Source organism: Adiantum capillus-veneris, chromosome 6 (assembly GCF_014529385.1).
Source record: "Adiantum capillus-veneris isolate H3 chromosome 6, ASM1452938v2, whole genome shotgun sequence".
In the NCBI taxonomy this organism is placed as follows: domain Eukaryota; kingdom Viridiplantae; phylum Streptophyta; class Polypodiopsida; order Polypodiales; family Pteridaceae; genus Adiantum; species Adiantum capillus-veneris.
The window spans coordinates 171,991,406-172,063,494 of NC_140936.1; the positions used below are offsets into that span (position 1 = coordinate 171,991,406).

Below are 72,089 nucleotides of genomic sequence, written 5' to 3' on the forward strand. Positions count from 1 at the left end.
TGTATATATGGGTACCAAAGATTCAACCAGTACCAACAACACCATCCACTAGAGTGCCAACCACTACCAGAACCACGACTGTGAGATGTGCACATGCCACTGTCAAGGAACAACTGCAACTACTTCAAGATCTACTCTTTAAGAGAGTTACTCAACATGATACTTTGCCATTGACAACCCTTGAGTATACTACTCAAGACCCACCTCTTGCACAACATAGTGTTTCAAATTGCATTGCCTTCAATAGCATGGTAGAGCCAACCGCAACTGTGTATAGACATGACCATCACCCATGCACTGCACAAACCAGGCTACACTATGCAACCCGTGGGACTCGGGCAAGGAGAGGGGGAGGCATTCTTAATGTAAACCTAGATATCTGAGGCAGATTAGGAAAAGGGAAATGTTTTGAAGTGCTTGAATGTTAACATGTAGATTTTTGTAACTTAAAAATAAAATGCCCTCATGAGTAAGCAAAAAGGGGAATATGTAATATGATAATCCCTAGAGGTGTGTGTGTGTGTGTGTGTGTGTGTGTTGTAAATATCGCCAAAAAAGCCAAAACAACGTAGTTTTTATCTTTCTATGTGTTTTTTGGCCAAAAAAGTGATCCAAATGGAGCAATCCACAAAAAAATGGCTAAGCGCTAAAATTAGGTTTGTTTTTGTATTTTTGGGTTTGGAATTCTACTTTTAGAGTGAGTTTGTAGTTTTCTTTAATTTTTTTAATTTAAAAAATGCCAAACACATCTAGATGGAAACATGGAAAAAGCCATGATGATCAAGAAACAAAGATGGATGAGCATGTCAAATCTTGCATGTTTCCAATAACAGTGATGGAAAGCCTAAATTTAGGCCACAATACCTGATTTTGCAAAACCTTCAAAAATGGAGCAATCGGAGTTCAAATGAAGAAATTTTTGATAGGAAAGTATACTTCATGATGTAGTATGACTAACAGGGGGTTTGAGGGAAAATTAGTTGAGAAGCCCACGTATGTATAGTCCACTAGGCCATTTCTACCCTCATTTGAATTGTAGCCCTTTGTGAGAGAACTTTAATTAGTAGATTTTGGCGATCTTTTGCAAGCTTCTATGCACATCCTACCAGGCCTTACTCAATCCAGCCATGAGAGGTAAGTTCTTAACTATAACATGAAGCATTTTGAATACCACTTTGTCCACCACCAAGGTCTAGGGGGCACAACAACACAAAGCAATCTGGGAGTTTTTGGAAACTTAGAACAACACTTGTACTACCCACCAGGCTTCCAAATCACACAAGACTTGAACCAAGGACTCGTCCAAAGTAGATGAACACATGGGTGGGGTCAAAAGTGAAATTGCACACATATTTCTTGACCTAGTCTTTGGTGCACCGAAGATAGAAGGCTCCAATTGGGACCATGTTTTATCCACTTAAAGCTAGCATAATGTAAAGGGTTTGTAGATAATTAGGGGTCTAGTAGAGGTCTCCTCATCAGGATATTTACCCACTTAAAGCTAGCATAATGTAAAGGGTTTGTAGAGAATCGGGGGTCTATTAGAGGTCTCCTCATCAGGATATGCAAAAACTACCATATCCTTGCTGCAAAGTGACATTTTGCACTTTCGTGAAAAATACTAATCCAATTGTCTTCAAACTTTAACGGGACACTCTAACAGCTATCTCTAACCTAAAAAACTAACCTCCTGGGGGTCAACAATCACAAGCTGGTAGCCTAAATTCCAAATCTACTCAGGCAGGGGCCATCAACTTCAAGGGAATTAACACGAACTGTAAAACACAAGACTAGGGACACATTTGATCTTCACTACACTAGTAGAAGCTATATATAGAAAACTAGGGCAAAAGATGCTAAATCAAGCAAAAGTTATCTCAGCATGCCTAAAATATCATTTCTCAATAAAGCGCTTTTTGCACATTTGATTGCATAAGTATGATCTCCAAAGCCTCCACCTCCACATACCTTGTATAAACTTGGAACTCGCACATGAGTCACACATCATGCATTCACTTCACTATGTTGCACTTTTTTGTCAAAAATTACACAAAATGGTGCACAAAGAGGACTTTTGGACCACATCTTAAGCTCAAACTTTCCACAGAGCCTAGTTAGCACCAATTTGAGTTACATGAGACATCAAGCCAAAAAAGTTCAAATTCATTACAAGATTATCTTTGACATGTTGAAGATAGACACATGTCATATTAAACTTTTTCTCGTCAATTTTCTTCATTAACGTGTTATATGGTCTTTATGAAGATCCATATTGAGTTTCATCAAGTTTGACACAGCTTAACTCCTAGAAACAAGCACAAGCTCTAATTGCAAAAAAAGCGGACACAAATTTTCCTGTAACTCTCACCACAGAGCCCAAAAAGCATCCAACTGCATACGTATGACCTAAAGCATCAACACAACTTGTACATTCACTTTGGCACAAATGTGCAATCATATGCGCACATTTGCATCGTTGGCATGCAAAAGGTAGACTTTGCTAGATTTTGTGTTTTTTGCATTTCAATTGTTGTTATAGCATTTCTACGTGTTAGTAAAGGTTGGAACGAGTCCGACAGACACTTTTTTATGCTCTCATGATAGGACATCTCTCATCATCCTCGAGGACTCAAAAGAAGAAAATTATGAAGGCCAAGTTGGCAAAATTGCCACCATATTGATGAGAGGAGCAAACTCTTTAAGAGGCTAATGTTACCTGGATGGCTAAAGACCAACATCATTTCACTACTTACCATGGTACCTTCAAAAGTGCTCAAGGGTCAAAAGTGGAGGTACAAATGCTACCAAAGGAAGCCATAGATTTAGCCAAAGAAGATACAGACAGACCCTTGTGGGAGAAGCTAGACCTTGGAGACTATATCTAGCTGGAACCATGTGGGATTGACTATCAAATAGCATATGAGCTGATACACATTATCAATGAAGACGGTCGAGCCACAATATCATATCTTAACAACACCCCAATGGAAGTAAACATCACAAAGGAGCAGATAGCTGATGCACTAAAGTTGCCCAAGGTGGAAAGCCTATGAGAGACCGCCAACTAGCAACCATAGCTATCTTCACACACAAATCGACATCTTTTGTCGTTCTTCAACAAAGGGAAATAGAGAGGTCATTGAAGAGATGAAGCTCCAACCACCACCACCTCTATAGTGCATGAAGATCAGTCCCCCACAAGAGGTACCAACATCTCACCTTGCAAAAGTTCTTGAGGATCAAATCACTACTTTGGAAGTGCCGAACGATCCCATATAGATAGAATAGAGACCAGTTGAGCAACCGCAACTGCAGCTACCGAGGGAAGAGAGAGCGGGACCATCTCACCAAGACAAAGTGGAAGCTTCTCAATAGGATGAGAACCTTGAAGTGATAGATGAATATTCCAAATATGTGCATGAGGCCATGGATCATATGAAATACAAATTTTATGCTTGCCATCCAAAGATCCATAACCTCTAGTAACAGTTAAAGATCACAATGATGAGGCCAAAGCTAAAGAAGAAATATAAGTCCTAAAGTTAGCAACACAACAACAAGAGAAGCATTTAAAAGAGGTAATCATAGCCTTGAAAAATACAAGCTCTTTCGCTCAGAAAGTACAAGTCCAACTTGATGTAGCCAATGCTGTGTTAGCACAGGCAGAGTCTAGATGCCAAGGGCAGACTTAGCTACTCAATCAGTTGAGGACAAACCGCACTGTGGCTACATTACAAAACACTAATGAAGCTTACAAGGCTCTTGAGAAAAAGCATAAAGACCTTGAAACAAAAACCAAGATAGAGCAGATGCAACGTCAAGAGCTCTCCAAAGTGTTTATATAGAGAGAAGAAAAATACCAGAAGGAGATAGAAAACCTCAAGGATGATCTTAGAAAAGCTCAAGAGGCAATAAAAGCTCAAGCATCTACTTGCAAGGAGGACCAACCAGAACTTACAATGGGAGATGCCAACACTTTACAATTCATGAGTTTTGAAAAAACACCAACCACGAAAGCAAATCTCCCAGAGATTGTGGTTACACAAGATGAAGTCAACCCCTCTGCACCTCCAACAATTTTGATTGCAGTAGAAGAGACCTTGCTTAAAAAGAAATTAGAATATGAAACTGAGCAAGTGTGGAAGCATTCCATGCAATGGGAGAAGAGATTTCTTCACTCAATCAATGTCAATATTCTTACAAAGGATAATATTAATGAAGAGTGGCATAAGCAAGCTCTCCCCTACCCTTTGATCATGTTTGAAGTGTTGCAAATCAAAGAGAGTCTACTTAAGGAGCTTGCCACCAATCCATCAGTGGTACACCCTCCATGGTGTAACATTTGGCTGACAAGACATCCAGATATCTTATCTTGTACACCAATGCCCCAATGGGCATTAGGCAATATACGGTGTAGTGCCAAGTCCCAAGGGTCCACAGCTGGTAAAATCACATCATTATCAAGAAAATGCAACCAGCTTAGCTGAATTACCCACGCTTCCCACCACCACCAAATGGCAAGCCTATTGAAGAATATATGGTGGAGAATCTCTCCTTGACAATAAATCTCTTATGTTGTATCCCGGATTTGGCTTGCATCATGTTGGTAAAAACATCCAAGATGCTTTTCAGATTCTTATAGACATCTCAACAAAAAGATGCAACATAGATGTCATTTCTTGAAGGCAATCAAAGCTTATGCTATGACCTCTCAGAGCAATCATCTAAAGAGGTGTTCTGTGATTTTTATGCCAAGGTAATGCTCTTTCCGTTCTACTACATGCAGACATTCAAGGAGGCATTCTACACAGGCTTTTTCACATACATAAGCAAGATCTTTGGCCCAAGCATCGCTAACCTCATAGCCAGATTTGTTGGCTACTCAACCATTGAACACAAGAATAGAATTACAATGCAGTTCATGTATACTAGTGATAAAGAACTAAGGACCAAATACCAATAAGGATTGGAGCAGCAACAACTAAAGCAAACCAAAGCTCCCAAGCCCGACCACTACTCTAAGTAGTTGTGTCGTGGACGATGGGGAATGTTAGCTTCTCAATTGCGATCGTCATATTGCACTAGAATAGTCCCAATTCCATGATGAGAGGACCTTTGAAAGACCAAAATTATGCTCTTGGGTAGCAAGTGCTCAAGCATGACATTATGTTTATAACTTGCTTGTGACTTTGGAACTATTCCTTGAAGGTCATCCATTGTTTTGTAACGTTGAGTACAAACACTTGGCTTTTACAAGCATAAAAAAGTTCATCTCTGAAAAAGATGATTTTTTTTTTTTTGCAAAACAGCTTGGAATTTTATGATTTACAACTTACTACAATTCTCTTCATAGGGCTTATATTTTGACATGGAGAAAATTCCAATGTTTTTTTTCTCTCATAAACCACATATGATAGAAGCCATGTGTAAAAAACTTCTTTCTAGCTTGATAAATAAATTGCCAAAGCTTGGTAGGAAAATAGGACACTTTAGTGTTCAATTACATGACTAAGTAGTGTTAAGGCTTGAGATGCCTCTTGCTTCAATGGTTGTGTTTGTGGAGAAAAAAAAGGTGATAGGGGGCACAAAATGTAGTGTTGAATGAACTCTAAGCATTTCATTGATCTCCCAGTAAATTTTTATTTGTGTTTTTGGATCCACACTTGACTAGCAATAATAGGATGGGCACATCATTTGATTGGAATACATGGAATACATATTCTTCTTCTATCCTTGGCATTGTATTTAATACAGCAAATATAATATGTTGTTGATCACAAAAGACTTGAATCCTATAGCCTTGATCTTATGCTTATCTCTATTTAGAGCACCTCCAAGAACTAAGCCCTTTATGAATTAGGGATTTTCTAGATTGTGCTCAGTGTCCATCCACTCCCATTGGATGGCTAATCTCAAACAAGGCGCACTAGTACGAAGTTTATACGCAACACAACACATGTGGAATTGAAATTGTGTCACTCGGCCTATTGATGTTCCATTCAAATTCTAGAGGCTCATGGAGCACTCAAAACATGCTCACATGATGTTCCTTGCTCAACCATTTTTTTAAACTATCTGTTGAGCCACAATAGTTTGAGGATGTCATATGATGTTCCTTGCTCAACTATTTTTCTAAAGGATTGTTCAACAACAATAGTTCTATCTTGTATATCTTGTAGCGAGAAGGTACATTTATCCCCTCTTTAAATTTTTGAATCTCACTCAAACACTTTCAAAATTCGCTATAAAAACCTCTCAAAAGTTATTTTCAAGCTCTAGATTTTTGTTAGAGTATTGTCATCGTTAATCTCTTTCCAATAAGTAACCAGATACGGTTATAGACACCTCAATTATTAGTATACTCCCCTAAGCTAAAATCCTATCAATTTATGATATGATCAAGTTGCCTACTATGAAGGGGCAAAAATAGTTGATCTCTCTATCCCACATTTAGGCATGACCTTTGGTAACTTTATATAACGTCGAAGAGGTTAACTTGTAAACTAGTGTACAAATCTCAACGACTATCATGATTCAGTACCTTAGTGGTGACATAAACATAGAATATGAACCCCAAAGTTTCCACCTGTATACTTTAACTTTGTAATGTAACAGCGAAGAGGTTAACCTGTAAACTACTGTACAAATCTCAATGACTATCATGATTTAGTACCTTAGTGGTGACATAAACATAGAATATGAACCCAGAAGTTTCCACCTGTATACTTTAACTTTGTAATGTGTGAAATCTTTACGTATGAAAAGTTGTATTGATGTTTTTTGTTGGGTTGATGGGAAAAGAGGAAAAACCACTCATACCAAAAGAACATCAATAATTTCTCTTTCCATCTCAATAATTTATATATGAGATGAGCTAGAGCATGGGCACAAGAGCGTACATCATTAGCTGCTAGATGATACTAATCTAAGGAATTTTGACATTTTTCTAGGAGCGGCTCTTGATCATTGGTATACTCAAGAACCAATGACTATCCAAACAAATAGCAACCACTATTTGCCCCTACAATAGGGTAAGCCTTGATAATGTTACTTGCAACTATGTACACATAGCACATGAGTTCAACCAAAGGGTTTCCCTTAATCCCATATATATCATCTTGAAAGGGGAAGTGCATGTATTGAAAAGCAAAAGCGTTGTTATATTCATGCAATATCTTTCGCGGACTAGCTTAGCACTAATCCTACAAAAAAATAGCCACTTTTGTGGCTTTAGGAGGCTTTTGTAAAATTAATTCAACAATTACTTGGACGTCTAAACAAAAAAACCCTCTCGGGAAAATATGCCCAACACATAGTATGAGTTGGTAAAAAATGCCGAGGAAATAAATCAAGGGTTGAAGTTGTCTTTGCATGGCCATCTCTATAGACTAATTTGGAAAATGCGTATAATTTTACTGAATAGACTCAATGGTGGAACTTTTTACTTTTAAGAGACTCAAATTTCTTTGAAGAATCCCTCAATAAGTATGTAATGAGCCTATCACACTTCTATGTTGCTAACATAAATATTGACCACATTTACTACTCGCCCAAAGTTAAGTAGTAAATTGAAATTTTATGCAAAAAAAAGGCTCTTTTTAAAAAGTAAAAACTTTATGTGACTCTCATAGTCTTACACATCCTAACAAGATCTCGAGAAGTTTCATGAAGTTTTTATGTCATATGCAAAAATTATGCTTAAAATACTAGAATCTAGTCATGAGCCATGTGGCACTTTACAAGACTAGTGCTAAATTAGGGTGTGATAGCCATAAATCTATAATTAAGAAATCATAATAGGGAGCACTTAAAGGATACGATTTTTTTCCATGGTAGGACTTCTAAGACAAAGGGTTTGCCTTTTTATAAATTTATTTTTATAAATCCTCATTGTGTTCCTCATATGCACATGGTTTTTCTTTTCAGCTTCTTCTTCGTGTTTTGCTACATCACTTTGCCCTTGCCTTAGTTGTGGTTGCTCTTGTTATCATTGCAACATCATGTAGAGGGTCTGTGCTTTTTGCGTCCACAATGAGGACATGAATTCTTCGTGCAACAATCTAGAAATGGATCCTACTTTTTGGCAGAGCCTTCTCTCTCTCTCTCTCTCTCTCTCTCTCTCTCTCTCTCTCTCTCTCTCTCTCTCTCTCGCGTGTATCCTCCCCAGTTCTGCATTGTCGACTTTGGCATGGTATCAAAGATTTTGGCTTGTTGGTCTTAAGGAGAATGTGCATGGCTAAGAAGAAGAGAAGCATTGGCATTTTTTATGGTGGCATTTTTGCTAGCATTTTGATCGGCATGCTTTTTTGGCTCCATCGGCATTTGTGCTTGACAATGGTGTACTTAGAAGCAAATTAGGAAGGCTTCCATCAACATCGGCTATGTTTTGAAAGGTTCAGGCAATACTCTCAAAGAAAAAGCTGAAAACCCGACTCATGTTGGCCTTACCAGACTTGCAAAAGTCATTCAAAATTTATTGTGATGCTTGGGGTTGTAGTCTTGGGAGCAGTCTTGATGCAAGAAGGCCATGTAATTGCTTATGAGAGCGGGATGTTTTTACAATTTATGAAAAAGAGCAATTGGAAGTGATCCATGTTCTTACTCAGTGGTGACACTTTTTACTTGTAGCTGATTTTACAGTCTTTACGGATCATCACAGTTTACGCTACTTCCTATCACAGAAGCATCTTTCAAAAAAGTAGATGTGATGGGCTAACATCTTGTCACAGTTTCATTTCCAGATTGTCCATGTTCAAGGACACAAAAATTTGGTGGCGGATGCTGGAGTCGGTTGGGTTATTCTCCCTCGTGGATTCGAAAATTCTATCCAAAGAAGGGAGGTGCCTTTCGTTGTGTCGAGCATAATGAAACACCTATGCCAAAACCTATTTGTGCCTACCACCAACAAGAGGTATAGCCAATGAGTGTTTGATGGAGCTACATTTTGAAATGCACCTTGTTGTGGATGGTCAGTTGAACCAATGCTAGGTCCGTCTTAGATGCCAACTGCACTGGGGCGACAAAATCCATGCCACTTTGAGACACCTCGGAGAGAGTAGGTCACAAGGGAGGCTTCAAAGGCATAGCTTTGTGCAAAGGAAGAGCGCGACAATGGCTTCGCAGTTGTTAAACCCTAAGATGAACCAAGCACAACTATTGGCTAAGGATAGTGCATTTCTAGGTTCTCAATTGATTGCTTTGGAGTTGCCTAAGGAGTACGCAATGTTGGCCAAGCCATTATGCTTTCAAATCATGATGTAAAAGCCAGATTCCAAGGATCTTAGCTCTTTTCTTGTGGAGGCGGAAGCTGCCCTGGTCTTCAAGGGCAAGATTCGAGGTTCAAGAAAGGCAAAGGCAAAGGCAAGCTTGAAAAGGACAGTAGGGCCATCACCCAATTAGTATCCTATGCTTGGATAAAGTTCACAAGGAAGCCATCAATTTGTTTGGCTCAGGAATGTGAAGCCACGAGGGCCGAGAGCTGTTGTTATAAATGGGAGAAGACACTTTGTTTGGCTGGAGAATGTGAAGCCAAAGGCAAAATTAGGAACTCATAAGAGGACAAAGACAAAGGCAAGCTTGATAGAGATGTGGTGATCGGCATGGCACATGTGGTGGCGACCAAAGTGGATATGATGCCATATTTCTAGTCAGGTGGCAATTGCCGTAGCTAGCTTCAGTCAAGGGCTTGTGAGTGGCAAAGAGGGGCAAATAGCTCTTGCTACAAATGATTTGGACCTATACGTTGAAGTTCAAATTATCGGTGTTTGAACTCATGGGTCGGAGTTCAAGGCACGTGCATCTAGCAAGGAACCAATGCAACATATAAAGACACTATGTATGTGCACGCCAATCCATTATTTTTTGACAGATTATGGATAGGATGTGTTTCAAAGTCCATTGTTTAGGAATGTTTGGACATGATGTGTTCATATTTCACAAATGGGGATTCTTGGATGTAGTGTGGTCTACATTTCAATTGAGGCAACCGATACTCAAGATGACGTTCTTCTAAGGTGGCAAAGTAGGGACCACTATTGGAGTGCCCACGGTAGCGTCTTCATCGAGTTGGTCTTCCTACATATGTTCATTATGAGCCGTAGAGAGGGTGTTAAAGTTATAGAATCTCAAGTGAATACCCCAATGTGATCCCATTATTTATTTTGGGTTTAGGTATACATTTTACTTATTGTCAAATCTTGGGTAGGGCAATTTACTAAGGGTGGTACTTAAGGGCCCCTAGGCTAGTATATAAGCACCACCTTTCCCCCATTGTAAATCATTAATTCATTACCCAGTTGATTAGTTCAACAAAGTCTCTCTCTCTCTCTCTCTCTCTCTCTCTCTCTCTCTCTCTCTCTCTCTCTCTCTCTCTCTCTCTCTCTCTCTCTCTCTCTCTCTCTCGTGCATCCTCCCCATTGCTCTACTCTTTTGCATCGTCGACTTTGACACTTCTATGCTCAAAACATTGGCACTCTTGGCCTTCCATTTGAATTTTCTTGAAACAAAAATTGGGTTTAACATTTGCACATTAGATAGGTGGAAAATGCACAGAGGCACAAGTAATGTGATAGGTGGGATACCCCTTGGGGGTGCACCATCGATCAACCATGATCTTCTCTGAAAGGTTTGGGTGGGAACGTACCTACTAAGATCCGAAAGATGAACTATGCCTGAGTAGGGGAAAGGTAGGGGAACAAAGATGAATCGCATGACCCAATGCTTGGGGACACATATGAAAAGTGCAATCCTTCCTAGCCTTTCTTTGAGATGACTCTGCACACGCATGGCAAAAAATTTGTAGCTCTTCCCAATGATGAGCAAGCTGCACAACAAGCCCTTTGTTAACTCCAAGCCAACTTTTCATCATTAGCGTGACACTACTGCTAGAATTTGGACGAATAATTTACGTAAGGAAGTCACAAAAAAAATATACAAATTACTTCAACGAAACGTGTTGAGCCTAGAATTGGTAGAAGTATATGGGAAAATTTGTTGTTGTACTGTTTTTAAAGAAGAAACTTGATAGTGGGCGAGAACCTAGCATCTTTTGAAGATTCGCCTTCAATAGGATTTTTTTGAATCGTGCGCACACATCTTACTTTGCAGATTCTTCATTTCTTTGGTTTTGGTAGATTCCTTAGCTAAGAAGGACTTTACCTTACCTTAAAAGGATTCAATCTCGATCCTTTGCACGCTCACGTAACCATAACGCTACCCCGCCGATGCAGCATCGTTTTTTATTCTGCTCTGTGTTTCATTTTTTTAAATCGTTAGCACTTATGAATTTGTTCCTTGGTGGCAAACAATTTCAAAGTTCTGCACTTTTAATCTGTACTCAAGTTAGATACTGCTTCTTCAGAGATATCTGGAAGGCCAAGGCCCAAGAACTGTCAAATCTTTGATAGCGACCTCTCTATGGCTAGCTTCTTAGAGATTGTTCAAGAAAGCAAGGAGATAATTTATGTGGTAAGTAAAAGGCATAACTCGATTGATTGGCTTAGGGAAACCCTCGACATCCAGTCGAGCCCTACTTTGTGAAAGTTTGGGATGTTCGCAATTGTATGCCTCGAGGTACTTGTAACTAAGTTCGGTTGTTACTCTCTATCCCTCAAGGCTCTACCTGACCCTCAAGGCTCTACCTGAGCTTGAGGCTGATTTGTATAGCTACTAGTGACATTTTAATACAATCACTCACAATTGTGACTTTTGCAAAACAAAAATAAAAAATTGTTAGCACTTGTGGTATTCCTCTCAAATATTAGGCAAAACAATGTCTTTTTCCCATCGTTGCACTAATTAACATCTATCTATACTATTATATAAGGGGGAAGGATTCCGCCCCCGCCGCCCCAACACGTGGCCGAATGAGCTTCATCTGGTAGTGTAGCCTGTAGTTGTGAGCTCAAAAAAAGAGAGAGAAAGGGACTGCCTACGCAAAAAGAGAGAGAGAGAGAGAGAGAGAGAGAGAGAGAGAGAGGCAGCCTCCAGCCGAGGCCGTTGGCCGTACTAGTTGCGTATAAATAATGATGCAAATGAAGGAACCGAAGCTATCCACACTACTATCACCAAATTTGGTGCTTTTAAGGTATACTATATTTTTGAAAGGAGGATAATTAGCCCTTTCAACTCCCAAGATAAGACCATCTATGTTTCTAGCAATCAAAGAGATGGAGTGATATGTATCACAAGTCTCAGTATCATCTCTTACAATTTTTGCAACCATTCAAAACATGAAGGATAGAGAACAATGAAATTTTAGGGCTCGATAAAGTCTTCTCCAAAGCAAGGGTGTGGGCCTCGTACAACTTGCAAAGGTACTCCGAAGCCTCGTGTTGACCGAAAAGAAAAAGTGATATGACAGACTCGGCAAAATTAATACAAAGGTAGGATTACACCTTGTGATTTGTCTTGTTCCATGAATCAACCACAGCTTGTGTAGCAATTGATTATGAGCTATCTAATTTAACAGGTGATCGCCACTAGAAGTAGGAGTTGCATGTAGAAGTAGCAGTACTCAAGGAAGCAAGAGTACAAGGCCCAAAATGGTAGAACAATTGGCATTGAAATTGTCCATAAGCCAATTCCACAAGTTGCTCATCATAAGAATAATCATGATCTTTATCTTCTAAACAATAAAGTCTAATAGAAGGAAGATCAACATTCCATTGCCAAAAAATCGAACATGTATGCAACCACGTTACCAAAAGTCCTCGTGTTGGCTCAAAAAGGTAGGGGCATACTTGGTTGTGCTAGGAATGTCATGTTTATAAGGTGATTATTACAATGCCCTACATAAGGCATAAGGTGATGGGAGCTTGCGTTTGGCCCCCAAGTTAATGCACAAAACACTATGTGCGATGGAAGTATGTGGCCCCCCCCTCATTTATGACATTTCTAATAGCAAAGGTTACAATTTGCGAGGATTAATGAGCAGGCATACTCAATCAAGGCACTATTTATAACTGAACAAGTTGGAAACATGAAGATGCAACTATCAAGGGTAAGTTATTAAGAGGCTATGGCATCACCTATTCTACAGGTCATTGTAGAGCTTCAAGAGGCAAGAGAGGAACATGTGGGTCGACCGACCTAGAGAGAGTGGGAAAGACTAAGCTCTACTAGTAGGGTTGACTTCAACCTACGTAAGAGAAATTATTTGGAAAGCCAAACAAGACAATTGTGGCCTTAGGAAAATTATTTGGAAAGTGAAGAAAGGACAATTGTGGCCTTTTTTAAATGGGTCTATATAATTCACTTTGCATGAGAGTACATTAAGCTCCATTCTTTTAAAGAATTTCTTTTCTTACGATCCCAATCCAAACAAGTAGTCAGTTCCTGTATAATACTTGCTCAAGGTAAACACCGTTGCTTGAGCATATCATCTCCCGCATGTTTGTAAATGGTTCATTTATCTTCTATTCTTTGTTGTTAAGAGGCACAGGCTACATCATCAAATTTAGAAGTGAATTATATGCATGTTGATTTTTTAATATCATGGATGATTCGATATATGTAAGTATTAAGTTTTTAAAAGACAAGTATGAGTGGCTTCTAAATCATCTGAAGATATTTGCCATGGCAATTTACCAGCATTCACTTCATGAACCATCGAGGGTTGCAGAACAAAGCCCACTCGAGCACTTGCTGCCCTCCTTGCACATTTGAAGAAAACTCGCTGGAGAAGAACCAGGTACTAGTTGGAGTCCTCATGGGAACAACTAGGAGGCATGCTTTCATGACAGCTGTGCATTGCATTAAACCATCAGTTAGAGCCTTTTTTTCTTCACATTGAGATCCCTCATTTTAGTCATTTTTCTCTTCTTGTGGCACCCCAACAGGATTTTGGGATGACAGCAATAGAGGTATGGGTCTTAAGTGGTTACAGCCAATTACTTTTGAGCATGAATAGAGCCCTTCAAATCTCCATCCAAGTGCCACTTGATGTCCTGATACCTTATGCCAAACACCTCAAGTTGTTGGCAGCTGCTTTAATGAGATACATCACAAGTATTTACTCAAGCAAAGCAGAGGGTCAGAAATATGTCCTTGCAAAATGAGGAACTTAATGATATCATTTGCAAGAACAAGGAGGCGTGCGTCTACCTGTTGCCACATGGTATCAAGCCTAGCAAAGGAGAAGCGACTTTCAGCCTCTTTATTCAAACCAATCAGCCCAAGCATCACATTCATTTCAAGAAATAGATCAGGTTGATACTAGTTCTAGCAAATCACAGAGCATTCATTCATGCCCCTCTAAAATGACAATAAATGTATGAGCTAATTGAGCATACATAAATTTCCAAGATGAGCTTATGACACAAAAGCAAAACTTCTAAAAGTTGGCAGGTTTGAATTCTCACCCTGCTAGCCCTGACAACGCAATATACCGACTTTTTTCACAAACATTACTTAAATCGCGGCATCTACACCGCTGTGCTAGATTGCTCAAAAGAATCAAGCATCCCTTATTCATTTTGCACAGGCAGGCTCGCTGACAATGCGCCCACAGCCCAGGCACCAGTTTAGAACATATTACACTCTGGAACCACCATTTTCTTTACTAAGGCTAATTGTGGTAGTTCAATATCTACTCATCGCACGATATCCGATACTACTGCATATACTCCCTCAATATGAGAAGTTTGCAACACGCTCTGTAAACAAATTTACTGCACCTCAAGATCAAATGACTCGTAAAATCTACAAACATCATAAGTTCACTAAATCAGTGCCAAGGCCAAGGGGATTGCTTGTCCATGATAACATACGAGTACAGTGGCCGAACCTAGCGTTTTTCCTCGTTGAAACTGAGACCAAATCCATGTGGCCACCTACATGATGTACAGATCTCTATCTCTGAAAGCAGCAATAGCTGATTTTGAAAGGAATAAACCAGGTTTGAGAAATGCAGATTCTGTAAATCATGATCTAGAAAGGTGGCAAAATTTTATGTCATGCATAGCGTCTAAAAATGTGGCAAAAATTCAAAACATGGTGTGCCCTCAAATGAATTCTCCACTATTAATTAGCTACTAGGACTACACCAGCAGCCGCAGCCACACTGACTCTCAATAGCAAGAAAGTCACTGTGTGCTTTCTGACCACTATGTACACTACATTATTGGAAAATGTTCCGATAAAGTGAACTCAAATAAGACCGTAATAGCACTTGTCCACATTTCTTTCCATTCTCCAGTAGTGCTGACTACCAATTTGCGGTATTACTGGACTCACTTGCAGATGCTAAACGAAATCAGCCTTTTAACTCATAAATTTTACCTTTATTGCAAACTGCCACCTAACACTTCTCCAGTTACTCTTTGAGCAAAACCTTCTTTAGTTGACCACATCAACAATTACTCTCCTTGATTTAATTGATGCCCACTTCCACCTCTTGTAGTATCCTGCTTGGAGGAGGGCTAAGCTAAGTACAAACATCACTTTGAAGCCCATCTAAAATACAGAAAGGAAATAAGAATGAGTGTCACTTAGCTATCAAACTGCTGAAAATGAGAAGAAAGTAGGATAGTCAAGATGTACTTACTAGTTTTCGCTCCTCCATCTCAGGCTCGGCAGCCCAAGACAAGAAAGTTACGACATCCTTTGCCATCTGCAAGAGTCGTATTAATCAATTAGCTGACAAAAGCATTCATTATTGTTTACCGTGACGAGTTCGAGGAAAAAAAAGCATCTGTTCTTGTTTACCTTGACAAGTCCAAGGAACAAACCAAATACACCTCTAATAGAAGTGCAAGTTAGAGGGCTCCCTCATAGAACCTCCAAACCCTAGGTTGGAGGGGCATCTAGCGGAGGCTTTTGTGCCACATAGCCGCCCGCGTAGAGAGAGCTCAAGTCTGACCGGCTCAGATGGGGGCAATTTTTTCACTGGGGGGTGCTTCAACCGCCCCTTGCATTACGCAGGAGTGTGAACAGGCTGTAACCAGCTTCTTCAGCCAGTACCCTCAGTGCACAGCAGAAAGGGCTCTCCATCATTGCAGCCCTTTCAAGGGTCTATGGGAGGAGGGCTCTTATAAACTCATAGTAGCCACCATGAGGTCTTCCCCTCGGCCTTGCAAGAAGAGGGCTTACTTGTACTTCATGAAGAGATGTCACCTCGAGGGCCTCCCTTCATGATCATACGATCTCTCATCTCCCACGGCCAGGGGCCAAAGTTTTTGCCACAGTAGTAGCCATTACCAAGAATTCATAATGCCCAATAAGTGTACGAACAGCTCTGTTTATACTCAGTATCAAGGGCATTGTGTATCTGATAGCCATTCATTTGGAAAAGGTTCTCAATCGTAGTCTTGTTCAAGCATCGGTAATGTATCCTGTTCTCCCCTTCTAAACAAGTAGTATTTGCAGACCAGTCATGTAGAACCCTTGTATAGCAGGTCATTAAATTGTGGAAAGTTTCCTTATCCTTGTATTCATCTGTCCTGAATAGTAGTAGACTCTAGAGTTGGTAATCAACCCTTAGAGCACAAAACCTGAGCTAATCAGTGTACTCAATTGGTATGGTAGAATGTTCAGACATTCTGCTCCGTCCAAAGAGACGAATCTATCTGTAAACCTAGATTTTCAAAAAAGGAGAAACTGTTGATTGTTCAGGCAGCCTCATCCCTAGAGAAGTTACCTTTTGCTTTTCTCTTCGTTAGTGTTCCTTTGAATACATGGGATTCATCTAGAAGTTGGACGATGAGAAGTGTGTTTCTTTAATTGGTCGTCTTGCAATGTCCCGCAGGTATTCTCTTTATGGCCCTCTGCTCATGGACTTTCCCAGGTTTGATAGGTGCCCATTTTAATAAGATCAAGGAATCTAATAAAATACCTGACTTTCAGTAGCGGGTACTTCATCTTCATACTCAACAGCACCATCCACTAGCATCTTTGGCATCGCTATAGCCCCACCAGGGAAATATGGGTTATAATGTAACCCTTCCCTCACCTGCCCAAGTAGGAATCTCTCATATCACACCTCAATAAGCTTCATACTCATTAAACAACAGGATACTCTCCGTGCTTCCACAGGATAAGAATCATTACCGAGACTCCGGCTGGTGGATCACGATATCCAGTAAGAAGAGCAAACACGTAGTTTTGACCATTATGACGAGCCTGGCAATTACCAAAAAATTTGTAAATGCCAGCAAAAATTACATATCATGTCTCCGCACCCAGAGACTACTAACCTTTGTAATCAGACTTAAATCAGGAGGATATGCCCCTCCATTTGCAAATCTTGCTGCCTGCTCATTTGAATAAGGGCTGGGGAAGTGATCACTTGGCTTTCCCGGCCTCATGTACATCTCACCCTCATCATTGGGACCATCCTCAACTTCAATTTCTGCTGCAATAGCTTTCACCTCATCCTCTGTGTATGCTACCCCAATCAGATCGCGGAATGCCACGAATGACATGCTATGACAGGCAGCACACACCTGCTGATATACTTGATGCCCTCGCCGAATTCTGTTCTTGAACATGCCATAGTTCCACTTAACGTCAATAGCATGATTATCAGCTTACAAACTGAAGGAAAAGAAAAGTAGATGTATACGTAAAAGGACATACGATGCATGATCATAGGAACTTAAAACACCATTGTGAGGCCAAGGGTAATGTGGGGCTGGTAACCCATGCTCAGCTTCATCTGCATATGCCACACCTATAAGTCCTATCAAACCAGCGACACCTGCTCCTAAACAGCCCAAAGCTTTGGCAGATGGTCTTCTGCTGCTGTCTTCAGTATCATGTTGCTTGTTAGTGGCAGCAGCCACCTGCAGCACATTAGAAAGAAAAATGTTGGAAAATATAAAATTGCATTCTTCAGAATAAGGAGATACAATGCTGCCCACATAATGTAAGGAATGAATGGTCCGCAAGATAGATTCTAAAACTGACACATTTGAACGCTATTATCTATTGATGGAAAGATTTGTCTTCATTCTTGTCTTGGAAATTGACTAAGTAAAACTACAATCTGGTCTTGAATCTTGATTAAGTCAAAAACAGAATGAACCAAAAAAGCCCTACAAAGCATCTATAGAACAAGTTCAATGCATCAAGACAAACCTTCTGCATGTTTACAAGAAAGAACTCTGTTTTCTCTGAAACTATCACGTCAGTTACAGCAAAAGTCTTTTAGTGAGAAAGGGAATTTGGTGCATCATGACAGGCTCAAACGATTGACCAAAACATTGGCAATCTTAGATTTGAGTCAAGCACTCGTGGCCAAATCTCAAAAATATACTGATATTTACTATGCACAATTGAAAAAACTGAAGCTTCAGAATTGCCAAAAATCTGAGCGATGTGCAATACACCATCATTAAAATATGTACAAAACGCTAAAATATTGAGGAAGACAAGGGGGATGAAAATGAAGTCAAAGCTCCTGCATAAGGACCGAATGCCACATTGATGGGACTCCAGATCATCTTCATTTATCTCAAAAGATTGGCAGTGAAAGTTGGCACGCACAGCATGACAAATGCTCCCTAAAACCAGGTCTTTGTGACCAACCATCAATTACTTTATCTGCAAGCCAGAACTTTGGAAGACAATCAAAAGAACAAAAAACTACACTTTTTCACTTACACCCACATATAGCAAGACCAGAACTCGGATAAGAAAATGAAATGGAATGTACTATTATCGTCTGCAAAAGGCCAAAATGACCTATGAGACCAAAAGTTACAACCATCATATGTGTGATACCACTGTCTGGAACAAAGCTAAAGAAAAGATGAACTAAAAACTCAGAAAATGATATATATGCAGCAGGTGTGGCTAGGGCATCAAACAGTGACGAGGTTACAATACAAGGGATCATTTTTTAAATTGTAAAGGAGGGAGAGATACAAGGAGCAGGGAGGAATCATCCATGAACTTTCGCACAGGTCTTTGCAATATGGTACCTATCCCCTCCCAAATATAGAAGCGAGTAGGCCTTGCCCAAAATCTTGTGATGATAGCCTACGGATCTGTACGTGTAACAAACTTGGACACTCCAAATCAAGATTCTACCACAACACAGTAGAGATTCACTTCAAAACAGTCCACAGTTCACAATTGATTCAACACGACCCGACGGAGTTCCGTGCCTAGAGATATTGGCGCCAAAGACTGGCGCCCCTTTCAATATTTCTTTTTGTATTAATCTAAAAGGTCAAAGTACAAGGCAATGGGAGGGTTCTCACTCTCAGACTCTGCGTCCAAATGCTCTGCAGAGTGGGAGCCCTGCCCACGCTTATAAAGGTTTACAAGGGTTGCCAAAACTTCAAATCACCACGGCGTCGATCTGCTGCCTTTTTGTATCTTTCTTGAGATTTCTCAAAGCCTCCCGGACCTGTCATGTGACACATCCAACCCTATGTGTCCATGGACAAGCTACACCATAACAGGGTTTCCGTCAAGTCCATTCAGTCTAGATTAGTAGTGATCTGGCACTTTTGTGAGTCTGTTCGTAGACCGTGCATGCCCAGTCACTTAGCATAGATGCATATCCTCTGGTTGCACACCGCATGATCATAAGCATTCCCATCAAAATCCATTAGAATCAGTTAGGGGATTTTTCCAGTGCATTTAGCCTATTTTCCAACTTTTTGACGTTTTTCACTTATTAATTTAAGTGACTTTCCAACAAAAGTAGGTAGGGCAATTTGGGTAAGAAAATGTATAAGCAAACCAAAGCTAGCACTCGTTGGCAGATGAGCAAGGAGCACAACAGGCCCTAGGCAGCAAGTACTCCCCTCTCTCAGCAGACACCTCCAAGTCCCTTGGTGATTTCCATCATCCCCTACAACCTAGCGTTTTGATCATCGCCAACATCCCCTACAAGCTGGCATTTTTCAGCAAACCTCTCATCGCCACCTTTCCCCAACAGCTGGCATTTTTCCTACCATCGCCACAGGCTGCCCAATCCAGCGTTTTTCAGCTTTGAACATAGCAGACAAGGCAGCGTTTTCGGCATCAAGGACAGCAGCAAATTCAGCCCTAGACACTTGCAGAAGAACACCATTTTCAGCCTCCCAAAAACGCAGCCAGATCAGCGTTTTCAGCAGCCCCGAATCAGCCCCAGATTTTCAGCAATAGCGTTTTTGTGGACAGCAGTTAGAAGGTTGCAGATTTCAGCCCTTAAGTCATTGTCGTCGCCCCTGTCGTCGTCACCAACATAGTCCCAAGTTGCATCAGTTTCCATGCATCATCATTGTACCACTTTGTGCAATCAATCGTAGACCACTCTCGCCAACGAGAGTGGGTGGGGCCTTTGGAGGAGGGTTTTACAACGTCTCTGGTGTCGTATCTCTCTTCTCTCTTTCTCTCAGTCTCATACACATGCACACACAATATCCACTCACTTTGTTCGTGATCACAGCACTCTCCATAAAGAACGGAAGGCTCTCCCTTCCATCAGAACTAAAAGGAACCTTGAGCAATATGGATAACTCATCTTGAGAAAATACAGCATTCATTCCGTTGCACCTTACATTGGTATCAGAGCTTTGGCAATGTTCTGTATCACTCAAGGAAAGCACCACAAGATTTTTTATTTTTATTTTTTGCTTGTGGTCGCACGAACCCAAGTTCGCTTGGGCGTGACCATTCCTAATCGTATTTTTTGAAGAGTGACAGGAATCCCAAGAAAGAAGGGCTTGTCCAGCCTCCCCTTGTGTCTCTTTTTACTCATTGAGAGTGGACCGTGCACTTAGCGGCCGGCCAATCGACGTGAGGTGGGAAAAAGCAACCTTGGTGTGAGCGCAAGGCCGCCAAGGGGTGCGCTGGCGGAAAAGAGCAGAACTCGGGTGAAGAGAAGATCCTTCTCAAACGCGATTTGCAAGCAAAAGAACACCTTAAGAACCTCAAGAACCTCAAGACCCTCAAGAACCTCAAGACCCTCAAGAACCCAAGCTCCTCGTGAACTTAAGAACCAAAGATCATAGTGCATGGTCGTCACCCGAAGCGGAATGGATACTTCGCATATAGGTGATGACCATGAGAGAGGCGACGAAGAATATTCCCCACCAGGAGATTTTTTCGACCCCCCCCTTCGCCATCTACGCCACAAGTTGTACCAACTCCCATGGAGATGATGGTCAAGTCGATGTTGGACATGATGGCGGCACAACAAGAAGCGAATCGCGAAGCGACTCGCCTAGCGCTGGCACAACAAGAAGCGAATCGCATTGCGCTGGCCCAACAAGAAGCGACTTGATTGCTTTGAACCGCGAGTGCGAAGAACGAAATGAAAGAAATGCAATACAACAACAAGAAGCGAATCGAGTTGCGTTGGCACAACAAGAAGCAAATCGCCTTGCTTTCGAACACAAGCGCGATGAACGAAACGAACGAAAAGCAGAAAGGGAGGCCGAGCGAGGGGCTCAAAGAGAGCTACGCACTCAAGAATTGCTTCGACAAGTGCTAGCCTTGAAGTCGGAACCAGCCAAAGATCGTGGGAGTTCCTTAAGTGACGCAAGCCACGATGCAGATTCCAACAACCCAGTCACCGAGAAGTTGACTTTCAGTAAGTATAATGGTAAGATGGATGCTACGGTTATTCATTCTTGGTTGCATCAATTTAATGTTTATTTTGCGACAACTAAGAAAACAGGAAATAGCAAAGTTTTGACGGCAGCTATATACCTTGTTGGTGATGCCATCAATTGGTACCATGCATGGCAAGAGGCACAGCTAGCCGCGCACCTAGAGAAAGCCGACGAATTTACGTCCCTCTCCTTTAGTTGGGCTGATTTCCAAGACAAGCTCAAGGCGCGGTTTATGCCACCTCAGTACCTAGCACGATTGAAAGAGGATTGGCGCAATCTCAAGCAACATGGTATGCCAATCATGTCGTTTTCTAACCGTGTTTTGCAGCTCGACACTCAATTATGTAAATCGGATGATGAGCACAAAGAGGCTTTTCTCTTTGGGTTAGACGAATACATCAAGTTTGATGTCGAAGTCTTTGACCCCGCGGATCTCAACAAGGCGGTAGCGATCGCTCTCTCCCAAGAGATGAAGCACAACAAGGGAAAGCCTAAGGAGAACAAGTCTTCTCAAGGGACCTCTCAAAATTCTTAGAACACACAGAATGGTAAGAACGGTAAGAATGAAAAGAATGGTGATTCTTCCAGCCTATCTTCCTCTAATTCCTCAGAAAAGAACTCTAACAATGAATCTAAGGGTAAAGCTAAAGCACCTGCAAAACCTAAGCTAACCCCTGATGAAAAAGCTTCACAAGGAATTGTAGGAGGATACATCACGACTGAAGAACAAGTGATTTATGCTAAAGAAGGTAGATGTTGTCAATGTCACGTCAAGGGTCACATTAAGAAGGCCCGTCCTAAGACAGTCCCACCTAAAGAACAAAAGGCACCCACAGCAACCACAAGCACTATCACAAACAAGCCTGCATCTTCTCCTGACTCTGACACACACATTGATGAGTCTCTCATGAAGTGTTATGGTCATGTAAAAGGTCAGTGTTTTATCATATTGTTTGATCCAGGCAGTATGCATGATGTGATTAGTCCCCCTCTTGTTGAGAGAGCCCGCCTTGAGGTTAGTCAGAAATCTCCTCTCGAGGTTTCTGGCTTCGCTCCTAGTATGGACTCTCTCATCATGAAGGAGTGCCTTGATGTGATGTTTACCGTTCAACAAGCTTCTTTTAGTAGGAAATTCCTTGTGTTTCCTCTCTCAGGATGTGATATCCTTTTGGACATAAGATGGTTTCGTGAACTCAACCCTCTCATTGATTGGGAGGCTAACACTCTCACTTTACATGCCAAAACTGATTCCCTCCTCATCATTCGTACTGAGGAGGGCTTGCATTCTTTGCCTCTCATCTCTCATGTGCAGGTAAAGCGTGAATTACGACGAGGAGCACAAGCGGCATTCATCTATGCTGCTCCAATTTCCCAAAGCATTCAGGCTCCAGCTAAGTATTCAGAGTTGTTTACGAAGTTTAAACATCTCTTTTTGCAGGATGATCTTCCACCTCGTCTCCCACCCGAGCGGCCGGAGGACCGTTGCATCGAGCTTATGGAGAGAGCACAGGTTGTCAGTAAGGCTCCCTATCGATTGAACAAGACACAGGAGGAAGAGTTAGAGCGACAACTCACGGAGTTGGTGGCTAGAGTATTCATACGCCCTAGTGTAAGTCCTTTTGCTGCTCCTATTTTGTTTGTTCGCAAAAAGGATGGTTCGTCTCGTTTGTGTGTTGATTACAAGGCATTAAACAAGATGACCGTCAAGAACAAGTTTCCGATGCCTCGCATTGAGTATATCCTCGATAGGCTCAATGGGGCAAAGGTTTTTAGCAAGGTCGATCTCAAAAGTGGATATCATCAAGTACAGGTATTCAAAGGCGACATTTTCAAGACCGCCTTTCGCACCGAGCGAGGGCAATGGGAGTATATTGTTATGCCTTTTGGATTGACAGGTGTCGTGGGTACATTCAATCGTCTTATATTAGGTCGTTTCGACGATATGGTCGGTGTATGTGTGTTCATCTTTTTAGACGATATTCTCATTTTTTCTGCATCGTAGGAACAACATGAAAGAGATGTTGAAAGGGTACTAACTCGTTTGGATGAGTGTCAGTTGTACATTGCAGCTAAGAAGTCTGAATTTTTTCTTACTGAAGTCACTTATTTGGGTTATATCATTTATGCAGAAGGCGTCAAATTAGATCCCGCGAAGGTGGAATAGGTTCGTAATTGGGATTTGCCCAAAACTGCATATGATGTGCGTTCTTTTCTTGGTTTATGTCAAGCATATAATTCACACATAGAGAATTTTGCACGCATTGTTGCACCTATGACTGATGTTTTGAAAGGGGTAAAGACTCGCCGTCAGCCCATAGACTTGCCCGAGGCAGCCATTGAGGCTTTCGCAGCTCTCAAGGTTGCGGTGACAGAAGCACCGTGTCTTATCCTTGCCTCTTGGGATGATCCCTTTGAGGTATGGACGGATACGAGCAATGTCGCCATAGGCGCTGTGCTTCAGCAGCACGGTCGTCCTGTAGCTTTGCTTAGCCGGAAGCTCAATAGTGCGAAAAAGAATTATTCAGTTTATGATAAAGAACTTTTGTTTGTCATTCACTCTCTTAAGCATTAGAAGCATTTTCTGTATGGTAGAGAGTTTACAGTGCGCACAGATTATCAAGCCCTCAAGTGGCTCCAGTCTATGCCTAGTGCACATTGGAGTGATCACCAAGCGCGGTGGTCACAATTTTTTGAGCAATTTGGAGGTTTGATTATGTGCCTGGAAAAGTCAACCCTGTTGCAGATGCGTTGAGTCGCAAAGGACAGATTTTGGCTCTTGAGCCAAGGACCACATTTTCTATTCAGGGTGAGTCTTTTGAGAGCATGAAGAATCAGTATGCAGATTTCGAGTTTGGTAAGCATTGGTTGCAGGCTCTTGCTTCCCAAGGGCCAAGCAACTATCTCATTCGTGATGGATTGTTGTTTTTTCGTCAACGTTTATGTGTGTTGCCCTCTCTCAAGCCAACCATATTGCATGATGCACATGATTCTCTCACGGATGGGCACAGGGGAATGAACACCACATTGGAAAAAATTGAACGATTTTTTTATTGGCCTAAAATGCAAAAAGATGTGTTTCGTTATGTCACACAGTGCACTATATGTCAAAAAGTAAAAGCTCCTCGAGGTAAGCAGCAAGGCCTCTTGCTTCCGCTGCCTATTCCCCATGGACCTTTTCAGGATATTTCTATGGATTTTGTGACTACCCTACCACTAAGTTTGCATTCAAGGAACACTCAATGTTTAACAATTGTTGATCGTTTCAACAAATTTTGCATGTTAATTCCTTGTAAAGCCACAGTTATTGCACAAGATGTAGCAAGGTTGTTCGTTAAACATTGGTACCCTCTCTGTGGTTTGCCAAAGTCAATTGTTTCAAATAGGGATGTTAAGTTCACGTCCAATTTTTGGCGCGCACTCTTTGAAAATTTTGGCACTAAGTTAAATTTTTCATCGACTTTTCATCCACAGTCAGATGGTCAAACAAAAATTTACAATCAGTTGGCTTTTGATGTTTTAAAGTCATATGTACATGATCAGCAGTCTCAGTGGGAGCTCTATCTTCCATTGGTACAGGCTATTTTGACTAACTCTTTTTCTTTTGCTATTGATCGAACTCCGTATGAGGCAGCTTTTGGCCGTCCGTTCCAGTCACTTTTGACTCGCTCGGTTAGTCAAATGCCTGATGCCAATGCTGAAAGTCAGTCATTGGATGAGATTTCTGAGAGTGTGAAGCTTCGGCTAAGCAAGGCTCGGGAATCTTATTCACGGCAGGCTAATAAGCATCGTCAGGATGTTTCGATCAAGGAAGGAGATTGGGTGTATTTAAGAATCATGAAGCAACGTCTTAAGCAAGTTGGAAAGAAGTGTCCAAAGTTGTCTTTTCGTATGTATGGTCCATTTCCAGTCATTAAAAAGATAAATGAGGTTTCAATGAAATTGCACTTGCCTAACTCATGGTCAATGCACAACGTATTCCATGTTTCTTGGTTGAAAGTGTTTCAGGGAACACCTCCAAAGGACATTTTGGAAGAAGAAGAAACGGAGATCATCGATGAAGCTGAAGTCATAGAGCTCGAGCAAGTATTGTTGCATCGTTTCGCCATGGTTTGAAGAAGCAAGTGCGACAATATTTTTTGAAGTTCAAGGATCGAGGAACCCATGAAGCGGTGTGGATAGACGAAGAGTTCTTCAAGGATTATCCAGAGTTGTTGGCAGACTACAAGGAAGCCATGCAGCTCGGTACCAATACCTCACTTTAAAAAGGAGGGGATGTCACGTGACACATCCAACCCTATGTATCCGTGGACAAGCTACCCATAACAGGTTTTCCGTCAAGTCCAATCAGTCTAGATTAGTAGTGATATGGCACTTTTGTGAGTCTATTCGTAGACCGTGCATGCCCAGTCACTTAGCATAGATGCATATCCTCTGGTTGCACACCGCATGATCATGAGCATTCCCATCAGAATCCATTAGAATCAATTAGGAGATTTTTCCAGTGCATTTAGCCTATTTTCCCTATTTTTGGCATTTTTCACTTATTAATTTAAGTAAGTAGGTAGGGCAATTTGGGTAAGAAAATATATAAGCAAACCAAAGCTAGCACTCTTTTGCAGATGAGCAAGGAGCACAACAGGCCCCAGGCAACAGGTACTCCCCTCTCTCAGCAGACACCTCCAAGTCCCTTGGCGATTTCCATCATCCCCTACAGCCTAGCATTTTGATCATCGCCAACATCCCCTACAAGCTGGTGTTTTTCAGCAAACCTCTCATCGCCACCTTTTCCAAACACCTGGCGTTTTTCCTACCATCGCCACAGGCTGCCCAATCCAGCGTTTTTCAGCTTTGAACATAGCAGACAAGGCAACGTTTTCAGCATCAAGGACAACAGCAAATTCAGCCCTAGACACTTGCAAAAGAACATCATTTTCAGCCTCCCAAAAACGCAGCCAGATCAGCGTTTTCAGCAGCCCCGAATCAGCCCCAGATTTTCAACAATAGCGTTTTTGTGGACAGCAGTTAGAAGGTCGCAGATTTCAGCCCTTCAGTCATCGTGGTCGCCCCCGTCGTCGTCACCAACATAGTCCCAAGTTGCATCAGTTTCCATGCATCATCATTGTACAACTTTGTGCAATCAATCGTAGACCACTCTCGCCAACGAGAGTGGGGCCTTCGGAGGAGGGTTTTACAACGTCTCTGGTGTCGTATCTCTCTTCTCTCTTTCTCTCAGTCTCATACACTTGCACGCACAATATCCACTCACTTTGTTCGTGATCACAACACTCTCCATAAAGAACGGAAGGCTCTCCCTTCCATAAGAACTAAAAGGAACCTTGAGCAATATGGATCACTCACCTTGAGAAAATACAACATTCATTCCGCTACACCTTACAGGACCTTGGCAAAAGCCATGTCCAAATCCTGCGTGTATTCGTCGGCTTCAAAAATCTTATCTTTCATGCTTAGGAAGGGTGGCACCTACGTAGCACCTTCAATAATCTCAAATTGCGTCTCCCGTCGAAGAGTGTCTTGTATTATTGTAGGCAAATTCCACCAAAGGTAAATACTTTTCCCATTGAGTCTTCTGATCCAAAATGTAAGACTTCAATAAATCCAGTACCACTGACTTAGCAATTCCTGATTGCCCGTCAGTCTGCAGGTGGAAAGATGACGAGAGCTGCAACCGCGTGCCAATGTTCTCCTAAATAGCCTTCCAAAACAAACTCATGAATCTGGGGTCTCTGTCGGAGACAATCGTCTTAGGCATGCCATGTAATCTGCAGATTTGGGCCACAAATGGTCTCGCTAAGTAATCCGGCGTAACTGTCTTCTTCACTAGCTTGCTTGCTAAATCTATCAATAACAGTCCTCATACCATCGTGCCCACTCTGTGTTCTCGAGAGATCAAAAATGAAATCCATTGCAATACTTTCCCACGACCTTACAGGGATTGCTCCGAGTAGGTAATGTCGCCACTCAGTAAGAGCATGGATAACCGCCAAAAGCTCTCATAAATCTGTGTTGTCAATTCCGGCCTTGAGAACAATCGGCTCTCGTAGGCAATGACATCACCTTCTTGCATTAAGACCCCACCCAGACTATGACCACAAGCACCACAATATACTTCAAATGACTTCTGCAAATCCGGCAAAGTCAAAACTGGTCCTGTAGTCAATTTCTCTTTCAATGTCTAAAAGGCAGTCACCTTTGTGGGTCTCCACGAGAAAGGGACTCCTTTCTCGTGGAGACCCACGAGAAAGAGACTCCTTTCTGTCTCAAGATATGCAAAGGGAAAGCAACCTCTGCAAAACTTTCTAATGAACCGCCTGTAGTACGAACATAAGCCCAAGAAGCTTCTAGCTTCATGGACATTCTTCAAATCGACAATCACGGATAGTCTCTATCTTGGCCGTGTTGTAACAGACTTGGACACTCCAAGTCAAGAATCAATCGCGACAGCACCAAATAACCACTTCAAACAATTCACAAATCACAATAGATTTGCGTTGGTCGGGCGGAGTTCCGTGCCTAGAGATATTGGCCCCATAGACTGGCGCCCCTTTCGGTATTTCTTTTTGTATTAATCAGTTCAAAGTACAAGAGAATGGCTCGGGGTTCACTCTCAGACTCTGCGTCCAGATGCTCTGAGAAGTGAAGGCCCAAACCACTTATTTAAATGTTTACAAGGGAAGCCAAAAGCAGAGCCCCAAAAGCTTCAAATCAAAAGCAACTGCTCTCTCTCTCTCACAAAGAGTCAAAACTTGAAAGCAAAAGCATTCTCTCTCTCTTTCTCATTGCGTAGAGAAAAAGGAAGATTTAAGTCACTCAAAACCCACCAAAAAAAAAAAAACCCACCTCTGGGATTTCCAAAAATTAGGGTTTTTGGCAGAAATTAGGGTTTTTGCTGTCCGTAGCCACATCATCACTTTGTGACATACCTCCCTCTTGAAAGCATTGTGATCGACCGCGATTACGCCTGCAAAACCGACAAAAACCATAAACTGTCTTAGCAGACACTGACTGTTAGTACCTACATACTAGGAACACACATCTAGCACATGTACAAAATCGACAGTCACATCACACGACATCACAGGACATCACCAAACATCACATGACATTCAACATTCATTCGGATCTTAGACCATGATTTATCGGCAATGTAGCTAGCAATCACATCTAGGTCCAATCGGGACCTCATCGATGTTCGATTGAGTAACCCCTATTGCACCAAAATGCTGCAGTCATTTCGTCTATCAGTTCTTGCACTCAAAAGAAGTCAAGAACAAATCAGTATCATTATCAAGAATTCCATTTCATAAAGTCATCCAGCAGAATACTGTCAGCTCTCAGTATCCCTGAAGCTCAAAGAGACATCAGTGACTTTAGTATCAAAATCAAGGCATTTGTTGACAAAGGAGTGGAGTAACTCCCCTCTTGTCCATCCCAATGCACCAGATCTTCGGCCAAGCTGAATTTTTGGGTTCGTTCCGTTTGGAGTAGACTATGCTAAACCAAAACATCGAGGTAAAGTTTCACGATCCGAGGAGTATCTGCTAGGTCCTCCTCCTCCATCCACTTCGCATCAAATGCAGGAAAGTTCTTGAACTTAACCAAGAACAGCCTTCGGACTTTATCTTTAGTCTTCGTATCCACTTCGGGTTGCTCATCATGCTCCCCATCATCAGGCACATCAACTTTAAAAGGTTTCAAGAAACTCACATGGAATGCATTGTGAATCCTCCAAGTATCTGCAGTTTCAATCGAAAGAAGACATCATTTATCTTTTCAGTGATCTGGAAAGGTCCGTAGTATCGCATACTAAGCTTTGGAAAAAGCCTCTCCTTTCCCTTTTTCTTTCTTAGGGGTGCCTTCTCAAAAGTAAGAGCACCCAATCATCCTCCTTCAGTTTCAACTTGCGACGATGGCGATCCGCTGCCTTTGTCTGTCATTCTTCAGACTTCTGCAAAGTCTCGCGAACCTTGGCAAAAGCCGTATCCAAATCTCGCGAATATTCATCCGCTTCAAATATCTAATCTTTCGTGCTCAGGAAGGATGGAACCTTCGCAACACTTTCAACAATCTCAAATGGCGTCTTCCCCATCGAAGAGTGTATCTTGTTATTGTAGGCAAATTCCACCAAAGGTAAGTTCTTTTCCCATTGAGTCTTCTGATCCGAGATACAAGACTTCAATAAATCTAAAACCACTGAATTGGCAATCTCAGATTGCCCGTCAATCTGCAAGTGGAACAATGACGAGAACTGCAACCGCGTGTCAATCTTCTCCCAAATTACCTTCCAAAACAAACTCATAAATCTGGGGTCTCTGTCGGAGACAATTGTCTCAGACGTGCCATGTAATTGGAAAATCATCGTGATCATTTTGTGTTCTCGGGAGATCAAAAATGAAATCCATTTCAATATTTTCCCAGGGAGGGTGGGTATGGGTAAAGGTTGTAACAATTCCTGTGCCTTATGCCTGTCAAACTTGACCTTCTGGCATACTGCGCACAAACTCTTCCACTGTCTTTTTGAGTCTCGGCCAAAAGAAGTATCTCTCTACCCCTTCATGGTGGTAGCAATGCCGCGGTGACCCGTAAAAGGTGGACAATGGCATTCAGTCATAACCTTTTCCCGCAACGGCTGTGTAACGCACAACAGTCTTTCTCATCAAGTAGCCTTCCCGAAGGGAGTATCCAACTACTGTCTCCCAATCCCGTATCCGTGTGAAAATATCTGCAAAATCTGTATCTGTGACATACTGATCGACCATATCCTTGAAGCTCCTATGATGTATCGCGGAAATAGCAAGAACCAACGGCTTCCGAGACAAAGCATCTGCCACCACATTCTTCTGTCCCTGCACATGGACAATCTGGAAGTGAAATTGTGACAAGATGTTCGCCCATCGCATCTGCTTTTCCGAAAGTTGCTTCTGTGGCAAGAAGTAGCGCAAACTCTGATGGTCTGTAAAGACAGTAAAATCCGCTCCGAGTAGGTAATGCCGCCACTGAGTAAGAGCATGGATAACCACCAAAAGCTCTTTCTCATAAATCTGTGTTGTCATCTCCGGCCTAGAGAACAATCGGCTCTCGTAAGAACATGGCCTTCTTGCATCAAGACCGCACCTAGACTACGACCATAAGCATCACAAAATACTTCAAATGACTTCTGCAAGTCCGGCAAAGTCAAATCTAGTCATGTAGTCAATTTCTCTTTCGATGTCTGAAAGGCAATCACCTCTGTGGATCCCCACGAGAAAGGGACTCCTTTCTGTATCAAGATATGCAAAGGGGAAGCAACCTCTGCAAACTTTCGAATGAACCGTCTGTAGTACGAACACAGTCCCAAGAAGTTTTCAACTTCATGGACATTCTTCAAATCGGGCCAATCACGGATAGTGTCTATCTTGGCCGGATCCATTTGCACTCCTGTTGCTGAGACAAAGTGTCCCAAAAAAAATGTATCTCTGAAGCATATGATCTCTGTGTTCTGCTTCATTCTTGGAGAAAACAATGATCTCATCAAAGAAAGTGCCAACAAATAGCCTGTACTCTTGAAAAATCATGTCCATCATCCGGTTAAACGTCGCAGGAGAATTGGTTAAGCCAAAAGGCATCACCAAAAACTCAAATAACCCAAAAGTCGTCCGAAAGGCTGTCTTGTAGACGTCTCCCGACGCGATTCGGATTTGATGATATCCACTCTTCAAGTCAATCCTACTAAAGCACGAGGATCCCTGTAACCTGTCGAGTATATCATCGATCCTAGGAATCGAAAATCTGTTGTTGATGGTGATTTTGTTGAGAGCGCTATAATCGATGCACATTCTCCAAGATCCCTCTTTCTTCAAATCCAACAATAGCGGAGAGCAATACGATGAAGTACTATGCTGAACAAGACTCTTTTCCAAGAGGTCTTTCACTGGGTTCATAATCTTTTTATCCTGTACTCGGCTCACACGGTAAGGTGGCCGGTTCGGTGGCATGCTTCCAGGTACCAGATCAATGGTTTGATCTTCAGGCCCTCTGAAAAGCAATTGGCATGAGTGTGGAGAAAAATCTTGGCGTTCTTTTGATCAGGTCAAAACATATTCAACCTTTATCCATCGTTCAGTTCTCTCCCAAAACAATGAGTAAGAAACTGAAGTTCATCAAGTACAATCTCTAAGCCCTTCATTTATCAAAGTCGCTTTCTCGGTCGGGTAGTCAACCACGGCTAGTTCTTGTGGTACCAAGGGATCCCGAGTACAACGTCACTCGCGTTCCCTAAACACCCGTCATTGCAAACGAAGTTTGCCAATGCTCGGTGTAATGGCAACATACCATCCGGGTGCCAGTCCAACTACCTCCGCCTGTGGCGTCAGTCTGTCGAGCGTAATTCCAAATCGAGCCGCCAATTCCAAGTGAAAAGAAGTTGGCCTTGGCTCCTTCAAAAGAGCACTTTGCCCCAAAAGCGGCAAAGTTTGTACTTTCATTCATTAGATTCGGTGCAGGTCCCACGCCATGTGGTACCAGTTCTACTTTTCTATCTGCCTTTTCTGCCACGTTCCTCAACTGCTCTCGAACTCTCAGGCCTGTCGTCATCTTTATCATTCTGTTCTTTCTGTGCCTTTTTAGGGCACTTCGCAGAGATATGTCCATGTTCCCCGCATCCAAAGCACTTCCCCTCTCTGATGAAGCGAGCTGTCTCCTCAGGAGTAAGCTTGGGCCGTGCATCCTTTTTCTCTGGGTTGCTCTTTTTCTTTCTACTTTCATTCCCAGAAGTCTGTTCGGCTCGTTGTGTCATGGCCTCGTCTCTGGGGTAGCTCAAACTGCCAGAGTGAATGGCAAAGCCCCACTTCGCATGACTCATCAACTCCTGAATAGAAGCTGACGTCTATTCCAAGCAGTGATCTCGGATCTCTGTAGGTAGACCCAAGGTGAACCGCTCAATCTGTTCTCTGAACGAGATCTTCTTGAATGAAGAGGCGGGTAGAAAAGAGCTCCAAAATCTTTCACAATAAGCATTGATTGTATCTTTCTTGGTCATCCGAAGATGGTTCCAAGCAGCTCGTATATCTCGTTCATATTCTTGCGTCAATGAAGAAGAAATAAAAAGCTTTTTAAATTTCAGTCATTTAATTGGCGCAATCTTGGTTAAAAGAAGCATGGACCACCAAGTATGAGCATTCCCCTTAAAGTAAGAGGCAGCTCTCCGAATCTTGGAGTGCTTTGAATAGCGTCCTCCCGCGAAAGCGATGTCAAACTGCTGTATAAAAGACAAAGCCTTCGAAGCATCTGAGTATCCTAAAAAAGTATCAAACTTGATCGAGTGGCCACCTTCCTTAAACTCTCGAACTTTCTTGCTTTTATCTTCGAGAAAGTCATACTGGTTGGCTTTGTAAAAATTCTTCTTGTTCGCATAAAAGTTTCCGTCATCCGAATCTGAGCTGTCTGTAGACGAGTCCTCAGTAGAATTGTCAGTCTCTGGGCGAGATTTAGCCTTCTTTGCCTTTTTCTTGCCCTGTCCAAAGCTTTGTTTCTTGCTTCGCTTTTTACCTTTTCTGTCTTCTTCGATCGAATCTGAAGAGCTAGAAGAACTGTCAGATGAAGAAGAAGAAGAGGAAGAACTGGGTACTCCTTCAAATCGAACACGCTTCCTCTGTTTCTTTGCCTTGTCGAATGTCGACTAATGACCTAAATATCCCGAGAAGTCAGTACTTTTCTTTTGCTTTTTGCCGTGCTTTTTGGCTTTCTTTTGCGCGTCAAAAAGCTGAGCAATCCGTGCATCAACCACCTCTTGTAATTCCTTCTCTGAATACTGTTTGTGGTCAGAAAGTTTCTTGAGAGCGGGTTTTAGTGGTGATGTAGTGGTTTTATGCCACTATTCATGCACTTCCTGAAAAGAAGTCTCGCTCATATATTTTACCAATTTCGGATCCTTCGTAAAACTGAGCATCATCTTTGTTGCATCGCCAATCAATTGACGACGCTTCATCTCTCTTTGCTCCGCCTAAGTAGGCCGAGGCGGGCCATACTCTGTCAGAATCTTCGTTGTGATCTCTGCCCGCATCTCCAGATGCAGAGGGAGTCGATTGATCCTTGAGTGAAGCCATAGGTGCCGCGGAAAAAAAACTGGGGATCGGATTTCCCGTAGAAGAGAAATCGGCCGTGCTCTGATACCACTGTAACAGACTTGGACACTCCGAGTCAAGAATCAATCGCGACAGCACCAAATAACCACTTCAAACAATTCACAGATCACAATAGATTTGCACTGGCCCGGCAGAGTTCCGTGCCTAGAGATATTGGCCCCAAAGACTGGCGCCCCTTTCGGTATTTCTTTTTGTATTAAGCAGTTCAAAGTACAAGAGAGTGGCTCGGGGTTCACTCTCAGACTCTGCGTCCAGATGCTCTGAGGAGTGAAGGCCCAAACTACTTATTTAAATGTTTACAAGGGATGCCAAAAGCAGAGCCCCAAAAGCTTCAAATCAAAAGCAATTGCTCTCTCTCTCTCTCACACACAGTCAAAACTTGAAAGCAAAAGCATTCTCTCTCTTTCTCATTGCGTAGAGAAAGAGAGAGAATACCCTCTGATTCCTGTCCAAAAACAGTAAATTCAGCACGCTGTATTTACTGGTTTTTGCCCTGTTTTCAGCCCCAAACAGTCCCCTAACTGTCCTTTGCCAGTGGGGCACGATTCCCAATGATCCTGGCGTCCGTATGGCTGAAAAACAGTAAATATACAGCTCCTACACAGCGCTGATTTTGCACCTGTATGGTGAGGTTATGACCCTCACCAGTGCCTGCTTTGGAGCAGCAGCTAGCTACCCTTGTTCCTGCTCAAGGAGGCTCTTGCCTCAACACAAAAGCATGAACCCACACAATTGTACATCAGTCAAATGAGGAGCCCTCTTGTGGGGTATCACATAACTGCACGTAGGGGGGAGAGAGAGCAGTGTGTAGTGTGCAGGGCATCACTCCTAGCACCACACTGTACATGAGAGGGAAAGGAAGCACTCCATAGCTCTTAACCTGTGACAGGTTGCAAATGAAGCCTCTCCCTTCTCTAAATTCAGCGCCAATTCTTCTGCAAGAGGAAAGTGCATGAAAAGTTGACACTTGGCGCATTTACAAGCATTTGCCCGTTTCAGGCTCGCCGCTTAAAAATATCCTGACCGGTTGCCCAGTTGACTTCGAGGCACAGTTGTAAAATGTTCCCCTAGTCATACCGGAGGTAATGACGCGAACACATTTCACGGCCCAAAATAGCAGTTCCCTAAATTTTAGGAGATGCTTCCGTTGGGCTCCCACTGGTCTTCTGACCATCTATCCTCATTGGGACCGCATCCAAAAATGCAATGTGGCCCAACTGTCGGATACTTTTTGTTGGTAGTCCCACCTTGACTTTACGCCTTAATTGAGTTCACTTCCTAGTATCCACCAACTTGCTAAGTGCGACGGGGGGACCTATATGATCTTGCTCTGAGCCTAGACATCCTCTTACCATACGAATTCCAGTGCCGACCACTTCCCGTCTGCAGGTGAATCTACCGTTCACATTGGCCATACAATGTCCGATCGTTTGCTACTTCAAAAAGAGGGTCTTAAACAAATAAAATAAACCCCATTGGAAAGAAACCAACAACCAAGGTTAGCAGTTGCCACATCTCTGTGACATGGTTAATAACTGCCACGTCCTCGTGACACCAGCTCTCAGTATCCCTGAAGCTCAAAGAGACATCAGTGACTTTAGTATCAAAATCAAGGCATCTGTTGACAAAGGAGCGGAGTAACTCCCCTCTTGTGCATCCCACTGCACCAGATCTTCGGCCAAGTTGAATTTCTGGGTTCCGTTTGGAGTAGACTATGCTTAACCAAAACATCGAGGTAAAGTTTCACAATTCGAGGAGTATTTGCTAGGTCCTCCTCCTCCGTCCACTTCGCATCAAATGCAGGAAAATTCTTGAACTTAACCAAGAACTGCCTTCGGACTTTACCTTTCTTTGTATCGTTATGTGCCAAAATCTATTCAGGAACAAGGATCTCCTCGTTCTCTTCCATTGCGGGTTGCTCATCAGGCTCCCCATCATCAGGCACATCGCCCTTAACAAGTTTCAAGAGACTCACGTGCAATGCATTGTGAATCCTCCAAGTATCTTACAGTTTCAATCGGAAGGAGACATCATTTATCTTTTCAGTTATTTGGAAAGGTCCGCAGTATCGCATACTAAGCTTTGGAAAAAGCCTCTCCTTTCCCTTTTTCTTTCTTAGGCGTGCCTTCTCAAAAGTAAGAGCACCCAATCATCCTCCTTCAGTTTCAAGTCGCGACGATGGCGATCCGCTACCTTTTCTGTCGTTCTTGAGACTCCTGCAAAGTCTCGCGAACCTTGGCAAAAGCCGTATCCAAATCTCGCGAATATTCATCCGCTTCAAATATCTACTCTTTCGTGCTCAGGAAGGATGGAACCTTCGCAGCACTTTCAACAATCTCACATGGCGTCTTCCCCGTCGAAGAGTGTATCGTGTTATTGTAGGCAAATTCCACCAAAGGTAAGTTCTTTTCCCATTGAGCCTTCTGATCCGAGATACAAGACTTCTAAAATCACTGAATTGACAATCTCAAATTGCCCGTCAGACTGCAAGAGGAACGATGACGAGAACTGCAACTGCGTGCCAATGTTCTCCCAAATTGCCTTCCAAAACAAACTCATAAATCTGGGGTCTCTATCGGAGACAATCGTCTCCAACGTGCCATGTAATTGGAAAATCATCGTGATCATTCAGTGTTCTCGGGAGATCAAAAATGAAATCCATCGCTATACTTTCCCAGGGGCGGGTGGGTATGGGTAAAGGCTGTAACAATCCTTGTGCCTTATGCTTATCAAACTTGACCTTCTGGCATACCAAGCAACTGCGCACAAACTCTTCCACATCCTTTTTGAGTCTCGGCCAAAAGAAGTATCTCTCTACCCCTTTCATGGTGGTAGCAATGCCGCGGTGACCCGTAAAAGGTGGACATTGGCATTCAATCATAACCTTTTTCCTCAACAGCTGTGTAACGCACAACATAGTCTTTTTCATCAATTAGCCTTCCCGAAGGGAGTATCTAGCTACTGTCTCCCCATCCCGTATCCGTGTGAAAATATCTGCAAAATCTATATCTGTGGCATACTGATCGACCATATCCTCAAAGCTCCTATGATGTATCGCAGAAATAGCCAGAACCAACGGCTTCCGAGACAAAGCTTTTGCCACCACATTCTTATGTCCCTGCACATGGACAATGTGGAAGTGAAACTGTGACAAGATGTTCGCCCACCGCATCTGCTTTTCCAAAAGCTGCTTCTGTGGCAAGAAGTAGCGCAAACTCTGATGGTCTGTAAAGACAGTAAAATCCGCTCCGAGTAGGTAATGCCGCCACTGAATAAGAGCATGGATAACCACCAAAAGCTCTTTCTCATAAATCTGTGCTGTCATCTCCGGCCTAGAGAACAAACGGCTCTCGTAAGCTATGACATGGCCTTCTTGCATCAAGACCGCACCCAGACTACGACCACAAGCATCACAATATACTTCAAATGACTTCTGCAAGTCCAGCAAAGTCAAAATAGGTCCCGTAGTCAATTTCTCTTTCAATGTCTGAAAGGCAGTCACCTCTGTGGGTCCCCACGAGAAAGGTACTCCTTTCTGTGTCAAGGTATGCAAAGGGGAAGCAACCTCGGCAAATTTTCGTATGAACCGCCTGTAGTACGAACACAGTCCCAAGAAGCTTCTAACTTCATGGAAGTTCCTCAAGTCGGGCCAATCACAGATAGTCTCTATCTTGGCCGGATCCATTTGCACTCCTGCTGCTGACACAATGTGTCCCAAAAAGTGTATCTCTGGTAGGAAAAATTCACTTTTCTTTGCATTAATCACTAACTTGTGATCTCGTAATGCATGAAAGACCTGAAGCAGATGATCTCTGTGTTCTGCCTCATTCTTGGAGAAAACAATGATGTCGTCACAGAAAGTGCCAACAAATAGCCTGTACTCTCGAAAAATCATGTCCATCATCCGGTTAAATGTCGCAGGAGCATTGGTTAAGCCAAAAGGCATCACCAAAAACTCAAATAACCCAAAAGTCGTCCGAAAAGCTGTCTTGTAGACATCTCCTGGCGCTATCTTGATCTGATGATATCCACTCTTCAAGTCAATCCTACTAAAGCACAAGGATCCATGTAGCCTGTTGAGTATATCATCGATCCTAGGAATCGGAAATCTGTTCTTGATGGTGATTTCGTTGAGAGTGCTATAATCGATGCACATTCTCCAAGATCCGTCTTTCTTCAAAACCAACAACACTGGAGAGCAATACGGTGAAGTACTAGGCTGGACAAGACCCTTTTCCAAGAGGTCTTTCACTGGGTTCATAATCTTTTCATTCTGTACTCGGCTCACACGATAAGGTGGCCGATTCGGTGGCGTGCTTCCAGGTATCAGATCAATGGTTTGATCTTCAGGCCCTCTGAAAAGCAACCGGCATGAGTGTAGAGAAAAATCTTGGCGTTCTTTTGATCAGGTCAAAACATATTCAACCTTTATCCATCGTTCAGTTCGCTGCCAAAAGAATGAGCAAAGAAACTGAAGTTCATCAAGTACAATCTCTGAGCCCTTCATTTGTCAAAGTCGCTTTCTCGGCCCGGTAGTCAACCACGACGTAGTTCTGGTGGTACCAAGGGATTCCGAGTAGAACGTCACTTGCGTGCCTTGAACACCCCTGTCATTGCAAACGAAGTTTGCCAATGCTCGGTGTAATGGCAACATCCCATCCGGGTGCCAGTCGAACTACCTCCGCCTGTGGCGTCAGTCTGTCGAGCATAATTCCAAATCGAGCCACCAATTCCAAGTGAAAAGAAGTTTGCCTTGGCTCCTTCAAAAGAGCTTTCTGATCCTTCACTTTGCCCCAAAAAAACGGCAAAGTTTGTACTTCCATTCATTTGATTCGGTGCAAGTCCCACACCATGTGGTACCAGTTCTGCTTTTCTATCTACCTTTTCTACCACGTTCCTCAGCTGCTCTCAAACTCTCAGGCCTGTCGTCGTTCTTATCATTCTGTTCTTTCTGTGCCTTTTTAGGCACTTCGCGGGAGATATGTCCATGTTCCCCGCATTCAAAGCACTTCCCCTCTCTAATGAAGCGAGCTCTCTCCTCAAGAGTAAGCTTGGGTCGAGCATCTTTTTCTCTGGGTTGCTCTTTTTTCTTTCTACTTTCATTCCCAGAAGTCTGTTCGGCTCGTTGTGTCATGGCCTCATCTGTGGGGTAGGTCAGACTACCAGAGTGAATTGCAAAGCCCCGCTTCGCATGACTCATCAACTCCTGAATAGAAGCTGACTTTTGTTCCAAGCAGTGGTCTCGGATCTCTGTAGGTAGACCCAAGGTAAACCGCTCAATCTGTTCTCTGAACGAGATCTTCTTGAATGAAGAGGCGGGTAGAAAAGAGTTCCAGAATCTTTCACGGTAAGAATTCACTGTATCGCTCTTGGTCATCCGGAGATGGTTCCAAGCAGCTCGTATATCTCGCTCAAACTCTTGAGTCAACCAAGAAGAAATAAAAAGCCTCTTGAATTTCAGACATGTAACTGGCACAGTCTTGCTTAATAGAAGCACGGACCACCAAGTGCGAGCATTCCCCTTAAAATAAGAGGCAGCTCTCCGAATCTTGGAGTGCTCTGAATAGCGTCCTCCCGCGAAAGTCAAACTGCTGTATAAAAGACAAAGCCTTCAAAGCATCGGAGTATCCCGAAAAAGTTTCAAACTTAAGTGCTTGGCCACCTTCCTTAAACTCTTGGACTTTCTTGCTTTTGTCTTTGAGAAAGTCATACTGGTTGGCTTTGTAAAAATTCTTCTTGTTCGCATAAAAGTTTCCGTCATCGGAATCTGAGCTGTCTGTAGACGAGTCCTCAGAAGAATTGTCAGTCTCTAGGCGAGATGTAGCCTTCTTTGCCTTTTTCTTGCCCTTTCCGAAGCTTTGTTTCTTGCTTCGCTTTTTTTGTCTTCTTCGCTCGAGTCTAAAGAGCTAGAAGAATTGTTAGAAGAAGAAGAAGAACTGGGTAAGCCTTCAAACTTGACACGCTTCTTCTGTTTCTTTGCCTTGTCGAATGTTGACCGTCGATCCAAATATCGCGGGAAGTCAGTGCCTTTCTTCTGCTTTTTGCCGTGCTTTTTGTCTTTCTTTTGCACGTCGAAAAGCTGAGCAATCCATGCATCAACCACGTTCTCCAGTTCCTTCTCCGTATATTTCTTGGAGGCAAAAGGTTTCTTGAGACCGGGTTTCGGGAGTGGTGTTGTGGTTCTTTGCCACTCCGTCTGTACCTCTTCCAAAGAGGTCTAGTTCATATATTTTGCCATCTTCGGGTCCTTGGCAAAATTGAGCATCATCTTTGTTGCATCGCCAATCAATTGACGACGCTCCATCTCTTGCTGCTCCGCCTGAGTAGGCCTAGGCGGGCCATACTCCGTGCCGGAATCTTCGTTGTGATCCTTGCCCGCACCTCCAGATGCAGAGGGATTCGACTGATCATTGCTTGAAGCCATAGGTGCCGCGGAAAAAAATTCGGGGATCGGATTTTCCGTAGAAGAGAAATCGGCCGTGCTCTGATACCACTGTAACAGACTTGGACATTCCAAGTCAAGAATCAACTATACAGCACCAAATAACCACTTCAAAACAATTCACGGATCACAATAGATTTGCACTGGCCCGGCGGAGTTCTGTGCCTAGAGATATTGGCCCCAAAGAGTGGCGCCGCTTTCGGTATTTCTTTTTATATTAATCAGATCAAAGTACAAGAGAGTGACTAGGGTTTCACTCTCAGACTCTGCGTCCAGATCCTCTAAGAAGTGAAGCCCTCTCCATGTCTTTAAAAGTACAAGGGATGCCCAAAAGCAGAGCCCCAAAAGCTTTCCAGTTAAAAGCATAAGAGCTCAAAAGCTCTTCTCTCTCACGGTCTTCTCTTTTTTTATTAAAAAAAAAAACATTCTCTTCCTTTCTCTTGCGTACAGTAAAAAGCAAGATTCGCGTCGCTCATCATTTTATAAAAATAATTTTATTTTATTTTATTTAAAAGCCTCCGCAATTTTTGAAAATTAGGGTTTTTGGCCGAAATTAGGGTTTGCAAGAATTTTAGGGTTTTTGTTGTCTGCCACATCATCACTTTGTGACAGCTGATGTGTGTCTTGCTACAAAAACGCTAGGCTGATCCTCCTATTCTGCTAACGCTAGGGTTGATCTGTGATCTTGATGCAAAAACGCTAGGCTTCTGTTGTTCTGCTACCGCCGGGGCTGATCTGCAATGCAAAAACGCTAGGCTTTTGTTGTTTTGCTACTGTCGGGGCTGATCTGCAATGCAAAAAACGCCAGGGCTGATGATGGCTGAAGACGTTGGGCTTTTGCTGATGAAAAACGACAGGCTTGGTGTTGGGGGGATCTTGCTGAGAAGGTGTCTGTTGAACAAGATGTTCCTGCTGCCTCTTCTGCCAGAAAGTGCTAGCGCTAGGGTTTCTTATGTACTTGGCTGTCAAAATTGCCCTACCCAATTCTCAACAAAAGTCACTTAAAAATAGTAAGTGAAAATTGGCTAAAATAGGGAAAATAGCTCTATGCACTGTAAAAAAGCTCTTGATGGGTTCTAATGGTAATCTGATGATCATGTCATGTGCACCCAGAGGATATGCATCTACTCTAAGTGCCTGGACATGCACGGTCTGCGAGCAGACTGACAAAAGTGCCAGATCACTCCTAATCTAAGTTGACTGAACTGGACTGAACTGAACCATGTCATGGCGTAGCTTGTCCACGTACACATAGGGTTAGATGTGCACGTGACATCCGATCAAGTGTAATCTCGAGCCGCGCCGCCAATTCAGGTGAAATGAAGTTGGCCTTGCTCCTCCATCAAAGAAAATCAGGGCTTCTTGATCTTTCACTTCGCCCCAAGCTCAGCAAAGTTCTGTACTTTCATCAATCGTGCTTGGGTCAATACCCATGCAATCTAGAACCAGTCCTGCTTTCATCTTGCCTTTTCGTCCATGTGCCTCAGCTGCTTTCGAACTCTCTAGCCTTTCTTCATCTTGTTATGTCTCTGCCTTTTTAGGCACTTCACGGAGATGTGCCCATGTTCCCCGCATCCAAAACACTTCCCCTCTTTGATGTAGTTGGCTCTCTCCCGAAGAGTGAGCCAGGGTCGTGCATCCTTATCTTTCTTTTATTGGGGGCTCTTCTTCTTTCTACTTTCATTATTAGAAGTCTGTTCGGTTATGTAAGTCATGATCTCATATGTGGGGTAAGTCATACTGCCTGAATGTATGGCAAAACCCCGTTTCGCATGACCCATCAATTCTTGAATAGAATCAGACTTTTGTTCTAAGCAGTGATCTCGGATCTCTGTAGGAAGTCCGTAGCAAAACCGCTCAATATGTTCTTTAAACGAAATGTTCTTAAATGAAGAAGCAGGTAGAAAAGAGCTTCAAAATCTCTTGCAGTATGCATCCAAAGAATCTCTCTTGGTCACCGAAGATGATTCCAAGCAGTTCGTATATCTCATTCGTACTCCCGAGTCAGCCAAGAAGAAATAAAAAGCCTTTTAAATTTCAGCCATTTGACTGACGCTTTCTTGTTCAATAGAAGGATGGACTACCATGTTTGAGCATTTCCTTTGAAGAAAGAGCTAGCCCTCCGAATCTTGGAGTGCTCTGAGTAATGCCCTCCACAGAAAGCTATATAAATTGTTGTATGAAGGCCAAAGCCCTCAAAGCATCTCGGAATCCAGAAAAAGTGTCAAACTTAATTGACTGTCCACCTTCTTTAAATTCTCAAGCTTTCTTGCTTTTATCTTCGAGAAAGTCATACTGGTTGGCTTTATAAAAATGCTTCTTCTTTGCGTAAAATCTATGACAGTCAGAGTCCGAAATATTTGAAGACGAGTCCTCTCTAGAACTGTCAAAAATTGGGCGAAACTTAGGGTTCTTTGCCTTTTTCTTGCCCTTTCCAAAGCTTTGCTTTTTGCTTCGCTTTTTCCCTTTCCTGTCTTCTTCGCTCGAGTCAGAAGAGCTAGAAGAATTGTCAGAAGAAGAAGAAGAAGAAGTGGATACTCCTTCAAATCGCACACACTTCTTCTGCTTTCTTGCCGAGGTGAAAGTAGATTGACGACCCAAATAACCTGAGAAGTCAATTCCTTTCTTCTGCTTTTTGTCGTGCTTTTTGGCTTTGTTGTTCGAGTCAAAAAGCTGAGTAATCCGTGTATCAACCACCTCTTCCAATTCTTGCTCTGTATCTTCAATCTCCACCTAGGTAGGCCGAGGCGGGATTACTCTTCGTGAGAATCTTCTTCGTGATCTCTTCCCGCATCCCCAGATGCAGAGGAAGCCGACTCTTCGTTGTTCGAATCCATAAGTGCCGCGAGAAAAGGATCGGATTTCTCGATAGAAGAGAAATCGACAACGCTCTGATACCACTGTAGCAAACTTGGACACTCCAAGTTAAGATTCTACCGCAATACAGCAGAGATTCACTTCAAACAGTTCATAGTTCACAATTGATTCGAAAAGACCCGACAAAGTTCTGTGCCTAGAGATATTGGCCCCAAAGACTGGCGCCCCTTTCAGTATTTCTTTTTGTATTAATCTGAGTTCAAAGTATAAGAGAGTGGGAGGATTCTCACTCTCAGACTTTGCGTCAAGATGCACTGAGAAGTGAGGGCCCTGCCCACTTATTTATATGTTACAAGGGATGCCCAAAAGCAGAGCCCCAAAAGCTTCTCTTTTAAAAGCTTGTGAAAGTAAAGCAATTAGTCAAAAAGCTTCTCAAATCAGCCAATAATTTCAGCCAGCGCTAAAAGCTGTTTTTCGTACAGCACAAGCGCAAAAAGTGGAAATCCGTACGCTCTGCCATTTCAGCAAGACAACGTGAAAAATGGTGCATTTTCTGGGCCTGCCGCACTGCTGACTGGTTTGTGACACAATCCACTCTTCAACGGGGAAGGCGCCATTTGAGATCATTGAAGGTGCTCCGAAGGTTCCACCCTTCCTTAGCACGAAAGATAAAATTTTTGAAGTCGACCAATACACGAGGAACTTGAACTCTGCATTTGCTAGGTTTGGGAGGCTTTAGCGAAATCTCACGAACGACACAAGAAGGCAGGAGATCGACACCGTCACGATTTGAAATTAAAGGAACACGATTGGGTGCTCTTACGTTTTGAGAAGGCACGCCTAAGAAAGAAAAAGGGAAAGGAGTGGCTTTTTCCAAAGCTTAGCATGAGGTACTATGGCCCTTTCCAGAGAAAAGAAAAGATAAATGATGTCTCCTTTTGACTAAAGCTACCCGATACTTGGAAGATTCACAATGCATTTCATGTGAGTCTATTGAAGCCTTTTAAAGGCGATGTGCCCGAAGATGGAAGCCAGATGAGCAACCCGAAGTGGAGGAAAGCGAGGAGATACTCATTCCAGAACAGATATTGGCACACAAGGACAGAAAGATAAAAGGTGAAGTGATTAGGCGGTCCTTGGTTAAGTTCAAGAACTATCCTACATTGGATGCAAAGTGGATGGAGGAGGACCTAGCATATACTTCTCAGATTTTGAAACTTTACCTTGAAGCATTCGGTTTAGCATAGTCTACTCTGATAGAACCCCGATTTCAGCATGGGTGAATCTAGTGCAGCGGGTTTGCACAAGAGGGGAGTCACTGTCACAAGTCGGGCACCACGTGCCAATAGAAAAGAACAGACTGAACAAACTTTTAGCACTTCAATAAATACAGAACTGAAAGAGAGACGACACGCGACACGGAGTGGCGGAATTCCACCCCAGAGAGTATTGGCCCCAAACCTTGGCGCCCCTTTCGGTATTTCTTTATAATGCATCAGACTCTACATCTTCTCCAAGAAGCATGCTAAAGAATGAGCCCATGGCCTCATATTTAAAGGCCCTAGGCCCCAAAAGCAGTTTCTTCAAAACTCAAAAGCTTCTGGTCCAAAGGCAATCCAAAAAAGCTGCCAACGTAATTTACGAAAATCGGTACAATTGCCATGTCATCGGTCAAACCGCGGAGCGTCCGTACAATTGCCACGTCATCAATTTTTGGTGTGTGTGTGTGTGTGTGTCTGTGAGTCTTGCTTTATTTTAATCCCTTTATGTCACTTGCCCCATCGGACGGGGTCCCCATAAGTTGGTAGGACTTCTTCTTCTGTTACTTGTTCTTCTTAGGGTTTAGGCCCCTCGGCCAACATCTGTAAGTTGGCTCCCTTCTTCAGGGCTTTGACATGTCAGCAGTTTGTGACATCTCCCCTTCTTGAAAGAGAGTAATCGTCCGAGGGTCATTCCGAGCGACAATCAGTTCGCTATTTTTGTTAAGGAGATAGCTTCTCCTTTCGGCTCTTTTGATCAAGGAGTTAGCTTCTCCTTTCGTCCAAATAGGAACTCTTGATATCAAGTGATTCTTCAAATACTTCATGTAGTTTGGGTCCTTCGAGTACTTGATCATTCGTTTAGCACAAGTGTCAACCTAGAGTTGACGTCTGTACTCCATTTTATCGAGATCTTTCACCAAAAACTTGCCCTCGTCTTCTCTCGATTTCTCGAAAGGAGCCTTGCCTCCGTTTGAGTCTCCATTGGTTCTCTCCATTCCCTCGCTGAAATTAGAGTGCTCTTCATCTTCCCGGGTCGGGTAATCGGTGGAACACTGTCCTCTTTGTCGGATTCACTGCTAGAACCCATGTGTGTTGCAAAAGTAGGATCAGATCCTTCATAGGAGAAGAATCGCCTGGACTTTGATACCACTATAACAAGTTTGGACACCCAAGCAAGCAATCAACAGCAACACACCAACAGAGACTACAACAGCTGAACTTGAAAAAAGAGAGAGAGGAAGAGGAGAGTCGACCCCAAGCGCCGGAGTTCCCCTTCCAAATGCACTGGCCCCAAAGACTGGTGCCCCTTTCGGTATTTCTTTCTTTATTGATGCTTCACAAAGTACAATAGCCCAAGGTCCTCTCTCTCTCTCTCTCTCTCTCTCTCTCTCTCTCTCTCTCTCTCTCTCTCTCTCTCTCTCTCTCTCTCTCTCTCTCTCTCTCTCTCTCTCTCTCTCTCTCTCTTTCTCTCTCTCTCTCAATGCTCCCAAGCTAATCTGCCGAGAGAGGATCCGTGGCCATCTATTTAAATGTACAAGGGGCCCAAAAGCAGGTGCCCCCAAAAGCTAGGATCTCCAAAAGCTGCTCCACATTTTACGCAGATTCTGTACAATTTGGCCACGCCAGCAACCTCCATGTTTTTCAGGACCTCTGTACGCTGCCACATCAACAGGCTTTACGTATACTGGCTAGACTCTTTTATTTTTCAATAAATGTCCACTTATAGAGGCCTAGGCCACTGCTAGGCCAAATACAAGGTGCCACATCATCATACTTGTGATCTGTGGAAACCTTGCCGATGCAACAACCATGAGCTCAGTGTCAGCTTCATTAAGTGGCTTCCTTTTGTTTATTGGTCAGCCACTGGAATTTGAAGGCTTCCTGAGTTATTTGTCATTGTTGCAGATTTTTCAGATTGAGTCTTTACATACTTTTTAACAGCTTGTACGTATGCTTTAAGCTCAATAACGGAAATCAAAACTAGATACATTCATCCAGCATACTTGTAAGCATATCACACAGCTTGCAAGAAAATCCAGAAGACAAATTGCTATAAGAAAGTGCTTCAATGTACTTTCTTGCGCAAGCAATTTTCCACTCTCAGAAGACATACAAACAGATTGCATGCACCCACAATGACAGTCTGCCTAGACGCAAGCTAAGCATGTAAATACTCAAGCACACAAGAGAAGTCATTCAAAAAAAGCTTAAAGTTACTAAAAAAACAGATTCTTCCATCTCAATGATTGGATCTACTATGCAGAACTGCAAAAGGGCAACGTGAATCCCGTGATTGAGAACGATCTTCAGAAAACATCGAGAAAGAAAACAACAGGTGAGGGCTTAGAAAAGGCAATGCAGGGCTAACCTGAGCAACGGGCGAGCTGTAGTCCAACCGTCGTATGATCCGCGAAAAAGCTCGGCCTGTTAGCGCTCGAACTCCCATTTCCTTTCAAGCGCACACGTTCAACAGAAGCGCAGGAAGCAGTCCTACCTGGCAGCTAACAATCGTAATGCTATTGAGAAATTTTATTAACCTATCTCGGCTACAAGGCCAGAAACACACCTGCCCGTGTCCGTCCCCTTTTGTAATTGCCTTTTCACAGCACGACATACTACCAGGCACTCTTGGAGAGTTTACCACGCCCTAAAAGGTGGCTCCAATGTCTTCCACGTCAACACTCATGTATCCTACCAAAGCTTTAGGTGCCAATATGTCAACACCCTGAGGCTACTTACACACCACCAGCTCCCTGCCCAAAAGCAAGGCGGGCAAGATGATGGGTGTTCTGTGGACATGGGAGGAGACCCTTTACAGAGAGATTCCCACAAGTTAAAGAAAACACTTGCCTTAGTGATTCTGCATCGAGCATTGCAAATGGTTTTCCAACAAAAAACATCCTTCATGGCTTGCCTATCCACACAATGACCTTTATAGCAAGTCACCATCAGGTTGTGTTCATGCCATGTGTAATACATCCCCGCCCGCCAATTAAAAGTAGCGATGCTAATTGGTTCGCTATTTGTGTCTTCTCCATCTGTAAATTGGTGTGTAAGTATCATAGGAATGCTTTTATCATTGAGATGTGTGTGTGTGTGTGTGTGTGTGTGTGTGTGTGTGAGAGAGAGAGAGAGAGAGAGAAAGAGTGTGTGTTGTTGTTTTAAACATAACATTTATACACGAAAGAACATTATGTTGAAAAGACAACTTGCTTTAGACGACAGAAAGGTATTTACTTGGTGAGCGTAATAGCTTTTTTCACTTTCTGGATCGTGGAGTGAGCCACTTGGCTCAAGCTCAACCATCCGATAATTGAAATATGGGTCGTTCGTAGAAAAGCACATGATGGAGCAATTTAAATTGAGTGAGAGACATCCTCAGACGCGTAGGAAAACGCGATGCAGCAGGAAACGCGATTCTCATGCCTAATTCTTAAGATTCACACCAACTCTTTTTCGCGTAGTTTGCTCGTGCAACAGTAAGCTGGGTAGAACCAAAAAGGAGTACCGAAGACCTTTCAAACCCTAGTTATATTCTGCAGATCATCAAGCTAGAGGGTACTTCAGATGCTTGCCGACGTGATGAGCACTCTCAAAGATCAGATATTTTGTGCGATCAACCCATGGTAGAGGTCTGTTCTATGTGCTATTGAAACAGAAGATATCAGATTGCAATCGATGATCAGTTGACCTAATCCGGAGTCGAATCACCAAAACTCATTGCCTTCGCAGGCCCATTCAGCACATTTTTTAGCTGATGCTATCAGGCTGTTGGTGATGCAGACAGCAAAGGCCGATGAAACGGAAAGAGTAAATGTCAAAGTGGACATGAGGGCATAAAAGCTTAGCAGGATCGATCAAACAGACTGTAAAGAGGCAAAATGCCCTAACGTTGGTGAATGTTGGACTGGTGGTGAGACTGGTACCGCTACCGCTACCATAATGATTGTAATGGAATTTGCCTATTTAACTTGAGAGTAGTGGAAATTAATGAGAGTACTTTTGAGAAATGGCTTTGTGAGCATAGCGGGTGAACATAATTGAAGATAGCAACATAAGCATAGCAATTAGTTAACTTGGCATGAACAATACTTTTGCAGGAGAGAGAATTTAGAGAACATGACAACAGTTGAGGACCGGATTTATGTGGAGCCGGTCCCCCCTCCAATAGGCATTTGTATTATGATTTATCCCATTAAGAGAGACTTGTTACAATACAATCTTTGTGTTCCTTGTAACCTAGGTGATGCAATGAAAATGGAAAGCTTCATGCATCACAAGCATAACATAAACTTGAAGAAAGCTTTAACTATCTTAAGCCTCAGTCCCAAGACCTCAAACACCTTCGAAGGTGGAGAGAGCTAGCAGGGAATGAGGGTAGGGAAGAGGAAGAAGAAACATTTCATAGGAGAAAGAATTAGTTCCTCACTTATCATAACTCTTCTTGCTAGCATACATAATAGCATAGTAATGAAGAAGAAGGAGATGGCAAGCTTAAGCATTGAAGCATGGCTCTTGGTTGGATTTGCACTCCATAGCCAAGAGTGTTGGTGTAGGCTCACAACCTCTACTTGCTTGGAGAAGGAGAGGGAGCTCTTCCACTTTGCATAACACACAATGAGAGTGTTTGTGAGTGTGTGTGGGTTAGTATACCTTCTAAGCAACCCCCTAGTTTTCTTGGGTCGACCCCCCCTTGTAACTCATGCTTGAAGCTCATTGGACCCCTCCAGGCCTAGCCAATCACAAGCAGGAGGCATCACAAGCAGCAAGGGTAGCCTTGAGACAAGTGTCCCCCTTTCCCCTTTGAGAGAGAGGACTTGATAAATGCAAAATCAATTAATTAAATATCCTAAATTATCATTGGACTCCTTGGGTGGCAAACCAATAGGCTTCAAGCACACCATGAGGGCAACATGAAGAGGAACTTGACAAGTGTCCCTTCTGCTTTCTTTGTACCATGCATGCCTTCTGTGAGTGTGTGGGTGTTCTCTCTCATCCCCCCCATGTAGGGCTCGCCCCTTCCTTGTAGGGATTGAATATTTGACTTTTTGACACCTCAAGCCCCGCATGCATAGCATACATAATAGCATAGTAATGAAGAAGAAGGAGATGGCAAGCTTAAGCATTGAAGCATGGCTCTTGGTTGGATTTGCACTCCATAGCCAAGAGTGTTGGTGTAGGCTCACAACCTCTACTTGCTTGGAGAAGGAGAGGGAGCTCTTCCACTTTGCATAACACACAATGAGAGTGTTTGTGAGTGTGTGTGGGTTAGTATACCTTCTAAGCAACCCCCTAGTTTTCTTGGGTCGACCCCCCCTTGTAACTCATGCTTGAAGCTCATTGGACCCCTCCAGGCCTAGCCAATCACAAGCAGGAGGCATTACAAGCAGCAAGGGTAGCCTTGAGACAAGTGTCCCCCTTTCCCCTTTGAGAGAGAGGACTTGATAAATGCAAAATCAATTAATTAAATATCCTAAATTATCATTGGACTCCTTGGGTGGCAAACCAATAGGCTTCAAGCACACCATGAGGGCAACATGAAGAGGAACTTGACAAGTGTCCCTTCTGCTTTCTTTGTACCATGCATGCCTTCTGTGAGTGTGTGGGTGTTCTCTCTCATCCCCCCCATGTAGGGCTCGCCCCTTCCTTGTAGGGATTGAATATTTGACTTTTTGACACCTCAAGCCCCGCATGCATAGGCCCAGTTTCCCACCACAAGCTTGGCCCTTAAGCACTTTAAGCTTGGGCTGGGTTCTCACCTTAAGTGCAACCCTAGCATCTCAAGCATGTCAAGCACCTCAAGTATCTCAATCATCAAGCACCTCAAGCACCTCAGTCATCAAGCATGACAAGCAGGACTAGCACCTCGAGCTGGGTCGGGTTCCCGCCTCAAGCTCGGCCCTAGCTTACCTAAGGTCAAAGGACTTTTACACACATTATTGGAGGTCTTCAATGAAGCTAACCCTAAGGTATGATATGAGAAAATCATTTGGGTTGGTTAGATATTAGATATTAGATTTTATGACAATGATCCTCAGAGACACTTACACTCATGGATGCAGGGTTTTCGATATATCGCCTCTGGCCCTCTCTTGCGATCTTCCTATAAAGCTGGGGAGTTTTACATCAAATCCACGATTAAGGGACATGTATTTCTTGCCCTTTGTTTGTAGCTCCTATTATTACACAAGATTTTAAACCACAAGCAAAGGCAACTGCATCTGCAATCTGCATCTGTAGAGAAGCCTCCTGGTTGCATTTGCTCAAAGCAATTTAAGGCTTCTTCACCATGCCCATGGAGAGCATAGAACACAACCTGTGCTTTTTCCAATGCATCGCATTTTGCATACATATCTACGAAAGCATTCCCAATTTTGATATGTTTCTCCAAAAAATGCTCTCTACAAATATGAGCATGAATTCATTGCCCTTGTCATAAAAACTAATATGTAAAACTCCAAATGATTTTCTCATGTTAAACTGATCATTTAATATGGGGAAGTACCCAGGGAGTAAAAGCTAGAATATTGGTAAGGCTGCCAGACCGGTCTCTGCAAGGATCCAAAAGAGGGAAAATAGGGATCCAAAGGGGGACAGTTTGCAAAAGAGCAATGCGCTTCAATGTAATTTCAGCTCCATTAAGACTTCCATAGGCTAAGGTTCCTAATTTTTTATTTAATTGTCCAAAGGCCAATGTAGGGGAAAATTGGATGGTCATGGGAAGACTAAAAAGTCTTCCCACATCCCTATCAAGGAGGGGGCGAGCCATGAGAGCAGGGGATGAGAGATAAGCACACACACACACACACACACACACACACACACCAAGGCTTCCCCTTTACATAGGGAATACTGGACACATGTCAAGCTCCTAGGCCAATTGCCCCCAACCTCCCCTCAAATCCTATTGGATGGCCATAGAGGTGGACCAATGAGAATTAGGCTAAAGTAAAATAAGTCTAATCAATTTAAAAATGCTTGATAAAAGAACCAAAGAAATTAAGCTCCCTACAAGACTATAGGAGTCTACCAAGGGGTCCAATGAGCATTCAACAACCCAATGGCTTGCCTGATTTCTATTGGCCAGAAGACTAAGAGGTCCAATGAGAGTTTATTTGAATTATTTAATTACCTAAAGCTCTCACAAAAGGGGAAAGGGGGACACATGTCACAAGGCTATCAATTATGATTTTAATTTGTGATTGGCTAAGCTTTGTAGGAGCCAATGAGAGGCAAGCATGAGCAAAAATCAAGAGGGATCGACCAAGAGAGAGAGAGAGAGCTTGGCATTTTTAGACTTACACACTTTGCTACACACACATACACATGTTAAGTGTTGAGCAAGAACTCCATCTCCTTCTCCAAGCATTGAGAAGTAGAGGCCTATACCAACAACTCTTGGCTATGGAATGCAAATCCAACGAAGAACCAAGCTTCAATGGCATGCTCATCTCCTCTACCATGCTAATTATTAAGCTAAGCTATGCTATTAGAGTGATTATGTGAGGAGAATACTTCTTTCTTGTAAGATACCTCTTCTTCCTCTCAATCTATCCTCTTCTAGCTCTCACCATTTTGAAGGTGTGTGAGGTCTTGGGACTGAGGCTAGGGACACTAGGTGTGTTTTTCAAGAATAATTTGGTCCATGAAGCTTCCATCTTCATTGCACCAACGATTTGTATCAAGGAACACAAGGATTGTATTGTACAAAAGTCTCCTTTGATGGGAGAATCTATAATACAAAGCCTTTATAAAGGGGGGACCGGCTCCATGTAAATCCGGTCCTCAAATGTTGTCAATTGTTCTATTTCTCTCTCTTTTCAAGTATTGTCATTGCCAAATTAGCTAGGTGTAAATTGCTATGTTGCTTTCTCAAATTATGTACTCTATCTATGCTCATTAGGAACTTGTTCTTAATGAAATGCTCCAATTTTTGCTACACACAAGTTATTAATTGCAAAAAAGTAAGTAGAATAGGGATTTTTCATCCTTGAAGCATGCCTGCTTTATGCAGTTAACGGGGACACCATCAAGAGCTATGGTCTTAATAATGGAGTCCTACGGGGCTTGCCTATGGCTTAACCATTATTGACCTATTAGAAGCTTGACAGGAATCGGTGCTATCTTGGCTCTATTGAACCCTCTCTTCTATTCCTTGCAATTAATACATTCGAGCCATGGGTATAGATGCTTGAGTGCTTATCTTTGAAGGTAAAGAGGAGTTGCAACCAGGGTTTGAAGTGCCAAAGTACAAGTAGAAATTTACACCTAAAATTTGCTAGCATGGCTGACAAGGGAAAACAAATTGAAATTAATGTTGATAGCTTTAATTTTGCTATTGAAAGAGCAACTAATGATGCCTCTATGCTTGTAAGCTATCTTGTTTCTAGGCTTCAACAAGCTGTGGGCAACCCATCCCTCCAAGGTGAATTGCTACAGCAATTGCGCAGCCATGGTATTCTCCAAACTCCCCACCAAGAAGAGAGACTACCTAGGAAAGCTCCTGGAGAGACTTCCAAAAGAGGACTCTCTCCACCGATAAGGAAAGAAGAAGAGGATCCGTACGAAGGGCTCAAAAATCTATTACTCGATGACGCGTGTCCTTCCCAAAGGAGAACCCGGGTTTCAACGGTAGAGCCCTCATCGAAAGAATGAGAAAGAAGCGAGTCTCTTGCCACCTCGATGGAGATGGCTCCACGAAGACGGCGGGCAAAACGCTCTCCAACACCCCCTAAACGAAGAAGAACATCACATACTTCTCTACACCATAATTCAAAGAGGGACGAGAGAAAACAAGAAAAGAAAAAGGCGAGAAAGAGATCACCCTCTTCTCCATCTTCTTCATCCTCTTCCTCTTCTGAAGAAAGTGATGGTGCAGACAAGGAGGAACAAGGGAAGAAATAGGCAAGAAAGAGGTCACCCTCTTCTCCATCCTCCTCATTCTCTTCCTCTTCTGAAGAAAGTGATGGTGCCGCTCTTGAACCACCTAAAAGAAGAGGCCATAGGAAATCCTATGTCGCCTGGAAGAGGTCGTTTAAGCTTAAAAAGTTCATAGAGGGAGGAAAGAACATCTCTTTCCTTACCTACGATGGCACCTTTGGTGCTACGGACAAAGTCTTGGCCTTTATCCAACAATTTGATGTGGCATTTGGAGATGAGGGCTTCACGGAGTCCTCTAAGCTACGTCATGTAGCTATGCATTTTCAAAAGTCTATGGGCAATGGTGAATCTCCACAAACATGGAAAGCTTTAAGAGCTTCCATCATGAAGCAGTTTTTGGCTATTGATGCCAAAGACAAAGTACTCAACGAATGGTGAAGCTTGAAGCTCTCTGATCCCTACGAATCTATTCACAAATATGTAGAAAAGTTTTTAGATTTACATCTCAAAGCCATTGTCTTCAAAAAGATGGATTTTGGAGAGCAAAAACAACAATTTTGTGCGGGTTTAATTGAGGATATGGTGGAGTATGTTAACTCCCAAAGGCCACACACCATAACTGAGGATATGGTGGAGTATGTTAACTCCCAAAGGCCACGCACCATATCTACGGTCATACACCATACCATGGTGGCTTCACGAGTCAACTTCCAACAAGGGGCTAAGAGAAATCTTAAGCCCACAAAAAACAAGGACTGTAACGAGCCTAAGGGGAAGGACAATGTCCAAAAGTCTCCCAAAGGCAACGCCAACAACAACAAAGCTAAGGAGAAGGGAGTTTATAAAGGAAAAAATCCTGCAAAAATAAACTCTCTCCTGAAGAGCTAGAGAGTTATCGGAAAGATAACCGTTGTTTCAAGTGTGGGGAGCAAGGGCATGCCTATCATGCTTGCCCCCACAAGAATACATGTAATGAGCCGCCTAGAGCTACCTTGGTCAAAATTCAAGAAGAGGATGCTCATCACAAAGGATCTTCTCTATGCCATGCTTGGGAAAAGGTAAGAGAACATGATGCTTTTATTCTCTTTGACCCTGGTTCTACTCACAATTTCATATCCACAGAGTTGGCCACCAAGCTAGGCATCCAAGCCTATGAGATGGGAGATGTCCTACCTGCAGATGGTGCTTTCAAGGGCAAGAAGCCTCAGTCACTCCCTTAATTGGAAAATTGAGGCTCCATGTCCAAAGCTATGTGGACAAGGAGGATTTCTTTGTCTCTCCTTTCAAGCACGAGGATGTAATCCTAGGGGCAACATGGTTTGATTGCATGGCTGTCAAAGTTAAATTTCCTGAAAGACAAATCTACTTTAGGTTCAGGGAAAAAGATATGTACATAGATGCTAAGGGGTTGGGTAGTACCATACCTCTTGTACATAAGCAAGCTTTCAATAAGTCAATAAAGAGCTCTATTTTTGTGTACATGATTTTTGTTAAAGATTCTCAAAATGAACCTAATGCATTAGCAAAAGAAAATATAAACAATCAAAAGGAGTTAGAGTTGTCCAATTTCCTCAAGGGGTTCCAAGATCTTTTTATTGACAATATCCCTTGTGAACTACCTCCCAAACGAGGCAATGACGACCATGCAATTGAACTTCTTCTAGGAACTAATTCACCGCCTAATAAACCTCCTTATAAAGTTTCCCGAGCTCAACAAGAGGAGATTATGCGGCAAGTGCATGAGTGAGTTGAAAAAGGCATGGTTAGGCCTAGCTCATCTCCATTTTGTTCACTAGTGTTATTAGTGCAAAAGAATGTGTGTCGACTATAGAGCACTAAATAGAATCACTATCAAGAATAGGTTTCCCATTCCACGGGTAGAAGACCTATTTGATAAGCTACAAGGGTCGACCTACTTCAGTAGGATTGACCTAAAAAGTGGCTACCATCAAATAAGGATAGTTGTTCAAGACATTGTAAAGACCGCATTTCGCACTACGTTTGGTCTTTACGAGTACATTGTCATGCCTTTTGGCTTGACCAATGCACCGGCCACATTTAACCTCTTGATGGAGAAGCTATTTAGGCCTCAGTGAACCTTTATTGGAGTGTTCTTTGATGATATAATCATCTACTCTAATTCATTAGATGAACACAAGCAACCTCTAGGTAATATTTCAAGTTTTACGAGAGAATAAACTTTATATTAATCGAAAGAAAAGTGAATTTTTATCACAACAGATTCAGTATTTAGGTCACAATATCTCTCAAGATGGCATCCAAATGGATCCATCAAAGTTAGAGGTAATAAAAGGATGGCCTAATCCAAGGAATCTACATGAACTAAGAAGCTTTATAGGTATGTGTGCATACCATAGATGCTTCATAGAAAATTTCTCGTAAATTGACTTAACAAAGAAAAACCTTAGGTATATATGGTCCACCAAGGAGAACAATGCTTTCAAAAAGCTTATCTCTCAACCTGTGCTTACACTGTCAGATCTCTCAAAGCCATTTGAGGTCCAATGTGACGCTTGTGGTGATTGCCTTGGAGCTGTTTTGCTCCAAGAAGGACACGTCATAGCCTATGAAAGTCAAAGGCTCGACCCTATTGAGCAAACTCTAGGCATATATGAGAAAGAACTCTTAGCAGTTCAACATGCTCTAGATTCGTGGAAGCACTATTGACTGGGGACTCCTTTCATTCTGCGAACGGATTACCAAAGCCTTAAGTACTTCATGACGCAGACCAAGCTTTCTGACAAACAAATGAGGTGGGCAAATTTCCTTTTGCAATTTCATTTTTATATTGCTCACATTACTGACAAGCATAATCAAGTAGCTGATGCACTCTCAAGTTGACCGAGAGTGAATGCAGTATCCATGGCAACTCACAATAATCTATCTTCTATGATAGATGAGTATGATATCGATCCCAATTTTAGAGATGTGATTTCAACCCTTGCACTAGGGAAGAAAAAAGAACCATTTACCCTACAAGATGGTTATCTTCTCTATGGCAATAGATTATGCGTTACTAACTCACTACATGAGAAAGTAATGTATGAATCTCATGCTCCTCCTTATGCGGGGCATAGAGGGATTCAGTCTACCCTAAAAGGGATAGAAACATATTTCTATTGGCCTGCCATGAAAGCAAACATACAAGAGTATGCTTCAAAATGTGTGGTATGTCAAAAGACGAAGTTTGATAGAGGGAAGCAACATGGATTGCTTCAACCTTTGCAAATTCCTAATTCATCATGGGAAAGCATATCCATGGATTTTATCTTTGGATTCACCAAGTCTTTCCATGGAAATACAGGAATATGGAAGATAGTAGACAGGTTTAGCAAACAAGCACATTTCATACCTGTCAAAAAGACTATCAAAGCCCATCAAATGGCAACCCTCTTTATATCACAAATCTTCAAGTACCACGGCTTGCCAATGTCCATAGTGTCCGATAGAGATACAAGGCTAAACTTCTCTTCGCCTATCATCCCCAAACGGATGGCCAAAGTGAAATAGCTAACCTAACAATTCTTGATCTACTAAAAGCTTATGTCACAGAAGTAGATCAAAAGTCCCAATGGGAGAAGTACTTACCCTTAGTGGAGTATGCTTACAATAACATTGTACATACTTCCACGGGAAAGCACCTTTTGAGGTCATAGAGGGAAGATCAAAAAGTCCCCTGCTACTCAAGGTACATGGGAAGATCTTTGCTGCAGATGAATATAGCCGAGACCTGCAAAAATATTTCCAAAAGATCAAGGATGCTATATCCATCCCTCAACAAAGGCAAAAGGTTGTTGTTGATCAGCACAGAAGAGCCCTAACCTTTAAACAAAATGATTGGGTCTTGCTTAAGTTTCCCGAGGCTCGATTAAGGCACACGACAGGCAAGAATCTTACGGGACACCAAAAGTACTATGCTAAATTAGCAAAAAGGTACTATGGCCCCTTTCAGATTCTTAGGCCAATCAATGAGATGACCTATCAACTTAAGTTGCCAAACCATTGGCTCATACACAATGCTTTTCATGTGAGCCTACTAAAGCCTTACAAAGGAGATCCACCTCAAGTAGCAATCATTGAAGACCCACCGAAAATCGAGGACCAAGAAGAGGTGTTGCAGCCCGAGTCCATTCTCCGACACGAAGACAAGATATTACGAGGCAGTAAGACTATGCGACGATATCTTATCAAGTTTAAAATTTATCTTTTTGAAGATGTAGATGGATGCAAGGCATACAATTAAAGGATAACGTAAACCTTGTCAATGCTTATAATGATTTCCTCGAGTAAGCAAACGTAAATATGTATAAATGAACAATTTTTTTTTTCTTGTAAGACTCTCTTTTTCTTTATTGTGCACACATGTTAATGAGTATGCATGCTTAGGATCATGTTTGTAGAGATGACGTCTCCCAAACACCAAGTAGAGCTTGTCATCTATTATGGAAGATTGATACGGACTAATGTGCATACATGCTTGTGGCAGTTAAGGCTCTCAAGCACCAAATGGACTGGTCATCCATTCTGAAATGATGTCGTAGGGTAAAACAGGGATCCTCTACACGCTAGCAAATGGACTAATGACTAGGCTTTATCCTCTCTACCTCACAGTCAAGGACGACTATGATTTCAAGAGAGAGGTAATGTTATAAAAACTAATATCTAAAACTCCCAAATGATTTTCTCATGTTAAACTGATCATTTAATATGGGGAAGTACCCGGGGAGTTAAAGCTAGAATATTGGTAAGGCTGCCAGACCGATCTTTGCAGGGATCCAAAGGAGGGAAAATAGGGATTCAAAGGGAGACAATCTACAAAAGAGCAATGTGCTTCAATGGGGCTTAAAAGACCTAAGGTTCAGCTCCATTAAGACTTCCATAGGCTAAGGTTCCTAATTTTTTATTTAATTGTCCAAAGGCCAATGTAGGGGAAAATTAGATGGTCATGGGAAGACTAAAAAGTTTTCCCACATCCCTATCAAGGAGGGGCGAGCCATGAGAGTAAGGGATGAGAGAGAAACACACACACACACACACACACAATCCAAGGCTTCCCCTTTACACAAAGGGAATACTGGACACATGTCAAGCTCCTAGGCCAGTTGCCCCCAACCTCCCCTCAAATCCTATTTGATGGCCATAGAGTGGACCAATGAGAATTAGGCTAGAGTAAAATAACTCTAATCAATCAAAAAATGCTTGATAAAAGAACCAATATAAATTAATCTCCCTAGAAGACTATTGGACAATCTACCAAGGGGTCCAATGAGCATTCAGCAGCCCAATGGTTTGCCCGATTCCTATTGGCTAGAAGACTAAGAGGTCCAATGAGAGTTTAGTTGAATTATTTAATTACCTAAAGCTCTCTCAAAAGGAGAAAGGGGGACACATGTCACAAGGCTATCAATTATGCTTCTAATTTGTGATTGACTAAGCTTTGCCAGCATGAGCAAAAATCAAGATGGGTCGACCAAGAGAGAGAGAGCTTGGCATTTTTAGACTCACACACTTTTCTACACACACACACACACACACACACACACACACACACACACACACACACACACACACACACACACACACACACACACACACATGTTATGTGTTGAGCAAGAACTCCATCTCCTTCTCCAAGCATTGAGAAGTAGAGGCCTACACCTCTTGGTATGGAATGCAAATCCAACCAAGAGCCAAGCTTCAATGGCATGCTCATCTCCTCTACCATGCTAATTTACTAAGCTAAGCTATGCTATTAGAGTGATTATGTGAGGAGAATACTTCTTTCTCGTAAGATACCTCTTCTTCCTCTCAATCTATCCTCATTCCCTGCTAGCTCTCACCATTTTTGAAGGTGTGTGAGGTCTTGGGACTGAGGCTAGGGACACTAGGTGTGTTTTTCAAGCATAATTTGGTGCATGAAGCTTCCATCTTCATTGCACCAACGAGTTTTGTCAAGGAACACAAGAATTGTATTGTACAAAAGTCTCCTTTGATGGGAGAAGCTATAATACAAAGCCTTTTTGGAGGGGGGACCGGCTCCATGTAAATCCGGTCCTCAGATGTTGTCAATTGTTCTATTTCTCTCTCTTTTCAAGTATTGTCAATGCCAAATTAGATAGGGGTAAATTGCTATGTTGCTTTCTCAAATTAAGTACTCTATTTATGCTCATTAGGAACTTGTTCTTAATGAAATGCTCACTATGTTATCAATTTTTGCTACACACAAGTTACTAGTGCATTAAATGTTATAACCCTTGTCTACCTCTGGTAAACTCCATATGGTTTTAATAAGCATGGTCGAGTTTTCCCGGCTTGAGAAGGACAAATTTGTTCTCTCTCTCTCTCTCTCTCTCTCTCTCTCTCTCTCTCTCTCTCTCTCTCTCTCTCTCTCTCTCTCTCTCTCTCTCTTTGACAAGATGGTGGAACAAGGCCTACAGCCATATATGGCCACTTTTGCAATTGTTTTAGATTCAATGATGATATATTTTGTGCGATCAACCCATGGTAGAGGTCTGTTCTATGTTCTAGTGCTACTGATACAGAAGATATCAGATTTTAATCGATGATCAGTTGGCCTAATCTGGACTCGAATCACCAAAACTCATTGCCTTCACATAGGCCCGTTCAACACATTTTTTTGTTGATGCTATCAAGTTGTTGGCAACGCAGATGGCAGAGGCCGATGAAATGGAAAGAGTAAACGTCAAAGTGGACATGAGGGCATAAAAGCATAGCAGGATCGATCACACATTCTGTAAAGAGGCAAAATGTTGGACTGGTGGTGAGACTGGTACCACTACCACTACCATAATGATCCTCGGAGACACTTGCACTCGTGGATGCAGGGTTTTTGATATATTGCATTAGTCCCTCTGTTGTGATCTTCCTATAAAGTTGCGGAGTTTTACATCAAATCCACGATTGAGGGACATGTAATTCTTGCCCTTTGTTTGCAACTTTTATTATTGCACGAGCTTTTAAACCACAAGCAAAGGCAACTGCATCTGCAGTCTGCATCTATAGAGAAGCCTAGTGGTTGCATTTGCTCAAAGCAACTTAAGGCTTCTCCACCATGCCCATGGAGAGCATAGAACATAGCCTGTGATTTTTCCAATGCATCATATTTTGCAAATATATCTATGAAAGCATTCCTACTTTTGATATGTTTCTCCAAAAAATGCTCTCTACAAACATGAGCTACCTCTGGTAAACTACCACATGCTTTTAATAAGCATGGTTGGGTATGCTCGTCTTGAGAAGGACGAGTTTGTTCTCTCTCTCTCTCTCTCTCTCTCTCTCTCTCTCTCTCTCTCTCTCTCTCTCTCTCTCTCTCTCTCTCTCTCTCTCTCTCTCTCTGAGACAAGATGGAACAAGGCCTACAACCAGATATGGTCACTTTTGCAATTGTTTTAGATTCAAAGATCATATATTTTGTGGGATCAACCCATGGCAGAGGTCTGTTCTAGTGCTCCTAAAATAGAAGATACCAGATTTCAATTGATGATCATTTGGCCTAATCTGGAGTCGAATCACCAAGACTCATTCCCTTCGCATGCCCGTTCAACACATTTTTTTGTTGATGCTATCAGGTTGTTGGCGATGCAGACGGTAGAGGCCGATGAAATGGAAAGAGTAAACGTCAAAGTGGAAAATCTTAGCAGGAAATGTTGGACTAGTGGTGAGACTGGTACTACTATCACTACCATAATGATCCTTGGAGACACTTGCACTCGTGGATGCAGGGTTTTTGATATATCGCCTCTGGCCCTCTCTTGCGATCTTCCTATAAAGCTGGGGAGTTTTACATCAAATCCACAATTGAGGGACATGTAAATCTTGCCCTTTGTTTGCAGCTCCTATTATCGCACAAGCTTTTAAACCACAAGCAAAGGCAACTGCATCTGTAGAGAAGCCTCATGGTTGCATTTGCTCAAAGCAACTAAAGGCTTATTCACCATGCCCATGGAGATCATAGAACACAGCCTGTGCTTTTTCCAATGCATCACATTTTGCATACATACCTACGAAAGCATTCCCAATTTTGATATGTTTCCCCAAAAAATGCTCTCTACAAATATGAGCATGGCCCTTGTCATAAAAACTAACATCTAAAACTCCCAAATGATTTTCTCATGTTAAACTGATCATTTAATATGGGTAAGTACTAGGGAGTAAAAGCTAGAATATTGGTAAGGCTGCGAGACCGGTCTCTGCAGGGATCCAAAGGAGGGAAAATAGGGATCCAAAGGGGGACAATCTACAAAAGAGCAATGTGCTTCAACGGGGCTTAAAAGACCTAAGGTTCAACTCCATTAAGAATTCCATAGGCTAAGGTTCCTAATTTTTTATTTAATTGTCCAAGGCCACTGTAGGGGAAAATTGGATGATCATGGGAAGACTAAAAAGTCTTCCCACATCCCTATCAAGGAGGGGGCGAGCCATGAGAGTAGGGGATGAGAGAGAGAAACACGCACACACACACACACACACACACCAAGGCTTCCCCTTTACACAGGGAATACTGGACACATGTCAGGCTCCTAGGCCAATTACCCCCAACCTCCCCTCAAATCCTATTGGATGGCCATAGAGGTGTACCAATGAGAATTAGGCTAGAGTAAAATAAGTCTAATCAATTTAAAAATGCTTAATAAAAGACCCAATAGAAATTAATCTCCCTAGAAGACTATTAGATAGTCTACCAAGGGGTCCAATGAGCATTCGACAACCCAATGTCTTGCCTGATTCCTATTGGCCAGAAGACTAAGAGGTCCAATGAGAGTTTAGTTGAGCAGAAGACTAAGAGGTCCAATGAGAGTTTAGTTGAATTAGGTAATTACCTAAAGCTCTCACAAAAGGGGAAAGGGGGACACATGTCACAAGGCTATCAATTATACTTCTAATTTGTGATTGGCTAAGCTTTGCAGGAACCAATGAGAGGCCAGCATGAGCAAAAATCAAGATGGGTCGACCAAGAGAGAGAGAGCTTGGCATTTTTAGACTTACACACTTTTCTACACACACACACACACACACACACACACACACACACACACACACACATGTTATGTGTTGAGCAAGAACTCCATCTCCTTCTCCAAGCATTGAGAAGTAGAGGCCTACACCTCTTGGTATGGAATGCAAATCCAACCAAGAGCCAAGCTTCAATGGCATGCTCATCTCCTCTACCATGCTAATTTACTAAGCTAAGCTATGCTATTAGAGTGATTATGTGAGGAGAATACTTCTTTCTCGTAAGATACCTCTTCTTCCTCTCAATCTATCCTCATTCCCTGCTAGCTCTCACCATTTTTGAAGGTGTGTGAGGTCTTGGGACTGAGGCTAGGGACACTAGGTGTGTTTTTCAAGCATAATTTGGTGCATGAAGCTTCCATCTTCATTGCACCAACGAGTTTTGTCAAGGAACACAAGAATTGTATTGTACAAAAGTCTCCTTTGATGGGAGAAGCTATAATACAAAGCCTTTTTGGAGGGGGGACCGGCTCCATGTAAATCCGGTCCTCAGATGTTGTCAATTGTTCTATTTCTCTCTCTTTTCAAGTATTGTCAATGCCAAATTAGATAGGGGTAAATTGCTATGTTGCTTTCTCAAATTAAGTACTCTATTTATGCTCATTAGGAACTTGTTCTTAATGAAATGCTCACTATGTTATCAATTTTTGCTACACACAAGTTACTAGTGCATTAAATGTTATAACCCTTGTCTACCTCTGGTAAACTCCATATGGTTTTAATAAGCATGGTCGAGTTTTCCCGGCTTGAGAAGGACAAATTTGTTCTCTCTCTCTCTCTCTCTCTCTCTCTCTCTCTCTCTCTCTCTCTCTCTCTCTCTCTCTCTCTCTCTCTCTCTGACAAGATGGTGGAACAAGGCCTACAGCCATATATGGCAGATTTTAATCGATGATCAGTTGGCCTAATCTAGTTGAACCACCAAAACTCAATTGCCTTCGCAAGCCCGTTCAACACATTTTTTTGTTGATGCTATCAGGCTGTTGGCAATGCAGACGACAGAGGCCAATGAAATGGAAAGAGTAAACGTCAAAGTGGACATGAGGGCAGAAAAGCATAGAGGATCGATCACACAGTCTATAAAGAGGTAAAATGCCCTAACATAGGTGACTGTTGGATTGGTGGTGAGACTGGTACCACTACCATAATGATCCTCGGAGACACTTGCACTCGTGGATGCATGGTGTTTGATATATTGCTTCGGGCCCTCTGTTGCGATTTTCCTATAAAGTTGGGGAGTTTTACATCAAATCCACGATTGAGGCTCATGTATTTCTTGCCCTTTGTTTGCAACTCCTATTATTGCACAAGCTTTTAATCCACAAGCAAAGGCAACTGCATCTGTAGAGAAGCCCGTGGTTGCATCTGCTCAAAGAAACTTAAGGCTTCTTCACCATGCCCATGGAGAACATAGAACACAGCCTGTGCTTTTTCCAATGCATCACATTTTGCATACATATCTACGAAAGCATTCCCAATTTTGATATGTTTCTCCTGAAAATGCTCTCTACAAATATGAGCTACCTCTAGTAAACTGCCACATGCTTTTAATAAGCATGGTCGGGTATGCCCGGCTTGAGAAGGACGAGTTTGTTCTCTCTCTCTCTCTCTCTCTCTCTCTCTCTCTCTCTCTCTCTCTCTCTCTCTCTCTCTCTCTCTCTCTCTCTCTCTCTCTCACACACACACACACACAAGACGGTGGAACAAGGCCTACAATGAGATATGATCACTTTTGCAATTGTTTTAGATTCAAAGATCAGATATTTTGTGCTATCAACCCATGACAGAGGTTTGTTCTAGTGCTATTAAAACAGAAGATATCAAATTTGAATCGATGATCATTTGGCCTAATCTGGAGTCGAATCACCAAACCCATTGCCTTTGTAGGCTCGTTCAACACATTTTTTGTTGATGCTATCAGGCCAATGAAATGGAAAGAGTAAACATCAAAGTGGACATGAGGGCAGAAAAGCTTAGCAGGATCGATCACACCGTTTGTAAAGAGGCAAAATGCCCTAATGCTGGTGAATGCTGGACTGATGGTGAGACTGGTAACACTGCCGCTACCATAATACAAAGCTCTTCAATTTGCACGTTGCCTAGAGGAGCCCATTGGTGAATTAGCACAATTACTAGAGATAGCTGCTACAAAAGTCAAAGCTAGCAATTTTGGTGTGCACCAAAGCTTGAATAGTGCAATTGATACTGAGCTAAAGGAGAATACACTTAAGGAGATAAAATAGATCTAGAAAAAATCCAAGCAACAGGAGGAAAGAGTTCTCCACTCTCTCAACGTGAACCAGTTAACTCCCAAGAAAATTGAAGACAATTATCACTAGTAGTCCTTACCAATTCTTTCAATCAAGTTCAAGCTATCAACAGTAAAAGATTGATAAAGGAACAAGAAGCAAATTTAGCTCTAACACACCCCACATGGAGGAAGATCTAGTTGTCAAGATATCCTAGGTATCTAATCCTACACACGAATTCTCTTAAAGAAATCATAAAAGATCCTACACAATGTCCTACTCAAGAGTTTCAAGCTAGATGATCCATAAAGTCTTATAGAAGAAGTGTCATGCTCTTATCGACTAAGTGAAGTGCACGTATGCACTACATGTGTGTGTGTGTGTAGAGAGAGAGAGAGAGAGAGAGAGAGAGAGAGAGAGAGAGAGAGAGAGAGAGAGAGAGAGAGAGAGAACACACAATGTGTAGAGAGGGAGAGACAGAGAGAGAACACACAGTGTGGGGTGGAGTAGAGTGGCAAGAAGAAACACTCACTCCTTATTCTTTTGTGTATAAAGAATAAGTGAGTAAGCTAGTAGAGTCACTGGGTGGGGACATCCGAGCTCGGGCAAAGGCACGATGCCTTTACCCCAACAACCTCCCACGTAAAGGCGAATGTGTCAAAAAGTGGGTGCTACTAGCTAAACTACTAGTATGTATAAGAAACTAGGTGAGAGACTCTCTCAACCTATGCCCAGTGGTGGCTGGTTCTCTTGATTTACATGCAGCTGTATTGGCTCTAGTGGTAGGTGAGCATGCATATCCATGCTAGAGCTTTCATGTAAATCCCGCAGACAACTCTGCATGGTTTGTAAAGCTCCACAATGCATCATGCTAGTGTCAGTCACCGTACGATTGACAATCCCTTTTGCAAATGCTTGCACAACATCTGCTAAGTCAAGCATCAAATTAGTAGGTCATACATGAGACGACCGAACGCTAACAAAATTTTCACAAACCTGGCCATCCTAGCCTCCCTAGTGCTATATGTATGCATTGCATCATCAAGACTATTCGTCATGTATGGATGTGCCGTCTCTGACTCTAGGATGGCTGCGTCCCTCTCATCCATATGTGGAACTATCTAGCCTGGCATCAACTCATTAGTCTCTAGCAGGGAGCAGAGTTGCTCTACCTCTATCTGCACAGACTTTGACAACACCTGCTATCTCTCACTAGAGCATTGCTGCTCTATCTCTATCTCTACAGAGTCTACTAGCATGTCCTACACAACTAAATGCTTTGTCTCTACATAGTCTACTGACATGTCTCGCACAGCTAAATGCTCTATCTCCTGAGCATATAGGAGCTCACTAGCAAAGGAGACACATCTCATATCTTGCTCATTGCATGCCAACAAAAAAATTGAGACATGGCCTCTCGTACCTCAGATACATGCATAGGATATAGCAAGCCATTGCGGGCTCCCCCGATAATCACTAATGATCCGCAATGCATCTGGAAAGACTACTCTCTAAGTAGTGCATGACAATCACAATCTGCTAAGCATCTCATTGAGATCAAGCTCTATCTTAGCTGAGGAACATAGCACACATGATGTAGTGTATATGACGCACCACTGTGTAATGACAAGCAAGCATCCCCAACACTTGCAATGTCTAATGTCAAACCATCGGCCAAGTGCTCACAACCAAAGATCCCATTAGAGAAAGTGCTAAACCACTCACGATGAGGTGTGACGTGTAAAATTGCATCCTCATCTAGTAACAAATGGGAAGAAGTTTCACCTCTACAAGACATGTGAGCAAGAGAAACACTAAAGGTAAACGTGACATCACCGTCACTGATACATGAAGCCACCACTCTAGCATGTGTCAAAACCTCACTTGCATCACACATAGATTATTTTGTTGCCTCATACGTCTGAAATAGTGATGTCTAATGTGCCTCGTGTGGCCACAATGCCAACACCACATGTATCGACGATTGCAAGACTGCCATCTCTCACGAATCATGTATGTAGACTGTCACACATGTCTGCTATATGGATGCCAAGAAACTATGGTGAGAAATCTTGGGAGAAAACTTAACCATAAACAATGACGAGTTGAAAACACAGTGGGAGATCACTTGACCACTAACCCATCATGAAAAACATGATCAATGACATGAAAAGCAATCTTCACATATACATAAAATCAGCTCCACACTTTGCTATCTACAAGCATACAATCTGGGACAAACGGCTCAACCAAGCGTAAAGCACATAACCATATATGCAAAGAGTGAGCAAACATGCTTAAAATGCATCCTACAAGAAAACTTCATGCAAAAATGTACAAAGATCTTGTGAAACCTGTGATTGCTTGTAATCTATAGCCACACGAGCATATGCAACTCTCACTCGTGTGAGAGTGGATGCAAGAACACTAAATCGGAGCCAAACTCGACCACTAAACCATCAAAGAGTAAACTGTAGATATGCATAAAACATGGCAAGAGTTTGGGAAAAATTCGGCAAAGTTCTCCTGAAAATTGGGTAAAAACTCAAAAAATCTCAGCAAAGCCTCATGAAAACAGACAGTCAATGTGTTAGTAAATAGATCCACAAATGGTATACATAAAACTGCCAAAACCCTAGGCAAATAGGTCACTCCTGAATGAGTGGCTCTATGGAGGACTGCACGTGTCCGAAAACCTTGTAGACCTTTGAACCTGCTACCCGCAAGCTATACCTAGTCCAAGCTATATTTGTGTATGCATACTAACACTGGTTCATAAAAAATTACAACAAGGCATGAGGTGTAGTTTTGACTGCCATTGAAAAATAGCCCAAAAAACTTATAAATGAGCTTTTAAGCTTGCAAAATTTGTTCAAAAAAATTTATGGCTCAAAAATCTTAAAATTTCTATATCATCCTTCATTTAACAATGAAAGATCTTGAAAACAATAAAAATTGATTAATTTATAATCACATGTTCAACTCAAAAAATTTACATCTCCATAATCACATCAATTTTTGACCAATTAATAAAACATAAACTTTGTGCTTTCACTATTGTGAAGAAAAATGCAAATGAATAACAAGCTTATAATTTACAATCCCCAAATTTTGCATCTAATTTAAAAAAAAGACAACTAACAAGATTACCTCTACTTTTGAAACAAAGCTTCATAAACTAAACTAAAAACTAAAATTAACTTTTAATGTAAGACATATTTAAAACTTGCATAAAGACTAAAGTTTTAAGTTAAGAGAAACCATTACAATAAACATAGGCAATCTATTTGCTAGTTTTTCACAACAAAAAGATTTAAAACTTGGTCTTAATACTAAATTAAGCCCAAATATCTATGGATTGATTGGAAACTCTTCTTCTTCCTCTTTGTCCTCCTCATCCTCTTCATGAGTAGCTGGAGGAGAATCATCTTCACCACCATCACCATGACCGCTCCCATCTCCTGTGTCCACCACATTTGGCTCCACATAAGGTTCCAGATCAACAAACTGCATTCCTTCGTTTGGTCCAAAGGGAGGTTGTGGTTTGCCTAATGCATCCACAACCCTTGGATGTGTTGCCATGCTTTTCATGTCAACTTCTTGAAATTCATATGGCAACTCCTTGAGTGCAGTAACATGTTGCTGGATGAATCTTATTTGTAAAGGATCCATCTCAACGACAACAACATTTCATCCTTTCTTCAAAGCACTCACTGTAGTTGTCCCTATATCAACAAATATACAAAACTTGACATACCTTTATCAAAACAAATATTATCAATGTTTAAATTTTAAAATTGAGTAGTACCTGTTCCTGCAAAAAAATCTAAGATTCATTTTCCTTTCATTGAGATAAGATCAATAAAATTCATCATCAACAGTTGTGGCTTTTGATACGGATTCATGATCTAACTAGTATCACCAGAAAGATCTCAAATTATTTTGCACACCCATGGTCTATCAAAAATATTTGTGTGATTTGGTTTCGTAGCAAAATTGAAGCTACCTCTACAACGAAGACCAAAGGGACCATGGTAGCAAACTCTGCAGCAAAGGATAACATATCCAATTGATAGCTTTTTATGTTAGGTTTTGTCTTGTCAAAAAGACAAAACTACATCATCATCATGCAAAAAAAAAAAGAATGCAAAAAAAATTATGAACCATCTGACTTATCAAATGCATAATTGATGGGTCATGGAGTTATCTGCAAAAGCCTTTCCAACAGCAAAAAATTGATCATGAGCATGCAAGAATACTAACACCCAAGATTCAACGATTCCACCAACAAGTAGCTGTGTCATGGATGACACAATCAAGGAAGGGGAGTGTTAGTTGTACAAGTAACTTGTAACTTGTGAATACACAGCCATATTTATGAGCCATTAGTTTTTGCGATTCTTTTAATCAACTTGAATATATAGAAGCATCAAATTTCTATAGTTTGTTACATTTTGATTCTATATGTGTAACTATGAGCCAAGCAGAGAGGAGCTAAGTGCTTCCAAGCTGTATTAGTGTGACTCTAGCCATGTGTGAACTATGAGATCATTTAGTTTTGACCAAAAAACTTTGGCTAAGGTATAAAATCCAATCTAGTACAAAGTCTTTGAAGTTTTGGATAATGAATGATACATCACTGTATTTGAGCATTGTGCACTCTCCGTCTACCTTTTGATGCTTGTATGTCTCTGTTTGGAGTGTTGTCTACTTTTACACGTCCACAAGTGAAAGATCTATGTAACAATATAATTTTCTTGTGATGGTTTTGTGAACGTTTTGTCACTAATCCTATTGCTAATTAGCTCATAACTCGCTATTTAGGCTTAGAAACTATATTTTAGTCATAGGAGAGGTATTAGCACATCAAGGCTAAGATCCCAAGTACAATTATTTGGATCAAAACTGACTAGATCAAAATAGGCCTAGTGATAATAATTGCAGTTTTTCAAGTGGTTTGATTGTGATTGAAAACCTCTTGTAGCCTCCATGCACTAGTCGTGTCAGCTACATCCCATGGATTGACAATGATGCTTGTGGTTCTCGCTATTTCTCAATGAGATAGGGAAACCACCAATAGTGTGGTGCATTCTTAAACTTGTATATTTGTGTACATGTTTTATTGTGTGCTTGTGTTTTGATAGTTTTTCTTGTTTTTGTGCAAGTTTTAAAAATTTTACACGTTGTGTGATTGCATTTTTCCACGTTGATGGACATTGAGTGGCTTGTGGAATCCAATATTGGTGTAATTATTGTGTGAATTTCATAATCATTTTTCTTATGGTCGTGTGTCCCATGTGTATGTAAGTGATTAATTATTGATGTTTAGAAGAGGATTAGTGGTAGTGAAGCAAGGTTCTCTTTATTCTCATTAGTTGGCACTCTCAAGGATCTTTTTATCAAAGCATCTAATGAAACTCTCATCCTTCTTGTTTGATGCTTCCAAGCCCATAGAAACTTATTACTCCTTAGATTGATAATTATGTTGGTCCATCGTTCGTGGATTTTGCCTATGCTATTGAAGCAATCCGGGGTGGACAACAAGAGAGGCGACCTCTAAAGACACCTCAAGGCTCTGTTGTTGTTCAATTGGGGTTGGGGAAACCACAAGCAAGAAAAACAACAACCAACCCACAACCAAACAAGTGAAGGGGCAAACTAGGATGCAAGAGGGATTTTGTTACAACCAAGAAGAGGTGCAACAAAACACACACAAGAAATCTCACATCAAGACAAACCCTAAATGGAGCAGAGAGAGAGCTAGAGAAAAGGGAAGAGATAGAGGAATGGAACTTGCATAATACCTTATTTGTTACTTGCAAATGGAAATGGTTTGTTATGATGTTATCATAGAGCTTGTACAAAAATAACCAAATGCTTAGTGAATCCTAAACATTGCCCCCCCCCCCCCCCCCCCCCCCCACACACACACACGTAGAGTCTTTCTCACCATAATACCCTCTTACAATGGACACAAATTTGGCGATGAAAACACACTAAACACTTTCTCAAACAAGCTCAAACAATAGAAACTTAAAAGACACAAGTCACCTTGAATTCACTAAACCGCATTGCACAAGTGGAAAGACAAAGATTAGAATTCCAAATCATGCCTTTGAAGCACCAAACCTTGATTTTATTGATGATGGAGGAACATATACAATAGTGTTTTTTGAGATTTTGCTCACACTTCACTTGCAATGTGTAGCTTGATATCTTGTCTCATACCAAGTGTGAAACTCACAAAGTGGTTGCTACGTCTAAGTCTCTCCTCACACATAGAGTGTTGGGGTGCTATGTGAGATGTTGGAGATGATTTACAAGAAGGAGAGGGACTATTTATAGGTTGGAGACCCCTCATTAAGGTTCTTGATAACCTTATTTACAAGCTAATCAAATCAAGATTATGAATTTTTTTTAATATCAAAACACTGCAAGCCTTCTTTATCTGCTTGAGTCATGGATGTGGGCTCAAGAGAGCGCATTATTGATGGTAGATATGGTTAAAATAGAATTTTAGAGAGAGAGAGAGAGAGAGAGAGAGAGAGAGAGAGAGAGAGAGAGAGAGAGAGAGAGAGAGAGAGAGAGTTTTACTATATGTATATGTTTTCACATGAGGTGCCTTTTAAGGTTAGGTCAATGGATGCTTGTGCTAGTAGGTTATGAGCTAGTGTTAGTAATCACTAAAAAGTTAATGATGCATTTACAATGGGTAGAATGAGTTGAATGGTTGAAGGAAGATACGTGAATGATGTGATGGAATGCTTGTGATGGTCTTTTCTTCTTCCTCCTCTTTATGCCAGTGCCACCAAGGTTGATTACCGCGATGAAAATGGAAATTTGGCTGATAAGATACCTCAATTTGTAGAGGTTAAGCAAGATTTACATGCTGAATTTATGTATATACAGAAGAGGTAAGAAGGAATTGTAGTTTAAAGGTGATAGAGAGAGGCATAGAGACGGTGTAGAGTTCATATGAGAGCTATGGAGGTGAGAGTGAAGTATAATGGTGAAGAGGGTGAGAGAAACCATAGAAGGTGCAGCTTGAATGAGGGATGGAGAGGAATGAGTGTGTGTGTGTGTGTGTAGAAGTGTGAAAGGAGGTGAGAGAAGACTACTGAGAAAAGTGGATTGGGGTCCACCAAAAAAATAATGCGGAGCAAAAATGATGGCAAACATCTCGTTGTTCCTACCATCCCCATAATCTCTAGGATCGACCATGGAAAATCTCGCAGGGCAGTCAAGTAACAAAGGTTCACTGCTAATAGTATTCAAAACCAAAATCACCTTGCATGACAAGACTGAAGCCATCACTAGGAGAATCTTTTAAAGCTTATAGGCTATCCGTTTTTTGAGTGCTTAATGTTGGGTTCAAGCCCTTATCAGCATATCTAAGTTTTGTGGACAAGACTGAAGCCATCACTAGGAGAATCTTTTAAAGCTTATAGGCTATCCGTTTTTTGAGTGCTTAATGTTGGGTTCAAGCCCTTATCAGCATATCTAAGTTTTGTGGGAACAATCCCTATGCCATGCAGACAACACACTCAATTTGCATGGAGTGTGCATGGGCCATATTTTAACTTTATATATTATAAAGGTTTGTTAGTTATTAATGATTATAGCGTGATTTTTTCTTGGTGTCGAGCCTCTTCTCTCTCTCTCTCTCTCTCTCTCTCTCTCTCTCTCTCTCTCTCTCTCTC

General features: G+C 42.1%; 1 protein-coding gene across 1 annotated transcript; it reads right to left on the reverse strand.

Moving 5' to 3' along the window:
* Window positions 1-14,935: 14,935 nt before the first annotated feature.
* On the reverse strand, window positions 14,936-46,734 carry LOC147456712 (cytochrome c1-2, heme protein, mitochondrial-like). The gene is made up of 7 exons (XM_086515155.1): window positions 46,578-46,734; window positions 17,575-17,780; window positions 17,193-17,472; window positions 17,047-17,118; window positions 16,832-16,948; window positions 15,545-15,610; window positions 14,936-15,453 (listed from the first exon to the last, which is right to left on the reverse strand). The coding sequence occupies exons 1-7, from the start codon at window positions 46,653-46,655 to the stop codon at window positions 15,337-15,339; spliced, it is 936 nt and encodes a 311-aa protein (XP_086371281.1). The 5' UTR covers window positions 46,656-46,734; the 3' UTR covers window positions 14,936-15,336.
* Window positions 46,735-72,089: the final 25,355 nt, after the last annotated feature.

Bases quoted from the DNA above. Each gene is read 5' to 3' on its own strand.
- LOC147456712 (XM_086515155.1), bottom strand. From the start codon at position 46,655: ATGGGAGTTCGAGCGCTAACAGGCCGAGCTTTTTCGCGGATCATACGA. The intron at 17,781-46,577 runs GTTAGCCCTGCA...AATGTGCTGCAG, and splicing joins ACAGCTCGCCCGTTGCTCAG to GTGGCTGCTGCCACTAACAA. The intron at 16,949-17,046 runs GTAATGATTCTT...CTACTTGGGCAG, and splicing joins ATCCACCAGCCGGAGTCTCG to GTGAGGGAAGGGTTACATTA.